This window comes from Puma concolor, chromosome A2, assembly GCF_028749965.1.
Source record: "Puma concolor isolate L17-30 chromosome A2, mPumCon1.1.hap2, whole genome shotgun sequence".
Classification (NCBI taxonomy): domain Eukaryota; kingdom Metazoa; phylum Chordata; class Mammalia; order Carnivora; family Felidae; genus Puma; species Puma concolor.
The window spans coordinates 7,491,560-7,551,719 of record NC_141668.1 but is presented as its reverse complement, the minus strand read 5'-3'; the positions used below and the strand labels follow the sequence as shown (position 1 = coordinate 7,551,719).

The window sequence follows — 60,160 nt, the reverse complement described above, 5'->3', positions numbered from 1 at the left end:
AGAGAAAATGAAGTAGATGGAATATTTGAGGAGACAGAGGCTAAGACAGTTTTGCAGCTTAGGAGTTACTGTAGTAAAATTGCAGAAAATCAGAGACAAGAAACTCACAAACATCATGAAAAGAAGACCCATTACGTTCAATGAGTTCCAATGAGACTGACAACAGTGAGTTTTCAAGAGCAACAATGGAAACCAGAAAGCAGTGGAATTGCATCTACTGAAATACCATAACTGTTAACATAAAATTCTGTACTCAGGTAAAATATCCTTCATGAGTGAAGGTAAAGTAAAGACAATTTCAGACAAATAAAAACGGAAAGAACTCATCCACAGTCTGCATGCGCTAAAGGAAATTCTAAGCAGTATATTCTCAGCAGCAGGGAGATGATTTGGACGGAAGGACGGATGTAGGAAGGAAGACAGAGGCAGAGAAACAGTAAATATCTGAATACATCTAAGTGAGCGTTGACTGTATTAAAAAAAACAATAATGAGGTTGACACAACTTATGGAATAATGAAAAAGGCAAAAGCTGCATATAGGTTGGGAGGAAAGTAAATGGAGTTAAAAGTATTGTAAGATGCTTGTATTACCTGTGTAGAGGGTAAAGCCATTGGTTAGCCATATACTTTGAGAAATAGCTATGCATATGGAGAAGAAACATCATTTATATTTTTCAAACTATCAGGGGGAAATAATAGCATTATAAAAATCTCAAACAAAGGAAGAAAGGGAGAAAAACATAAATAAACACTATAAATTGAAAGCATAAAATAAGGAGGTAGATTTGAATACAAATACATTAAAAGTAAATAAGTTTAGTGCCCCAGGTAAAAAGACAAAGATTATCATATTGGGGTTAAAGCAACCGACGAACTATATTCTATTTACAAAAGATACCAACTACGACCTAAGGTTACAGAAAGATTAAAACCTAAAAGGATGAAAAATATATGACTGCAGAATATTAACAAAAAGAAAGCAGACAAAATAGACTTTAAGACACGAAATATTGCTCCCACCCTGGATTTCAAGGATCAAAGAGCACCCGCTTGGACCACCCACTTCAGATTTCCCCACCGGTGTCCCAGACTCCATCACTACAGTGACTTCTCAGTGACAGATGACCTTTCTCCATAGAGGTACGACTTTACTGTCCATGTTGGATTCAGCTTCCTCTGCCTTTTGTAACTCCCCTGTACATTTCCTGACTGACCAATGTGGATCCATAGGTAGGGACATCTCTATGCCCCTACTCAGCAGGAAGAAGCGACAGAAGATGGGACCTTTCACCTTCAACAACCTTGAAGATTTAAGGGTCAAAATTTTTCAGGGGGAATATAATGAGGAACCATAAGGGAAGCTGAGGGCCAATCACAAGCTAGCACGACCCCCCCCCCCCCCCACACACACACACTCAGGTGGGATATATGTGATATTCCTCAGGCACTCCTGGCTGCCCAAGGACAAAGGAAAGGATAGAAAACAAGTGGTTAAACTTATGGTCTCCATCAGGTTACAAATATCTCATCAGTAGCCTAATCTCCAGGAACCCCCTACTATCTTAATGATAATGCTTTGCTAGAGGGAAAAAACAACCTTAGCTTGGCAATACCTAGGCCTCCAGTAATCTGCAAATCCTCTTTAGCATATGGAAATACCTTTTAGAAACTTTCTCTTGACTTTACCTCCCCCAACTCCATAGTGTCTAAGCAGTCACTCTGCACAACCCCAGTGCAGCTTTTCTGGCCCATGGGTCCTGTCTTCATGCTTTAATAAAATCACCTTTTTGCACCAAAAAAAAAAAAAAAAAAAAAGACACGAAATGTTACTAGAGACAACAAGATCAGTTATTAATAATCAAAGGCTGAATTTATCAGGAAGATGTAAGAATTCCTAATCTCTATGCTGCTAGTAACACAGCTTCAAAATATGTAAGGCAAAAACTTGACAGAATAACAAAGAGAAATAAACAAATTTAGAATTTGGGTGGAAAATTTTTACATACCTTTCTCATTAATGAACAGAAGGGAGCAGAAACATCATGAATAATTAAAAATTTTGTTTAGTTTCTTTCCCCCATAGCTTTATTGAGGTACAACTGACAAATAGAATTGTAATATATTTAAAGTGTACAATATAATGATACAATTTACGTATAGATTGTGAAATGGTTACCACAATCAAGTGAATTAACACACCCATCACCTCAGATAGTTACCTTTGTGTGTGTGTGTGTGTGTGTGTGTGAGAGAGAGAGAGAGAGAGACGATGCTTAAGATCTACTCTCAGCAACTTTCAAGAATACAGTACAGTATTATTAACTATATTCACCATGCTGTACTTTAGATCTCTGAAATGTATTCATCTTATAACTGAGAGTTTCTACCCTTTGACCAACATCCCCCCATTTCCTCCACCCCTCAGCCCCTGGCAACCACCAATCTACTCTCTGTTTCTATGAGTTTGACTTTTTAAAAAATTCCACATATAAGTGATACCATACGGTACTTACCTTTTTTTTTTTTGGCTGGCTTATTTTGCTTAGTACGATTCCCTCCAGTTTCACCAGATGGCAGGATTTCCTTCTTTCTAATGGCTGAATAATATTCCACTGTGTATGTGTAACATTTTCTTGATTCATCCACTGATGGACCCTATATAGGCATTTAGAGAAATACGTATAGCTTTGAGCAATATGCTGGAAAAGAAGATTAAAAATAAACTAAGAATCCATCTCAAGAAGTTAAAAAAAAACTGGATGAAAGAGCACCATGAGAGGAGAAAGAAATAAAAGAACAGAAATTAATGAAATAGAAAGCGAACACACAGTGAACAGGATTAACAAGGCCAAAGTTGGTTTTTGAAAAGAAAAGATGGATTAACCTCTGGTGAAACTGTTAAGAAAAAGAAGAAAGCAGAAAAAGATAAAGCAATATTATAAATCAAAAAAGAAAAACTGCAGATTCTTTAGACTTTAATGATCACTATGAAAAATTAATATATACAAAATTTTTAAATCTAATAAGCATAAACAAAGAACTTACTGTGAGGCAGGCATGATTTTATGTACTTTAAAGATTATTAATTTGTCTAATTTTTGTAACCTCTCCACAAACTAGGCACTATCATTGTACTCATTTCTATTATCATGCCCATTTTATATATGGCAAAACTGAGGCTGAGAGAGTTTATCAATTTCTCCAAGGCCCCTCTTGTTAGAACCCAGAATTTGAACCCATGCATTATGTCTTAAGAGTCCAAGGACTTTGCTATGTTGAAATTGATCAAGGACTTAAAAATACTACAACTTAAAGTTGACACAAGAAAAAATAGAAAAACTGAATAGTCAATCATCTAAGTTTTTAAATAGTTCTTTTATTCAAACTGTTATTTGAAACCTTTTGCTAAAAAAATTCAGACGAGATGGTTTTACTGGCGAGTTTTGTCTCATACTTAAATAAGCAATAACTATTTTTACGTAAAAATCTGAGAATAGAAAAGGTGGATACATTCTACAACTCCTTTTGTGAGGCTAGCACAATCTTAATACCAAAACCCAACGAGGATGGTATAAAAAATGCATAGACCAATCTCACAAAATATAGGTATAATAAATTAAATAAATTATTATCTAACCCAATTCACAAATATATAAAAAGGGTAGGACTTCATGACCAAGTTGGATTTATATCGGAAATGCAAAGTATGTTTAATTTTAGAAAAAGCAATAAGTGAAGTTCACTATGTAAATAGACTAAAAGAGGAAAATCGTATGATTGTCTCAATGGATCAAAGGGGAGGGTTGATAAAATTTCACATCAATCCATGATAAAAAAAAAATTCTTTTAAACTAGAAATAGAAAATTCCTTAATTTGATAAAGACCACTTATTAAAAGTATAGTTCACAATAGGTACTTAATGGTGAAATGTTGAGAACTTTTCATTTGAAATCAGAATGAGTCAAGATATCTGCTATCATCATCCTATTCGACATTATACTGGAGGTCCTAGTCAGTATGAAAAGGTAGAAAAACAAAAAGTAAGGATTGGAACAAGGGAAATAAAACTTCCAAACTACTTAGATGATACGAATATATACATAGGAAATTAAAAGAATCAACAAATGAATTATTAGAATGAATGCATGGTTAGCAACACGAGTAGCATGTACCCTCCATTCTTTTATCCCCTTTTGCTTGGCAAAATCACTCTTAAAAACAATTTTTTTTTTTAACATGTATTCATTTCTGAGAGACAGAGAGGGACAGAGCACAAGCGGGGGAGGGGCAGAGAGAGAGGGAGACGCAGAACCCGAAGCAGACTCCAGGCCATCAGCACAGAGCCCGAGGTGGACCTCAAACCCACAAACTGCGAGATCATGACCTGAGCTGAAGTCGGAAGCTTAACCGACTGAGCCACCCAGGCGCCCCCAAATCACAACTTTTGAAATGATATACTACAAATTTCTGTATTCAAATCTTAAAATTCTAAAGTTAGTCAACATCTTTATCTTCCTCCCAAATTACATAAAGACACTTTAACTCTTATGACTCCATTCTTTATATGTTATTATTAACCAGTATTTTTGTTTTATCTTTTTGAAAGAACTATAAATTAGATCTTAGTATTGTTTTAAATTTTTTTTTAATGTTTATTTATTTTTGAGACAGAGAGAGACAGAGCATGAATGGGGGAGGGGCAGAAAGAGAGGGAGACACAGAATCCGAAGCGGGCTCCAAGCCATCAGCCCAGAGCCCGACGCGGGGCTCGAACTCACAGACCGCGAGATCGTGAGATCGTGACCTGAGTTGAAGTCGGACGCTTAACTGACTGAGCCACCCAGGCGCCCCTGATCTTAGTATTGCTTTAAATGGTCAATGATTTTTAGACTTATTTACATATCTTATCATTTCTTTGTTTAACATTCCTTCTTATATCTTAGACCTCCCATTCTGGGATCATTTTTCTTTTCTCTAAAGTAGATACTTAAAATTTGCCTTAGCGAGGGTCTGTTGGCAGGAAACTCTCTCAGCTTTTGTATGTTCTTGAAGAATAGTTTGGCTGGGAATAGAATTCAAAGCTGACTGTGATTCCCTCTCAACATACGGAATGTGTTATTGTGCTGTCTTCTGGCTTCCTCTGCAACTGCTGAGAAATCACACAAGAGCCAAAATATTGTCCTTTTAGGGGTGATCTCACATTTGCCTCTGGCTACCTGCAAAAGACAGAGTCCTCGCCCTCAGCCAGGAGACCAAGTGCACCCTGGAGAGTGCGGGGACCAGCTGAGGGGCGTGTGGGAAGATGGGAGGAGGGGACAAACACATCACCTGAGCAGAGCTGCCCGCTTGGGTGTGTGTGATCTCTGCTTCTGCACCAAGAGGAGGGGAAATTGGAACTTCTTTACCACCCCTGGTGACCAAAACGCTAGGGGGCACCCAGATTTGAACTGGGGACCTCTTGATCTGCAGTCAAATGCTCTACCCCTGAGCTATACCCCCCACTATACCAGTGGGGCCCAATTAACACCCTTTGCCTCCACAGCCACACCCAGGGCTTAGGCTCCGGGTGCCTCTTCAGCACGGTTGGCTGAGTGGCCAGACCTGCTTTACCGCTCACTCCTCTCCCTGCCTGGGAAGCAGCAGCTTTCACTCACAACTCCGTCCCGGGCGAGGGCAGCAACTTGGGCAGCATTCCCCGACAGCCGGGAGGATCTCTCGGAACATCCGTCTTGTGGGTTTTGTGCTGAGCACCTGCAAACCGAGAATCAAAATGCCCAGTGGCTGGCCAAGCATGAACACCCTGAAAAAGGGAGAAGATACGCTGACTGAGAAGGGGTCAGAGCTCTACCCTCGGACGCAGGCTCAGGCCCCTCTGCTGGCCTCGGATCTCCACGTATTCAACCCTTTTAACCGCCTGAAGAAATGATTGGGGAAATGATGGCCCCTCAGTTCCAAGTCCCCCTTTCTGGGCCCCGCTCTGCGATGCTGGCTCCGGGACTCTGTAAACCACGCTTATCCTTTGCCAGGGGGCTTCCTGATTGTTCCCCTGAAGGGCTCTTCGGGGGAGCCCGGAGGGTGGGAGAAGGAAGAAGCCCGTGTTCTGCCTGCTGGGGCTCCTGTCGGTGTCACCGGGCAGCGACAGTCCGTCCCAGGAGCGTCCGGGATTGCCACCTGCGGTTTGGCGTTCACGGGACCAGCCTTGCCCCGACTCTTCAGGGCCACCAGTGCCTCCTTAGAGATCTGAGTCGGGGGCCCACCGAGATCCTCCCCAAGCCTGTGAGATTTAACAAGTTCCTCCTTTTCTGTTTGCTCCCCCAGCCCTAGAGTGATAGCGGCCTCTTGTCTTCGAGTTCTCGGAGTTCTGGTCGTTGTGGGTTGAATTGTGTCCTCCCGAGGAGACATGTCACCGCGGCGGTGTGTCCCCAAGCCAAGGAACTCGAAGAACTGCCACCGGACACGGAAAGCTAGAAGACACGAGGGAGGACCGTCCTCTTCAGAGAGGACACAGCCCTGCCCACACCTTGGTTTCAGACTCCGGGCCCCCAGGGCTGTGAGACAATACATTTCTGTTGTTCTAAGCTTCCCAGCTCGTGGTCTTTGGCTGCAGCAGCTTTTGGACCCTGATGCACTGGTTAACGATTATTATTATTTTAAAAATTTTTTAATTTTTATTTATTTATTTATTTATTTTTAAATTTACATCCAAATTAGTTAGCATCTAGTGCAACAATGATTTCAGGAGTAGATTCCTTAATGCCCCTTACCCACTTAGCCCATTGCCCCCTCCTACAGACCCCTCTAGTAAACCCTCTATTTGTTCTTCATATTTAAGAGTCTCTTATGTTTTGTCCCCCTCCCTGTTTTTGTATTATTTTTGTTTCTCTTCCCTTAAATTGATCTGTTTTGTCTCTTAAAGTCCTCATATGAGTGAAGTCGTACGATATCTGTCTTTCTCTGAGTGACTAATTTCACTTAGCATCATCCCCTCCAGTTCCATCCTCGTAGTTGCAAATGGCAAGATTTCATTCTTTTTGATTGCCAAGTAATACTCCATCGTATGTATAGACCACACCTCCTTTATCCATCCATCCACCGATGGCCATTTGGGCTCTTTCCATCCTTTGGCTCTTGTCGATAGTGCTGCTAGAAACATGGCTGTGCATGTGTCCCTTCGAAACAGCACACCTGTATCCCGTGGATAAATGCCTAGTAGTGCAATTGCTGGGTCATAGGTAGTTCTGTGTTTAGTTTTTTGAGGAACCTCCATACTGTTTTCTAGAGTGGCTGCACCAGCTTACATTCCCATGATTATTTCTATTAAATACTCTGCTCAAATCATGGAGGCAGCTTTTGTTTCTGGACTGGACCCTGGATGCTACTGAAATTGGTACCATTGTGGTCCTGGGGAAACAGACCCTCAGAGAGGGCACTGGGGATAGATTCGGTCTTGTCCTTGGTCTTCAAGGTGGTGCTGAGAGCCTGACTCGCCCCCGCATCTATGATGTGGCCATAAATGTGCTGGCTCGTAGACTCTACCTGCCTCATCCTGTGAAGGGAACTAGAGTCTGGTGTCCATACAACTTGATTTCGTCATTTCAGTTCAAGGAGGAAAAAAACATGCTCTCGAAGGGGGCACCTGGATTTGAACCAGGGACCTCTTGATCTGCAGTCAAATGCTCTACCACTGAGCTATACCCCCACCTGCTAGAGGAGCTGTGTAATTAATAAACTTCTTACACTTCTACACGCAAGCTGCTCATTCAGACTCAGAGAATTGCTAGTTCTGTGCAACAATAAATGCACTGTCTCGTGCCATAACTGTCCTCCTTTTCACGAAAGACACCATCCCTTCTTGGCATCAGCTTGGAAGATCACTGAAGGTTCCATCTGAGACAACGGAGTCTGTGCCTGGCTTGGTATTTGGGCAGAAGGTGAAGCCCAGAGGTAAAGCTGCTGTTTATTGAACAGTGACTAGAATGTTCATTGCCAGCTTTTCAATTTTTGTCATATGAAGGTTTAAATTTCGATATGGTCAAGTTGATCCTTTATAGTTTTTCATTTGGGGGCTATGTTTGAGCACCTGGATGGCTCAGTTGTTTGAGCGTCTGACTTTGGCTCAGGTCATGGCCTCAAGGTCCGTGGGTTTGAGCCCCGTGTTGGGCTCTATGCTGACAGCTCGGGGCCTAGAGCCTGCTTTGGATTCTGTGTCCCCCTTCTCTGTCTGCCCCTCCCCTGCTCGTGCTCTCAGAAAGAAATATTGACTTTTTAAAAAAAAAAAAAGAAAATATCCTTCCTTGGGTCAGGATGGCATCCCTGTCCTCCTTTCGAGCTTTGCGTGTTCGATACAGCTGTGACGCACCTGCTGATTTCTGGTGGAAACAGAGGATGACGCCCACTGCTGACTCGTGCCAGTGGGTGCGACGGTTTCTTCCGCATGTCGGTTCTGCAGCTTGCTTCGGGGCATTGCTCCTAGAAGTTTAACTCGGAGACTCAGTTTCCACCACTCTTCCCTAGTGAGATATATATTCGTAATGAACTTTAAAGGCTCAACCTAGCTTCCGTTGCCGGTACCTCAGGGCCCTGACTGCCTCGGCGAGCTAAATCCCAAGTGCCTTCTGTTCCACACGGCCAACAAACGCGTCTCCAAGGGGGAGGAAGTGAAGCAAAGCCTTCCCAGCTTTCTGCAGTGAAGGGTCAGCTTTATTTTTATTTTCTTAAAATCTGTCATGGCTCAATACCAGTGCAACAGACTTGGCTTTGAGACCCTCCCTCCAGCCCCACACGACGCCAGAGCTGGCTGCCATTGGATCATTGTAGAATTCATAAGCATTGACACCGAGTTCACGGACAACACGTTGAGTGGCACCAGTCCCAAGGACATGTTGACCGTGAACTTCTCCGGAACAGAAGGATGGCTTCACTGCTCTGTTAGGATAGTTACGGGACCCCTCTGTAGAACCGCCTTTTCCAATGGGCCGAAGATTCACACTCCACCGGTTAGGAACTGCGTTCAGCTGCTGGTAACTGACTAGAAATGAGAGTGCTGTTGTGCTAAAGTGTGCACACTCACTACGGTATCGTGCATTCCTAGCGCGAAAGAAAGGAAGTTCCTGGGGGGACTTCTAGCCAAGGAAGCTGCCAAATGCACATGGCCCCTGAGCTCCCTTTATTCCACAGAGGGGTGGGTGTGGACCAGGTAGAGTTGGGTGCACCGGGGAACGTGCACCCGTAGAAGGACCTTTCCTTGGGCTGCTTTATATTGTCATGGGGGAGCTAGGAAGGCCTCGGGAACACCTGCTTGCCCATAACGATGGAAGTTTCCTGGTCAAGAGAGTGACTGTGTTAGAAAAGCCTCCTTCTCATGACTAATTCGGACCAACTGAGCTAGGGGCTTGATATGTTGTTGATGGGGAAAGGGCACGAGCCTTCAGAGTCAACTTGATTTGTGGTATAAACAAGCTAGACATATACACCTTTCTTTTGGAAACCCGACGTGTGTGGGGTGAGCAGACCAGGACTGGCATGGCCACTCTGGGGTGTCTTTAGGGTCACAGGCTCCTTTTAGCTCTCTGGGCAGCCTTTCTTGAAATGTGGATCCCATCCTCAAGGTCGACCCATGGTGCAAGTTGGCAGCTGGTGCTCCAGCCATCACATCTATGCTCCAAGTGGGAAGCAGGAGTAAAGGCCAAAAAAAGGGACATGTTGTGTTTGTCTATCTCTTAAGCTTTCCCAGAAGTCTTGTCCAATGATTGCTTCTTCTCCCTCATTTCCTCCTGTAGCCAAAGAGAGGCCAGGAAATGTGGTCTTGTAGGAGGGACATAACTGCTGGGTAAAAAAATCAGGGGTCTGTTACTAAGGAAGAGGGGAGGACGTATATTAGGTAGTTAACTGGAGAGCTTTGCCCCTTCCACACACACACACGTATCTGTGTGCACACACACGCACGTGCGTGTAGCACAGTTTCTACTTTTTCTTTTTTTTTTTTTTTTGGCAAAGTGGGTAAAATGTAGCCAGTATCTAGGGTCACCCCGTTGCATGACCGCAGGGTGCTATGTAATTGGTGGAATCGTATAATACACACCCTGTATATCTCTACGTGGCTGCCCTATCCATAACCAGCTCGGAGCCCAGAGCCTGCTTCGGATTCTGTGTCTCCCTCTCTCTCTGACCCTCCCCTGCTCACACTCTGTCTCTCTCTCTTAAAAATAAATAAACGTTACATTTTTTTTTTTTAATTGTGGTAAAAGACCCCGGACATAAAATGAGTTACCTTAACCATGCTTAAGCGCACGGTTCAGGGGCATTAAGTACACGCACACTGTCGTGTACACAGCACCCCATCCATTTCCTGAACTTCTCCATCTTCCCCAACTGAAAGCCTGTCCCCATTCAGCAATAACTCCCCGCCCCTCGCCCCCAGTCCCCGACAGCTACCCTTCCACTTTCTGTCGCCATGATTTTCACCGCCTCGTGTAAGTCAGCCCTTTTCATACTCGTTTGAGTGGCTGGATTTTTATCATATCTTTTATTGCAAGCTGCCTCGGATTCAATTTGTTGTTTTTTTTTTTTTGAAGCAAGCTTGGGCTAAACAAATAAAACCTGGATGGTAATAATTAGGCACGAGGGAAACAGCCAGAAAGCCTGGGGCAGACTTCCTCTATCCCTTTGGGAAATGAGTGTGGCTGAGGATGTAAACATGAAACACAAGAGAAATGCCACAGGGGGAACATTCGAGTCTTTTACTACATGTTGGAAATCTAGATTCCAGGAGGCTGGGCCTACCGGGGAGCAAGGAGCTGCCCTTCCCCTGGAGTGAAAGGCCCGTGAGACAGAGTCACTTGGATTTGAACCAAGCACCTGTTGGTCTGCAAGGAAAAGCCCAGGGGTGGGCGCAGTGGGAGGGCCCGGGACTGGGCACAGGATGCTTGCTCTCAAATAGCCCCAGCTCGACGGCAATATATTTTTCTAGTACTGAGCCATCATTGTGTTTCTGTTTGACTCTTTCCTGGTTATGTTGTCCAATACTATTGGACACGATTTTCTACTATTTTTTCTAAGTTTATTTATTTACTTAGAGAGAGAGAGAGAGAGCGCACGGGGGGGCAGAGAGAGGGGGAGAAAGAGAGAATCCCAAGCAGGCTCTGCACCGTCAGCACAGAACCCGACGTGGGGCTTGAACTCACGAACCATGAAATCATGACCTGAGCCAAAACCAGGAGTCAGGTGCTCAATCGACTGAGCCACCCGGGCGCCCCAGGATTTTTCTGTTATTGTATTTAAATGTCTCTGAAGTGAGATTGGCCTTCCCTGGTCCAGGAGGACAGTTCGTTGCTCAACAGCGTCCGAGTAGCTGCGGTCTGTACTAGAACCTCCCCGTAAGCTCTCAAGGTCCCCGTGTAGGAGGATGGAGGCTAGTCAAGCTCCCAAGACGCCAGACACACACATCCAAATGAGGTTCTATATGTGGCACTTTCCCTTTATTCAAAAAAAAAAAAAAAAAAAAGAGTCAAGAGTGTCGGTAAGTGGATGATTTTTTTCCCACGGTTATCAACAAGGCTTTGATGAACGTGAACATAACCCGTTGCCTGCTGCTCTCGGTTTCCCGAGGACTGATTCCTAAAAGTGGCACGTCAGGCTCCAAGGACGTGGCTCACGGCGGCGCTTCTCAGCAAGCGTGGCCGGGGGCTGTCCTGTGCTCTCCGCTTCTCGTCCCTCCCCTGTGGTCCTGCCGGGTTTCCACGTCGACTCTGCCCCTCCCAGAGGGTTCTCCGTCGGCCCCGAAACAGGTGTCCAGAAATCCTGAACGGGCAGAACTTCAGTGTAGTACGGAGCTTGGCGCCCAGACGTGCATACCAGACCCCTGAATTTATAGAGGAGACCTGATTTGACCTGGCCCTCAAGACCCCCCCTAATTAGACTCTCCAAGACAGACACCGAATAAGCCAGAATGCCCTCCAGGTTACCTGGGAAACCAGATTAGCTCTCAGAAGGTTGCTCAGTGAAGATATGCAGTCAGAGCAAATGGAATCGAATGCTCCCGAGGCTTTTTTTTCCTCAGGCCATGGAACATTTTCACGACTTATTCCTGTTCCAAAGTACTGTCCCTTCTCTAGAGGCCACATCCTCCAAAGTGGGAATCCCGGTGTGTCCTCAGTGACTTGTGCTAGGTCGCTGCGTCCTGTCACCCCCTCTCCTGACCACATGCACCCCTCCCTTCTCCGTCTAGTCTCTCAACTCTGTGACCTGCTTCTGAATCAATCTTGTGACCTCTGTGTATCAACCTGGGTCCACAAATCGAGGGCTAGAGGGTCCATCACTTCATTTTTCTGTGACACAACTTGATCTCTCTTTTGTGTCCCGTCCTGCTGAATGACAGAAATTTAGTCACCCAACTCTGGGGCCCCGCACAACTTCCCCTGTGCTGCACTTAAGTTCCGCTGCCTGGAGAAGTCACTTTGAATGATCTTCCCGTAAACACGACTCTCTGGGTCATTTCCGCTGATGGCCAGTCCTATCCATTTTTTGCCGATTCTAGTTTTGCTCCCATGGGCCAATATTATCTTCAAGTTTCAGGGGCATCACCATCCCAAATATAAACCAAAGTGGGAGGGGGTCCCAGGAGTTGGAGGGAAGCACTTTCCCCTAATCTCTGGGCAAGATGAGTCATTTACCCAATCCCCGAGGCGGGGACCCAGCTGGGGCGGGGGGCACAGAGTAGCCAAGGCCCATGAACGTGCCCCGTACACTTGTTACCTCGCCCTCTGTTGCTAGCGATGCTCCTGATGTGAAAGGAGCCCGAAACCATAGCGACTGGTTCTATGAGCGGGCGTCTTTTTTTCTCCCTGCTCGTCAGCAAAGTTCCTTTTGAGAAGTCGGCCTCTCTCCGTGGCGCTAAGAGGAATAAAGAACATTGTCCCGCTCACACGCCAATGCACGGCTTGTTAATGTCAGATACAAACCCTAATCGGAACCAGAAAATGAAAAATCGTATTGTTTTTTTCACTGGGGGGCACCATTTCCTTCTGTTATATTCAAAAACACTTATCCATGGGAAAGGAACTTTTAAATTTTTATTCTGGAACATCTCAAGTATATACGAAAGTAGTGGCATCCATCATCCCGTGTATGGGCCAGGGTTCTCCACAGAGACAGAAACAGAAACGAGAATGAATGGATTCTTAAATGCATATTTTATGTGTTTCAATCAGTTACGCTCGTTTTTCTTCTGGGTCCTCCAATTGTCCCACCTTTGGCTCTGTCCACGTGACACGCTTCTATCAGTCTTGGGGAATTTCCTTGTTTCCTGTGGGGGTGAGTGTGAGGGTGTGTGTTTGCGTGCGTCTGCGCGAGCAAACTGAGACTGCCAGGCTGGGCGGGCCGCCTTTAAGGAGGCATCGAGCCCCATCACAGAGGCTGACTTGAGTTTGTCTGCAAGGTGGAGGGGGGTGGCCCCCACTGGACAAGCGTTGGCTGGAACTTGCCAGGCTGGGAAGGACAGGTTCGGGTTGTGGAGGAGCTTGACTCCCAAGAGAACACGGAGTCTTTGGAGAGGACTCCTGGAGACCCTCGAAAGACCAGGGCTCAGGCCCGATGGAGGGGAGTCCCACAGAAGCTTCTTGCCTGGAAGTGGCTGGGGCCGACCTGGCCGAGGAGTGGGCCTCAGTGCAGACTTTCCACGCTGGAGATTCTGGCAAAACACAGAACAGAGCAGGACATTCAAACGGACCCATGCTGGGTTCCCCTCCAATCTTGGTGGGTGAGACCTCATATGTTTTATTTTTTTCAACGTTTATTTATTTTTGGGACAGAGAGAGACAGAGCACGAACAGGGGAGGGGCAGAGAGAGAGGGAGACACAGAATCGGAAACAGGCTCCAGGCTCTGAGCCATCAGCCCAGAGCCCGATGCGGGGCTCGAACTCACGGACCGCGAGATCGTGACCTGGCTGAAGTCGGACGCTTAACCGACTGCACCACCCAGGCGCCCCTAGACCTCATTTGTTTTAAAACCGTAAATTATAGTGGGGGCACCTGGGTGGCTCAGGTGGCTAAGCGGCCGAATCTTGATTTCAGCTCAGGTCATGATCTCGCAGCTTGTGAGATCGAGCCCCGAGTCAGGCTCTGCACTGCTGGCGGAGGCCCTGTTCGGGATTCTCCCTCCCTCCCTTTCTCTCTGCCCCTCACCCGCTAGCTCTCTCTCTCAAAATAAATAGTAAAAAAATAAAACTGTAGATTGTACTTTTGAAAGGTAAATACTGAAGTCACAGGGTTCACATGACACGATGTACAAAAGGCACAAAAAAGTATGCATGGAAAGGCACTGTCCCACGTGTCCAGGTCACGAAATGTTAGTGCCGAGACGAAATGAGCTAACAAGCCACGGAAAGACGTGGAGAAAGCTTCGATGCCTAGTACTAACCGAAGAAGCCAATCTGGAAAGGGTACATCCCTTACGGCTTTCCAGAAAAGGCAAAGCTATGGAGATGGTAAAAAGTTCAGCGGTTGCCAGGGGGTTCAGGGATGAGGAGAGAGATTAATCAGGCAGAGCACAGAGGATTTTTTCCGGGGGTGGGCGGGGGTGTGTGTGAAAGTACTCCGTGTGATCCTGTAGTAATGGATACATGTTGTCGTGCATTTGTCCAAACCCATGGACAACAGCCAGACTGAACCCTCGGGTCCACCGTGCACTTGGGTGATTGTGTTGTGTCCCTGTGTGCTCATCCCAGATGACCCACTCCGGTGAGGGATGTTGACAGTGGGGAGGCTGTGTGCTGGTGGGGGGTGGGGAGGCGGGGGTATATGGGAAATTTCTGCCCCTTCCTCTCAATTTTGCTGTGATCCTGAAACTAAAAAAAAATAAGATCTTAAAAATAAATAGATTTAAAGAATAAAATGAGAAAAAAGGCATGCGGTGAAAATTCTCCCTCTTACTCGTCTGACAAGCCTCCCGTTCCTGGTGCTTGGAGGAAAGCCATACTAGCCGTTTCTTTTACAGTCTTCCCCGGTCTGTACATGTAATTAACCCATAGGCTCTCTCGGATTTTTTTGATAAACACAAATGGTGGCGTGACCAACACACTGTATCGCCCTTACTTTTCTCATGTAATTTAGTTTTATATAAATAATGGTGTTCCTTGGGACAGAGCCTCAAAGCTCTCAGGAATGTCATGATGTGACAGCAGTGAGTAGAAGGAATTTTTGGGATAATTGTAAGGGACCAGCGACGCCCAGACTTGAACCAGGGACCTTATAATCTGCAGCCAGGCAACTTGCCCCTGAGCTATACTCCCTGCTAGGATAAGCTACCTTGCTCAGGACTTTTCACTTGGGTACCACACCCAAGACCCCTGTGGAACTGGACCTAATGTTTACTGAACATTTCTAGTGTGCCAGATAAACTATTCTAAGGGCTTTATATACAGAGAGGTAGATAGGGATCTAGATAGGTCTATACCATTTAAAAACCGTTTGTGCCCGTGCTGTCGCCCCCCCCACCATCAGCATCCTCGTCGCGGATGACGATGACACAGGAGATCAAGGCAACTTGTCCCACCTGACAGAGTAAATGACACGAGCGTTAACCCCCACTTTACTCAGACCCCTACCTCACACTCATCTGAAGAGCTTTGTCTTCTAAATATTTTTGTGGCAATATCTGTCTTCTAAATGCTGTGTGGAAGAAACGTACCTTGAATGGACGCAAAAAGACAGGCACTATGAAAATTTTGTGACTAAAATATTTACATATGGCAATGCGCACACACACACACACACACACACACACACAGAAATTAGCACCAAGAATACTCTAATTAGCGTATTTTGCCCCGAGCTTCCCAGTTGCCTTAGCACCCTTATTAAAGCATTTTCATTAAATGTACGAGGGTCTGCAGAGAAAATTGAAGGTGGCTGTCCAGGGACCTGGAAATCCGTGGGTTTCCTCCACCTTCCCAGAGCCGCCTGCCTACTACCGGGGTCTCTTCTCTGTAATTGGGGGAGCAGCCCACCGCACTGCGGGGAGCAGAGGAGCCTCTCTGTACCCTGACCAGCACACCTACCTATCCCCTCCAAACTGCTAGAAGCAACTGGAGGCTTCCCCTGCTCAGGAGCTGCCCACCATCTGCATACAGGTGGCTGGTTCCGATCGATGGGTGCCTTGGAGGAAACTGCACACCAGATTTCAAAGAGTCCCCAAATCCCACAAAACATGAAGTATCTCATTTATAATTAAAAAAAAATTTTTTTAAACGTTTATTCATTTTTGAGAGAAGAGAGCATGAGCGGGGGAGGGGCAAAGAGAGAGAGAGAGAGACAGAATCGGAAGCAGGCTCCAGGCTTTGAGCCGTCAGCACAGAGCCCGACGCGGGGCTCGAACTCATGGGCTGAGAGATCATGACCTGAAGTCCCACGCTCCACTGCCTGAGCCACCCAGGCACCCCTATACGTTTTTATATTGATTACATGTTGAAATGATAACGTTTTGGATATATTGCATTAAACATATGGCACTTAGTGTCGCTGATTTTTACTTTATATTTTTAAAAAGTTCTCACTTTTGTTGAGATATAATTGACACACCACATTATATGTTGGAATTGAGAAATGACCACCCTCGTAAGTCTAGTTCACATCCATCAGTTATATATATTTTTCCTTGTGATGGCAACTTTTAAGATCTACTCTCTTAGCAACTCCCAAATATACAACACGGTACAGTTATCTACAACCACCTGGCGACCCCGGGACTTCCTTGTGACCCCCTTCCCCCCATCGGGCCCTTTTTTGCTTTATTTAAAGTGCCTACTAGAAAACATAAACTTGGAAACATAGTTTGCGTTCTACTTCCGGGCTGGGGTAGACCTTGGCCTCCGCAAGGCCGACCTCGCTGGTGGGCGTTGCCTGTGACCCCAGAGCCCGGCCCCCTCCCCCAAAGGATTGGCTCCGTGTTTCTCTCTGGTCCGGAGCTCTGGGAGCTGGGCAAGAAAGGACGCCGGTGGTTGCTTTCAGCTCCACGTTGCAGCCAGGACGAGTGATAAAACACACGGCTCACACAGGGGGCACCCGGATTTGAACCGGGGACCTCTTGATCTGCAGTCAAATGCTCTACCCCTGAGCTATACCCCCGGGCCTGCGTGCTGCGTCTCACGCACGCTCTTCTGCGCACGCAGCCACACCCGGCCCCGCCGGCCTCGGTGCCCTCCGCGCCTCCGGCTTCGCGCCAAACTGGCCTTTCTTCCCCGAACCCCCGCTCGCTCTCTTGCCCGAGTTAGGTGGCTCTCCTGATCTTGCGCCACAGCCAGAGGCAGCAGAGGTTCGGGACCCTCTCCTCACCTAGACCCCGAAACCCAGGCCTCCTGGAGCCCCTCGCCACGCCCAGCGCCGGGTCTAACCTGCGTTTTCGCCTAGCAGCTTCTCTCGTCTGCCCCTTTCCGCCCTTTCTCCCCTTTGCCCTGCTTCTCTCCTCTTCGCCGCCTGTCCCTCCTCTTCCCACTGCTCTCTGATGTCACTCATGGCCCTGCGCACCACTCTCCTCTCCTAGTCACCGAGACCTTGGGGGCCCCTTACCAAATCAGGTATTGCCTTCCCCAAGCTAACACCTTACCTGGGCTGTATGTAAATGGCAGACCAGGCCCAGTAAATACAACGGGAACAGGTTGGAAGCTAAGAGAACTGTGAAAGTAACAGGTGCACCACGGGAGGACTTGTCCTGGTAAATACTAGAACAGCTACTGAAACACACCACTGAAAACAGCCTAAGGGCAGAAACACCCGAAACCCGGACCTGGGAATCCACATGGTATAGACACAAATGTCACAAAATAACCGCAGATGTTTACCGAGCAGCCATTATGTTCACGACAGCCCCGTAAGGTTAGGGCCTATGATTCTTAAACCCATTTTACAGATGAGGAAACCGAGGCACCCAGATGTTACATAAATAGCCCAACGTGAAATGACTAGTAAGTAGGGTTGCAAACTTAAGCAGTCTGGCTTGCCCACACGCTTCGCCACAGTGTTTTACTTGCGTGATGGCTACGGCAGTCATAAACGCATAGGGGAAAGGAAAGGTCATTTGTGTAAATTATACTAGGAGAATTCAGTTGGCCATTTGGGAAAAATAATTAAAGTAGCAACTAAACTTCTCTTTGTATAGCAAAATAAAGTCCAAGTGGACTAAAGCATTATGTATAAATAAATGAAAGTACAGGGTATAAATGGATATTTATACTATGAATATCAAACTGATTTCTGAACAGCAAGGAAAGCATTTCACTGGATAAGTCCCAACAGAAAATACCGATAGATTTGGCGATATAAGCATTAAAAGTTTAGGTATATGAACAAAATCAAAAGGTTAATAGCAAGTTGGGAAAATATTCTCATCATTTACGATAGGCAAAATATTACAAATTAATATCCTTCACATGTAAAGAGCCCACATATAATGAAAAGGCCATCAAGGATGTGTTCAATCTCAGTAAATCAGAATACATCTTAGTAAAAGCAAAGAAATACAAATTAAAACAGCATTATAATATTTTTCATCCATCAAATTAGAAAAATATTTTTCTGCAATAAAATGTGTTGCTTTCAAAATCAGAAAAACCAAGAAACATTACAAACTTAAGACTATTCCCTTCTAGTAACTGCCAGCAACACCGTCTCTGATTGCCATAACTAATAAGTTAATTGCTTTAAGATCAAAAGAATCAGTGGAATGCTAATTTGGGAAATCTGCCTTATAGTTCACATATAGCTCATTTCAGCTTTCGTAGGAATCGTTACTTCCATCCTGAAGATGACACAGCCTCAGAAAGTTTCCAAAAGACTCAGTTTCAAGACCTTCTGGTCCAAGTCCATGGCTGTTCCCACCATACCACACTTCTCCCGTCCTTCTGTGGGGAGCGGTGGGTAATTGGAAGAACAGGAAGGTGGAATCGCAGGAGGGTGGAATGAGTTACCGCCTCATCCGCTGTCTTGCCCCCATCCGTGTTAGGATGTGTGCCAATCTAAAATACTAACAATGGCGCCGATATGTTGAGTGTTGGCTACGTTGGAGGCACTCACGTACCTCTTCTCATTTAATCCTCCCAAGGACTCTTTGAGGTAGGTACACTTACCATCTCCTGTGAAGCAGCTAGGATTGCCCCCATTTTGCAGATGAAGAAACACGAAACCAGAGGGCTTAGATACTTTCATTCATTTAATGAATACTTAGTAAGTATCCACTCCGTTCCAGCTTCTAGTCTAGCACTGAGGGCTCAGCAGTGAACGAGGTAAACTAACAAGGTCTCTGCCCTCCGGGCCCCTGTAATTTCCGAGAGGTGTGGGGGGAACAGACAAGAAAACAAATAAAGGAACCAGATCGTTGCAGATACTGACGTTACAATAGGAACACAAAGCCAGGGTGATGTGATGGAAGATGATGGGGGGTGGGAGGGAGGGGTCAGGGAAGTGACCGTTTGAGTGGAAGTCTGAATGATCAGCCAGCGGGTAAAATGCAGATGCAGAGCATTCCAGGCTGTGGTACAGTGACTGCCAAGGCGTGAAGGCAGAAACTAGCTTGGCAGGATGGAGGGGTGTGAACAGTGCCAGTGTGGCTGTGGCAAAGGGACAGAGCAGGACAGGGGTTCAAGTAGAGGTCAGCGAGGTGGGGGAGAGTCAGATGGTGGGCGTTATTTCATGTGCCACCAAGGGAAGGGTGGAGCCTGGACTGAATACAGATTGTCTCCTCCCGGGGGACGGGGCCACTCAGAACTTCCTAATGGGCTCCCCCAGGTGGTCTCAACACGGGACCTGTCGTCTCTGGCACGATTGCAACAGGCTTCCCGTGTCAGTCTGTCAGTCCCTTTGGCTACAAATTTAGGTTTGTTATTGTTCATTCAGTCCACCTGGTCCCTGTCCTCATGGAAACAACTTTCTTTTTTAAAGACATTTTTAAAAAAATGCTTATTTTTGAGAGAGAGAGAGCACAAGCGGGGGGAGGGCAGAGAGAGAGAGAGGGAGACACAGAATCCGAAGCAGGCTCCAGGCTCTGAGTTGTCAACACAGAGCCTGATACGGGGTTCGAACCCACGAGCCGTGAGGTCATGACTTGAGCTGAAGTTGGACGCTCAACTGACTGAGCCACCCAGGCGCCCCAGGAGACAACTTTCTAATGGAGGACACACACATGTGATCAGAGACGTCTTCAGCGGTAATCGTGATGACTGCCATGGACCCATGTGGGGCGGGATGACCCTAGTCTGTGGGACTCCAGAAGGTTTCTCTGAGGCAGTGGCATTTCCGTAACACCTTGCAGGTAAAAGGGAAGTTAGGCGGAGATGAGCCATCCAGGAGGACTGTGCAGTTCAGGTGGAGGCCTGGGCCAGGAGAGTGAGTGAAGGCCAGGGTGCCTGAGACAGCTTTTTGTGGGTTGAATAGTGTCCCCCCAAATTCATGTTCGTCCAGGAACCTCAGCATGTTGCATTATTCAGAAATACGGTCATTGCAGGGGCACCTGGGTGGCTCAGTTGGTTGAGCGTCCGACTTCGGCTCAGATCACAATCTCAAGGTCCGTGAGTTCGAGCCCCGCGTCTGGCTCTGTGCTGACAGCTCACAGCCTGGAGCCTGCTTCGGATTCTGTGTCTCCCTCTCTCTCTGACCCTCCCCTGTTCATGCTCTGTCTCTCTCTGTCTCAAAAATAAATAAACAACAAAAAAAAAAATACGGTCATTGCAGATTTAATTAGTTAAACTAAAATGAGGTCATACCGGATTAGGGTGGGTCTTTAATCTAATTGGACTCTTGTCTGTATTTTTTTTATGTTTATTTTTGAAAGAGAGAGCCTGCATGAGCAGGGGAAGAGCAGAGAAAGTGGGGGAACAGAGAAAGAGGGTCCCAAGCGGGCTCTGTGTTAACAGTAGAGAGCTGTATGCTGGGGTCGAACTCACAAACTGTGAGATCGTGACCCGAACCAGAGTCCGACGTGTAACAGACTGAGCCACCCAGGTGCCCCAGGACTGTTGTCTTTATAAAAGGAGAGACACATGAGGAGAACACCATGTGAAGACACACACATGCACGGAAAATGCCATGTAACGACAGAGGCAGACATTGGAGTGATGTGTTTCTAAGCCAAGGCATGCCAAGGATTTCTGGCAACCGCCAGGACCTAGAAGCGAGGAACAGATTTCCCCCTCAGTTTCTGTTGGGCAAAGCCACCGGTTTGTGGAACTTTGCTGTGGAAGCCTTAGCAAACGGATACGTGGCCTCAGTTCGGGCTGGAGAGCTGGGAGGAGCCTAGTGGGCCCTGATGGGATTCTGGATTTTTACCCTAAGAGCAATGGGGGAACCGCTGCTCTTAGGGTGACCCACAAAAGAAGGCAGTGATCAAATCTGCATTTTCAGAGGATCCCTCTGGCGGCTCAATGTCTCAAAACCATTCAGTCCATCGAGGGTGGGGCCCCACAATATGACCCAGTCCCGGCTCCAGTGCCTTGCCTGGTCACACAGAACCACACACCGTTGGTAGTTCCTCAAATGCCAGGTGATTGTTAACCTCCCTCCCCTCCCCGGCAAGAGCCGACCTTCCCCGTCTGAGCCGGGCCCGCAGGTACCCTATCTACTTCCTGCATATAACGAACGAGGTGGACATTCTGGGAAAAGGTTTGACAAGATGCATCAAAAGCCTTAAAAAAAAAAAAAAAAAGTCCATACCCTTTGACAGGGCAAATCCACCTCTTGGAAATAACCAAATATTTGAAAATGTATAAAGAACAGACAGAAAGTCCAGCCGCTCGTCACGGTGCTTCTCAAGGTCCACCTCCGCGTGGTGCAGATCCATCGGCCTCCAGCTTAACCGACTGGAGCTTGAGGCGAGTGGCCAAAAGGCAACGCTGCCCGCGAAAGGGCTGGTGCGGCCCGCGGCTCCCGGGGTCCCGGGCGCCCGGGATTCGCTCCCCGCTCTCCCCGGCGGCGGCGGCGGGCCTCCGGGGTGGCGCCCGTCCCCGCGCTCCACCGCGCGGCGAACCCGGGGCCTGCCCTTTGTGTTCGCACCCGGATCTGCACAAAGCACGGGCCCCGCGAAGCTCGGGAACGGGGCCGGGCAGGCGGGGCGCGCGAAGCAACGAGAACACCAGGAAGGGCTGGTCCCGGGCGGGGCGGCCTCGGAGGGAGAGCCCCCCCTCCCCCCACGCACCCCGGGACCCCGGGGACGGCCCCCCGGTAGGCGCGCGGCGGCCGCCCGCGCCACCACCGAGAGGCCGGCGTTCCTAGAGCGGCCGCGGGCGGCCAGGTGCGCGCGGCGGCCTCCGGGCTCCGGCCGGCAGGGGGCAGCACGGCGGCGGCCGCCCCACGTGGCGGGGGAGCGGGCGGCGAGGCCGAGGGCCGCGGCCGGCCTGGGGGCGCCGGACGCCTTCCGCGGCCGGGCGGGCGGCGGCTCGGTTCAAGTCATTAGGGATTAAATTTACAAAACGCACGCGCACTCATTTAAAACAAGCCCAGAGAAGTAAAGTTTTCAAAGGAAACGCTGCAGAGTGGCTCCCCTCCGGCCCTGGCTCCATCAGCTCCGCCGCACGGCTTTCAGCGCCTGTCCCCGTTTCCCAGGGGCGCGCCCGGGGCCCGGGCTGCCGCGGGGTCGCGGAGGGCTCGGGCGGGAAGGGAGGGAGCGGGGGCCGCGGCGGGGCGGTCCTTGGGGGTGGGGTGGGGCGCCCGGGGCTGCACGGCGCGGGGGACGCGTCCCGGGGCCGCCGCCGCCGGGTCCTAGGCGGAGCGGAGAGCAGGAGGACGCGGAGCCGGGCCGCTGGAAGCCGGGGAGCCTCGGCGTCGCCGCCGGCCTGTGCAAACAGACGGACGACGGTGACAGCGCGCAGCCGGCGGGGGAAGGGTGGGAGGGGCCCCCGGGTGCCGGGGGAATCCCAACGGCCCCATCTCCCCCCGGTGCAGCTCTGCTGCCCGCGGACCCTTGGACTCAGGAGGCGGCTGGGTGACCCTCTTTCAAAGGCAGGGCAGCCCAGAGGATTCCTGCCGTCGCCCCTAGGCACCCTGCGACCGTGGTAAGAGGATTTGGCAGTGACTCGGGGGCTCTACCTAATATTGGGGCTGAAATATCGGAGGGAAAGATAAAATGCGATTTTTAATGATATCTTTTAAAGAATTTGGATTAGCTTGACTGGAGAAAATCGTCGGCAGCCCCACCAACGGGGCAGAGATTTGGGGGTGTCACCTGTGTCTCTTCCTGCACAGGGTCACCTGTGGCCCACTCACCCAATCATTTTCACATTTACCGCGCCCCTTGCGTGGGTCAGCCCGGGGGGCCAGATGCGGGCGCAAACAACCCGCCCCTGGGAAGACTGAGGACAACTGTCCCCCGCCCCCCCCCCCCCCCCCCCCCCCCGCCCCGCGCCCTCATTGCCAGCCCTGCACACAGAGCCCAGGGAAGCCCCGAGCGGCGTTGTGTGTGGCCCAGTGTCCTGCAGGCGTAACGTGCACTTGGATCTTCCCTTGCCTTCACCGTGTACGCATTTGCTGTAAAAATTTCTTTGGGGATCCTTGTAGCTTCTGACGGGGCTTTTCTGGGACATCTGTGCTGCTATTTCCCCCTGCCTTCCAGGGATTCTTGGAGAGTGTCACCTCTGCTAGATTTCACTGGGACCCGCCACTGTCTGATGAGAACATCTGCCCAGTATTGTAGAGGTTATAGAGAATGGAAATGTTTATAGCCCGAAAGGAAGAAATAAGAAACCGTGTGTCCTATCAGAGAATGAAGTAAGCATGGAATGGGTCTCTGGATAAATCAAACACACAGAGTTTGGATTGAACTGGGAAAGGTGAAGTGAGAAGGGTCATCAGAGACCCGGAGGGCATCCCGAGGGCCAGGGGAGGGCTGATCAGGTGGGCTTAGTACCTCCCTGGCACCCTGCCCCCCGTTATTTTACTTGTTTACTTTCTGGAAATGGCTTTATTTAAACAGGATCCTGGGCTAAAAACAAAAGCCTGAAAACACTGACAGATGAAGCCCAGAACATTTGGCTGATTGTTGTATATTTGATGAAGATTTTGTGTCCTTAGTCTGAAAGACATTCTAAAATATTATAGATTTAGTTTCTGCCGATTCAGTTTCTTCCAAGTAATCCGCTTAATTTCACAGGTGTGGAGGTGGTTAGAAGTCCTCATACTGAGTGGTAAATAAAATGATTTCTTCTGTTACATTTACTGAGGAGACTTGATGCCTTCTTCTGAAGAAATAAAGGGCTCATTCAATTTTGAGATAAACTTTTATTGTTGGGAACTCAAAAATTCCTTTCACAGGAAAAATAACAATGCTATTTTCAGTTGGGGGGAAAAGCGTTTTAAATTAAATTCTAAAATCCTATTATGTGCTTATTACATACTAATGTGAGTTCATCTTTTTGGTAAAATGAACACCCAAGCATGTTTGTATGCAGTTTATGCCCGTTCCAAGACTCTAAAAAGCTGGCACAGATTCGGGCAAGAAAAATGTGTCTATTTCCTCTCAATATGTCTACTGTTTGAATTAAATATACTGGAGACTGGTGTAATTTGGTCTGGATATTGACTTGTTTTTTTTAGCAGTGCTCTGAAATGTTTGAGGTTTAATTTTTTTTTTCAAACTTATTTCAAAATGTATTACAAACCTTTGACTTGGTAAATCAGTTAATTCAAGATAAGCTAAGGAAACCACTGCCTTAAAGTGGGAAGGGAATAATAGTAATTTTAGTTGGATACATTATTAAATTGTGCAGAGGGTAACTATGCAAAATCAATGTACTGCTTTTACTTTTGGACAAAATTAATGTGACTTTCAACGATGACGATTAAGTTGCCAAGTAGGCAACACAAACTGGGTGGCTCCATTGGTTAAGCATCTGACTCTTGGTTTCAGCTCAGATCATGATCTCATGGTTTATGAGTTCGAGCCCCGGGTCAGGCTCTGTGCTGACAGCATGGAGCCTGCTTGGGATTCTCTCTCTGCCCTTCCCCCATGCTCTCTCTCTCTCAAAAATAAATTAACATTTAAAAAAACACATAAAAAAGGACAATACATACATAAACATTTAATCTTAGATTTTAGAATTTACATCAATAATTTGCCTGCAGAAAATTCGATCATGGAGCCATGTGGCTCTTGGATCATCCCCTCAGTGGAAGAATGGCAAAAGTCAGGTTTCATAACCTGTTTAACTTTCTGCTGAATTTAGGTTAAATCCAATCAATTTCAATCCTTTGAGGGCACCACCTTAGTGTTTCTGTATCCTGTAGATAAAGAACTGATGGAATACCGTGCTTAAAAAGGTATAGACTCTTCCGATTCTAAAAGGAAACAGTTTGTTATCCTGATATTCATTATTTAAGTGATAGAAGTTTTCACTGGTATATTTCGTCATTAAAATTCAACTTTCCCTTTCTCTGGTTGATAGACAGTAGTTGGCTCCTTCCTATCTTACACTCGAGTTAATTGGGAACCGGGGTATTATTTACAAAGAGAAGCCGTGAGTTTCATTCATGCGGCTGGCAGGAATGGCGAGAAGGAACAGTGACGACCACAGGCAGTGTCGCCTGGAAGAGGAGAGTGGTATTTTATTAGGGAGCAGGTGCATTTTCTTTGTCATCATCTCCCTCGCCCAGCTCCTCTGTTAAACAAATGGCTTGTTAGGTCCTGACTTCAGCAACAAACAGAAGGGGAGCCCCTGGCCTTAACACACAGTTGTCTTCCCAAACGCCTTAAGCAAGAGAGAGACTCAGTTTTAAACGGGTGGGGGCGGCGGAATTCCTAGCTCAGTTCAGCCACTGAGGCGTCTGCAGGTGAGCTGGGCCTCCCAGGGGGGCCGGGTCCCAGGGTGGCCGGGTCCCAGGGTTGCAGGCCAGGCCAGGCCTGGCCAGGCTCACTGGTGGGCCAGTGAGCCCTCTGCTTTCAGCCAGATGCAGAGCTTAGGTGCAGTGTCCACAGGACGGTCAGGGCTGCGAATCAGAGAGAAATAGTGCTCTTTGCCTTTTTTATTAAGGATCCACGCTGAAGAAATTGGGAGGCAGTATGGAACAGCAGTTAACAGCACACGCTTTGGGTCCCACACGCTTAAGGTTCCATTCTGGTCACGTGACCTTGGACTAAATGCTTGACCTCTCTGGATTTTATCTGGAAAAGGCAGGGACGAATACCGATTTCACAGGTGGGCACAAGAGAAAATGAAATGAAAGCATTTTGTTAGCACAGTGCCTGGAACATAGGAAGATCCGCTGAATCGTGGTGATGATTGTTACCGTCCCTAAAACTCAAGGCTGGGCTGAGCGCTGACCGGAAGTCAGTCCTCCGGTAAGGCCAGCGTCCGCAGTACTCGATTTCATTTTTCCTTTTCTCGTTCTTTCTTTCCTCTTCCTTCCCTCCTTTCTTCCTCTCTCTCCCTTTCTCTTTCTTTTTTAAAAAGGGTGTTAGCCTGGAGTTACCTCTTGTAGAAAATAGAAATAAAAGGGTTAGATTCTATTGTATTTTAATAAAAATACTCGTTTTAAGGAACCCAACTAGAGGAGGTCCATGAAGACTTTTTTTTTTTTAATTTAAATCTAGAAGTTCCCGCTATGCCTGGGAAGCAGTGAGAGGCTTCAGTAGCCAAACAGCTTTCCAGAGCTGGAGGAGAGGCCTTGGCCTGACTCACCGTTGCCCTGGCAACAGGAGGGCCTGGAGGCCTCCGGCCCTGATCCCTTAATCTGAGGAGCCTCCACCACTGTGCCTCGGGAAAGGTCTCCCCCGACACCTGGCTGGTTAAAGCACCGAGAGGAGATGGAGGCGGGGCTCTTTCCTGGAACACAGCTGCCTAAATGTGTCCGAGAGGGTCTCAGCTTTCCAGACCCCCGAAGGCTTGGTCTAGAGGACTAGGCCTCTGAGTCTCCGGCATGTCGAGGAAGCAGATGGCTTCCCATCCTTCTGTGTTTCTCCATGGGGCCCAACACAACTGCTTTGCACACGAGTGGTGCTTAATAAGTACCTGGGGCGGTCCCCAAGGGACCAGACTCAGGTCCTGCTCCGCTGGCTGCCCCCCACCCCCAACCTGAGGCAGTTGCATTAATTTCTCCAGCTGCAATGGCATAGAGTCCACACAGAGGCCTTTTTTGCCTCTGCAACTGTCTTCTCTGACGACATTCATAATTTTGGCAAACATATGGCTCAGGGTATGTTCTGCTCACTATATTCTGTTTCCTCAAATTTTGTCTTACATCTGAGGATACAATGGAATAATTTGAAAGAGGGGCTGGCTTTCCTTTTCCAACAACCATTCAGATCCCAGGGAAAGGACTCTGTGGTCAAGCACATGGGTTTGGGAGTCAAATAGGCTTGAGGTCAGGCGCGCTTGGGTGGCTCAGTCGGTTGAGTGTCCGACTCGGTCATGATCTTGCGATTCCTGAGTTCAAGCCCCGCGTCGGGCTCGGTGCTAACAGCTCGGAGCCTGGAGCCTGCTTCCAGATTCTGTGTCTCCCTCTCTCTCTGCCCCTTCCCTGCTCATGCTCTCTCTCAAAAATAAATAAATGTTAAAAAAAAAAAAAAAAAAGACTTGAGTTCAAATTTTGACTGTACCATTAGGTTGCTGGGTGACTTTGGGCCTAGTTAACCTCTCTGAGCCTCAACCTCTTCATCTATAAAAAAGAGTATAACTAAGGTCTTCAACAGTAATTAGCATTCAATTAATGGCAATTGTTCTTCCTGGTACACAACTCCATGGGGCCCATGGCAACTGGTTTCAAAGTCTGCCCTTCTAATTAAATTAAGGGCGCCTGGGGAGAGCACTGTGGATGACGACCAGATACCCAGAAAGGTGGGGTACAGCCCACTGCAAATTCTGGCTTGTGGCGGACAGGCGTGTTTCAATCCCTGTCCACTCTGACATCGAGACCAAGAGTTGCTTGTGTGCTTTTGAACTTCTTCACACCAAAATAACTTTCTGCTTCTGCCTGTAGGGGAAAGTCTCCTTCTCGGAGATTCATTCTTTCGGAATACAACTCGAGCCGGCTACCTACCTGAACTTCTGTTTTTATGTAAATTAAGCCGTCTTTAATTATGAGCTAATAATGAAAAAAGCAAACTTTTACCGAGACCTTAGTATGTGCCAGCCTCTTTGCTACTTGTTTATTCTTTACGTGATTTAAGCCTCCGAACAGTGGAGCCTTATTTATCCCCATTGAACGGGCGAGGAAGTTGATGTTCTGCTAATTAGCTGGTTCAAGGCCATACCGCTGTCAAGTTTAAAGCCACATCTGGTCCACTCCAGAGTCTGTCTGCACTTCCGTGACCGTCCTCGAGAGCTGTTGGCCTCTGACGCCATGGAGATCATGGTGGATGGAAAATGAGAGTCACCATGGTGTGAGCGAAGAGATACCGTGGAGCACAGCCTCCCCCCACCCCCGCCACCCCCCAAGACGCTTGGAGAGGGGGTTAGAGCCAAGGAAGGGAAGGTAGAGGCACAGAGAACCCCCGAAAGCCCAGCCGAGTCCCACGCAAGAAGTACGGGTCCCTGGCTATATTTAATCCGTTACAGCCAGATTTCCTAGGAAAAGAAAGGCTCACCATCGCCACGAGGCCCCCAATGCCCCGAGGATGCCCTGGTAACTGTGTATAACAAATGAAGTCACTCTGAGCCTCCCCAAACCACCGTGGTCTCCCTCTCAAGTCTGAACATCTCCGGCACTCTTGGTCCTCCAGTTCCGGGACCAGTAAATTGGGCACCAATGGCCCTGCACCAAGTATCTCCACAATGCCTCTAACATCCCTTCCAGGCCTCAAATATCCTGGTGTTCCAGAGCACCGGGTCCTCCGGCATTCCTTCAGCCACTAGCCACCAGACCCATCATCCGTGGCCCGTCTGCTGCACACGGCTGCTTCCCCCAGATGTCTGACCACGGCACGTTTCCCTCCCGGTCCGCTTCGGTCTCCTGCTATCTGTCCGTATCAAGCCTCTCCTGCTTGGCAAGGGTTTCCCACACGAGAGCAAATCAAACCCCACCATCACGAAGTCTTAGGTCCAAAACCCCCTCTGCACGCAGAATCTGATTCAGGCCAACCTTTTTGACCTTGGTTTCCTACCCAAGCCCTTTCTCCAGCTCAGTGGGTTTCATCAGTCACTGCTTAACATTGCAGCTCATTTGCCATACCTCCCCCTTTAACGATCCTGTCCCCGAGAAGGCCTGGCCCATTTCTCTCCTCCGTGGAATCCTCTGCAGCCCGGGATGGGCTCCGTCACCACCCTCGTGGAGCTCTTCTGACTCCTCCAGGATCCTCCCCCTGTGGCCTGCCTCACTGCCTGCTCCTGGATCTGACTGCTCTTCAGCTGGTTCTGCAGCCCAGGACCAAGGCTGGCCTTGCAAGCCCCTCGCACTAGCCCCGGCCTCCAGCTGCTTGTTCTAATGTCCCACCAGCCTTGCAGAAACTTTCCAGGAAAGTCAGATCCTTTCGAATGTGAGACCTTGAGCATCGCCTCCCCTCTCTGTGCCTCAGTTTATGCATCCTGATAAAGGAGGCAGTTGACGACCTCTGGGTCTCTGCAGAGCCAATGACAAGGCACCTTCTCCCTCAGATTCCCTTTTCCGATCCTCTTGTCCACCATCCGCTCCTCTCCACCCTGACTCACGGCTTAACCTGCCTCCCCCGAGCACTTCTTGTCTCGCCCGCTGTTCTCCCCATTTTTCAGCAGAAGCCTGGCCTCCCCGGTTTACCAGCCTGAGCTCGGCCCTCTGCTAGCCTCCATGAATTGTCCCTTCAAATTGTCCGAATTCTCTCTGGGTCACTGCCAAGCCCAGGAGCAGGTGAGAATAAACCGCTCCGGTGGGCAAAGTAATGCACCTGCAGTTTCTCTCTGGGCGCCTCACTGGGGGGTCATCGGAGATGAACCAACACCTACAACCAGGGTGCGTTGGTGCATTTCACAAACCCAGAGAGTAGCTTTGGCGCAACATACACATAAAAAAGGTCTGACCGGAGCCTTTTGTGGTTCCTCCAACCACGGGCACCAGGAGACTCTGCACCCCTTCCCTACCCCCTCCCTGCACCCCTGGCCCGCTATCCCCCACCAGCTGCATTTCAAGCTGGGCGGGAGGTCTGGCCCGGTCCCGAGGGAAGCGCCCAGCTTTTGCCGTAGAACTGTCTCTCCAGCCCATTCCAAACCTGTTACCCTCCCTGACCATTCTGGTCAACCGGGCCCTACCGCTCCCTCGGCTCCCACTGTGCTCCCCACACCACGGCGCGCGCCAGGGTCCGCAGCCAGGAGCGTCCGCCCTGCCATCCAGGGATTCACTACAAGCTCGCCTCCTTTTCCATGTTCTAATCCGCGGGCTCCGCGCCCCCTCCACCACCCAACACAGGGAGTGGGCACAGAAGAGGGGCTCCAGAGAACCTGTCAACTGACGCTAGGCACACGCCCCTCGGCCACCTTCTCAACCCTCCCCTTCAAAACCAAACAAAAACGGCAAACAGGAAACGCTCGTCTTTTAAAAATTACTCTATTATTATCAAATAGAACCACAGTATCCAAAAGGTAATTATAAAGTTCTATTCCCCAACTAAGTGGCCCTACACCGCCCCTCCGAGTGGCCGGCGGCCAAATCACTCCCCCCGTGCTGATTGGTTTCATCCATTTTATTGTCAAGGAAATTAACAGCCCGAAGGGGGTTCCCCAGGTCCCCGCACTCCCCACCCGCCCCCCCCCCGGGGCCCCCGGTAAACACGGTAAACACGGCAGCAAGCGACCTGGTCTCACTACCCCCGTGTCCTTGGGAGGAGGGACGAAGGGAGGGAGGGGGGCTCACGGCAAGGGGGCTGGGGGCGCCCCGCCCCCGCCCGCCCGGCTCAGGCCTCGCGGCGGCGGCGGCGGCCGGGCAGGTGTCCGGGGCGGGCCGGGCCGCGCAGCTGGCGGCGCACCTGGCCGGGCGGCGCGGCGGCGGGCGCGCTCACTCGCCCGTGTGGGTCCGCAGGTGGTACTTGAGCGACTGCTTGTAGCGGAAGCACTTGGCGCAGTGCGTGCAGGGGTAGGGCCGCTCGCCCGTGTGCGCGCGCTGGTGCTCCAGCAGGTGGTGCTTCTGCGTGAAGCGCTTGCCGCACTCGGCGCAGTGGTAGGGCCGCTCGCCCGTGTGGATGCGCCGGTGCTCGAGCAGGTGGTGCTTGCGGATGAAGCTCTTGCCGCACTCGGGGCAGGCGTGCGGGCGCTCGCGCGAGTGCACGCGGCAGTGGTTGGTGAGCTTGGACTTCTCGCTGAAGCTCTTCTCGCACTCGGGGCACTTGAAGGGCCGTTCGCCCGTGTGAGTCCGCTGGTGGCGCAGCAGGTGCGACGGGCGGCTGAAGCTCTTGCCGCACAGGCTGCAGATGAAGGAGACCTCGTGCTTGCCCGCGTGCACGCGCTGGTGGATCACCAGGCTGATGTGCAGGCGGAAGCTCTTCTTGCACTCGGGGCACGTGTAGGGCCGCTCGCCCGTGTGCGTGATCTGGTGCTTGGTCAGGCTCGACTTGTGGCTGAAGCTGCTGTCGCACTCGGGGCACTTGTAGGGCTTGGGGCCGCCGCCGCCGCTGCCCGAGCTGGGCGACTTGGGGCGCGGCTTGAGCGTGTGCTTGGGGGCGAAGCCGGGCCCGCGCTCGGGGGACGCGTAGCCGCCGCGGACGCGGTGGATGCGCTGGTGCAGCGTGAGCTGCTGCTTGTGGCGGAAGCTGATCTCGCACTCGGCGCACTCGTACGGCCCCTCCTTGATGTGGTTGCGCTGGTGGATGATGAGGTTGATCTTCAGCCGGAAGCTCTTGCCGCACTCCATGCAGGTGAAGGGCCGCTCGCCGCGCCGGTTCCGCTGCTGCTGGCTCGAGGAGCCGCGGTTGTCGCCCGGGTGCCGCTCCCCGTGCGTCGGCGGCGCCAGCCTCTTCACGGCCGGCTTGCCCAGCTGCAGCGGCGGGGGGCTCTCCTCGCCCTCGGGGGACAGCTCCCCGGGCAGCGGGGTCTGGTACATGCCGGCCTCGTAGCGCCCCGACAGCTGCCCGAGGGCCTGCAGGTGCTGAGGCAGCTCGTCCTCCTCCTCCTCTTCCTCCTCCTCCTCCTGCTCCTCGGTTTTGATCACGATCCCCTCTGCTCCAGGGACAGGGAGAGAGACGGAGAGAGGTCAGCTGTCGCCCGGGGCCTCCGCCCTGGGCGCCGGCGGGTGAGGTGGCTTCACCCTCGCCCACACACACTGCCTGTGTCTCACCGGCCCCGGTGCCTTCTTTTGGGAAAACGCTCCTTTCCACTCCCTGCCGCCCCGCGGCCCCCACCTCCACGGGGTTGGGTGTCTGACCCAGGTGGGCCTCGGGGTTGGGTCAGGAAGGAGCCCAGGCCCCCAGTGGCCCGTGGGAGCCCTCTCTGGGAATTCTATGCAGAGGGAGCAGGAAAGGGGCGGCCGGCGCCCATCTCCCCAAACTGCTAGCGGGCAGTACTCAGCAGGAACGAAGGAACCCAGCATGCGGAGCCCCCAGGGGAACCACTACGGTCCCGGGTGCCCGAAGCTGGCATGCTGGTGGACCTATGGATTCCTATCGTGGGCCAATAACCACGCCTTCCGGTTTTCACTGAGGCTGCTTGGGGAGGTGGGTTTCTACCATCTGTATGGAAAGGGCCTTGACTCATTAGGCTGTCACTGTTTTCTGGCTCCCAGGTCTCCCAGGTCTCCTTCTTTCCTGAGCGCACCTCTGGGCTTCCCTCAAGTGCCTTTGCTCGCCTTCCTCCAGCAACTGCTCCCTCCTCTCCATGCCTCCAAATCACCCGGGTCACACAACACCCACCTCCAATCCTGTCTTTGCCCCAAAACCTTCCTTGACCTGCCCAAGCTGCAGCCCTCAAGCGCCCCTGAGCGCACAGCACAAGCTGGTGCGCCTCCCCAGGACTTGGGGACCTCAGGCTTCTCACGTGGCACCGCGCGCACACACAGGTGGGGGACTCACCTGCGGTGGCTCTACCCACCCTGAAGCTGGGGTCGGGGGGTCTCCTCTGCCTCTCCCCCACGCTCTGCTGTGGGGGGTGTTCTGCGAACTCCCGGACTGGACGATGTGCTTCTCCACCCCGCCCTCCACCCTCTAGGCTGGCCCTTTAGGGCCCAACTTGTTAGCTGTTCTGCGTGGTGTTCTGTAGTGTTCCCCGAGCACCTAAGTCCTAGAGGAAAGGAGTGGCCTCTGACTCCTGTTTGCATTTTCTCAGATGCCTAGTACTTACTTGGCAACCCCCTAAACACTGATAATTGGTGACTGATAAATGTCACTGTGTGACATGAGAAAGGCACTCACCTTTCTAGGCCCACCTGTGAGGCGGACGCGGCAATAGTTGGCATTTGCAGAATTCTTAAAAGCAAACAAACGAGAACTTTTTCAAGTTCTCGCCTGACAACTGGTGTCTTTTTATTCACTATCTCTTAGAGGGTAAGTCGAGCAACACAGACGTGGGGCATCCACCCCAGAGATACCAAGTGACAGTTCCAAATAAAGTAAGTGCAGTCAGACCTTTTCAGAGCTTGCAACTTAGGGACCACCTAGTCGGTCTCCTCAGCTGACGGGGAAACAAGCTGGCAGCGTGCGCGAGCTGGCCAAGGTCTTGGCCACAAATTCGTTAGTGACCGCCGGGCCACGGCCCGTTCTACTCCTCTGAACCCAGGACATGGCAGGACATAAGTGTGCCAGTCCCCGCTCAGGCTGGACAAGATTCTCAGTAGCAAGGGGCCCAGAACATCCTCAGAACAGGATGCTTAAAAGATCAGGAAGGTGGGGCGCCTGGGTGGCGCAGTCGGTTAAGCGTCCGACTTCAGCCAGGTCACGATCTCGCGGTCCGTGAGTTCGAGCCCCGCGTCAGGCTCTGGGCTGATGGCTCAGAGCCTGGAGCCTGTTTCCGATTCTGTGTCTCCCTCTCTCTCTGCCCCTCCCCCGTTCATGCTCTGTCTCTCTCTGTCCCAAAAATAAATAAACGTTGAAAAAAAAAAATTAAAAAAAAAAAAAGATCAGGAAGGAGGAGGCAGCTTCAGAGGTCGGTAATTAGCTGTCCCTGTGCTTATCCTGAAAATGAGGGTTGTTTCTGAAAGACCCAGGGGAACTATGGGCGCCTTGGGACATTTAAACTCTCCTTGAGGGGCGCCTGGGTGGCTCAGTCGGTTAAGCGTCCGACTTTGGCTGAGGTCATGATCTCACGGTTTGTGGGTTCGAGCCCCACCCCGGGCTCTGTGCTGACAGCTCAGAGCCTAGAGCCTGGAGCCTGCTTCGGATTCTGTGTCTCCCTCTCTCTCTGCCCCTCCCCTGCTTGTGCTCTGTCTCTCTCTCAACAATGAATAAACGTTAAAGAGAAAAAAAAAAACTCTCCTTGAGCATCAAAGTTTTTGTTTTTGTTTTTTCAGTGAAATGAGAATGAAACAGCCCTAAAACCCAGGACTCCAAATCCCACCAAGTGCCATTCAGTAATTTCCTAAGGTTCCCAGTAGAATTAACGGGAGTGCCCAGAGGGGACTCTGGCCTTTCTATTGTGAGGCTTTGCTGTGGCACATCCTCAGAGTTTGCCCCGTGTCTTTCGCTGTTTTCCAGAGACAGCATATGGCATATTAGAAGGATTTCTGGAATATCATACAGTTCTTTAAAAGCAAGGAGTTAGATCCACATCTTTTGCCTAAGAAAGATGTCCGTGCTATTTTATGACGTGCAAAAAAGGCAAACTGCAAAGGAATCATCTACAAAGTGAACAAATTTTTTTAAAGCATCAGCATAATACTTTAAAAAACCTATTAAATGAAAAATGGATGTGGACACATTTCTCACTGATAGGATAGCTAATGACTCTTTTGCACATAAACAAAACATCTAAACAAAAACCAGAACCTAAGTGTATTCCTTAAAAATTCGGTAGAACTCACTTAATTCCTACCTCCCACATTAGATGCAGAATGTGGGAAAAAAGAGCAGAAGCTTCCCAGTTCAGTTGGTAAGTAGAAGATCATTTTACTTCCCAAACTAGACGAGGGTGGCTGAAGAAAGGTTCAGGCTGATTTGCTTTATGGATAGAGCTGAGAACTCCTGAACAAAACAGTAGCTAACTAAGCCTAATGGTGCGTTTTAGAAATACACCATGATGACAAGATGGGGATTTTCTCAGGACTGCCCGGACTGTTCAGTATCAATCAGCCACAAAAGATGTCCTGAGCTCAGGCTGCTGAGGGCGACACTTCCTCACTGTTCTTGAACTCCCGAGGAGCAAGAACTCCCAAGTGTGCAGAAGGGTGACCCAGAGGTTTCATGATCAAACACAAGTGATGGCTCGATTCTACCGGGAAGGGACCGTACAGTCCGGCATTTTAAAAAGCATGCGTTGTGGGGGTTGAGATCTCTGGGTCACTGAGGCTTCCAGAGTGACCTAAGAACCATCAAGGACACACCGGGAGACGGAAATTCTAGCTTGGCCCCAATGTCGTGACCTTGGGCAATTGATCTGACCTTCTCTGCCTGTAGAAGGAGGGGAGCTGGAGAGAGATGATCTCTGAGGTCCCTTTGGGTCCTCGTCCAACCTAGTCTTTGGCTGTTAATACCTTCTGCCCAGGCCAGAGACCGATTCTTACAAATCCTGAGGCAGGACACCTGCACCTGAGACCACGCCGGGGGACGTCACACCTATCCACAGATCACTGCCACATGACCTTTCGGAGAGAAACTCCAACTTTCCCACGAGGCAGGGGCCTGCCCGCGGGCCTGATGGCAGCAGCTCCCCACGCCTGGACCCCCTCCAACTGACCTGTGCAGTTTCTCTGCTGCACCAGCATCTGTTTGAGCTCGCTGAACTCGCTGGAGCCTTCGGTGGACTCTTCCAGCGTATTGTCCTGTTCTTGCATGTCCAAGTCTGGCTGCTCCGCACATGGGTCGCCCAGCTCGGAGTCCTGAAAGCCATGCTCCTCCACCTGTCCCATCAGGGGCTCCGGCGTCTCCAAACTTTCTGAGCCCTCGTCGTTGGTCTGCACCTCGATCTTAATCACGATCCCGTCGTGTGCTGGGAGGGCGGGGAGGGGTGGGGGACGGGGGTGGGGGAGGGAAACAAAAGACCCCAGAACATGGTCATTGCATGGCCAAGGTTTCTGCAGCCTAGATTTTACATTTCAAGGATTCTGATTTTAGAGACCGTGAGGAAATACAATGTTGAGTGAGTAGACAGAATTTTCTGGACATCTTGTACGAACTGGAGTAAAGTTAAATAGATGCAGAGTTTGTGTTCCACAACCCCTACAGTTTTTAAAATAGTATTGCCAGGGTTTCGGGGCGCCTGGGTGGCTCGGTCGGTTGGGCGTCCGACTTCGGCTCAGGTCACAATCTCACGGTCCGTGAGTTCGAGCCCCACATCGGGCTCTGGGCTGATGGCTCGGAGCCTGGAGCCTGTTTTGGATTCTGTGTCTCCCTCTCTCTCTGCCCCTCCCCCGTTCATGCTCTGTCTCTGTCTCAAAAATAAATAAATGTTAAAAAAAAAATTTAAAATAGTATTGCCAGGGTTTAAAAAGAGATCTTAATTCCCTTTCCTGGGTCAGGCCAGCCAAAGTCGACAGTTTCTCTCCCTTACAGTCAAGTTGAATAACGAAAAGGCCAACCATCTCCTCACCCTGCACACCCTTCCAGCCCATGCCCCAGGGGTCCAGCACGGACAGACCAGAGCCCCCTGAGTCCCCCCACCACCCCGGCCCACAGTTAACAAGCACGAGCACATGTACACTCGGAGCTCTTGGGTTTGTTTTTAGTTAAACAGCATCTGATTACACACATTGCCCTTTTTTTTTAACTTGCCGGTAGGCCTGCAGGTGATTTCAAATGTCAACACACACACACACACACACACGGGCATCATGTTGCCTAAGTGGGATCTCGCACATACTCTTTTAGTGCACAGATTTTTCTCTTTTGATTTGCCCTTTCCCTCAATTCCCCTGTCGCAGCTTATGGCTTCCCCGGCAACTCCTGTAGTTAACCTAGTATTTTTCTCTATGCTTCTGTGGTTATTTATTGCAACAAGTTGATGCGTATCTGTTTTTATCTTCTGGCCATTATTGGTTTAAAAAAAAAAAAAAAGAAAATTGCCATATACCTCCTCTTCCCTCTCAGGTATCCTGTAGAAATTCCTGCGCGGCAATTTCTGCACAGCTAATGCACTCCTCCTAAGTGCTGCGTGTGTGTGCAACCACTCCCTTCCCGCAGGAACATTCACTTTTTTGTTTCTGGTCTTTTTGCGTGATCAACTGTGCTACAGTCACATGTTGATTTACATGGCCGCCTATCAACTAGGGATTTATTTCCGTGAGAGCCCCAGGAGCGGGGGCCTCGGAGTCAAAGGTGTCGTTATTTTTAATCTGGTAGAAGTCGTCAGGCTCCTTTTGAGCCAGGCTGTGACAATTCGTATTTCTACCTGCATGAGAACATCCTCTTCCCCACACCCCTGCCAGTGACAGACACCTAAAATTTTCCTCACTCAGATGGGGGTAAATTGACAATTTACTGATACTCTCCTGACTCGGGTGATCTGAGTATTTCTTTTACTTATTGGCCTTTTCTAGTTGATTCTGCATGAACCGTGTTCTGTTTTTGTCAATCGGTAAGGGTCCTTTGGTTCCTGTGCTAAAGATAACCCGTCTTCCCTTAGCAGCATTTCAGACACTCCCAAATCTAACGTTTGTCTGTTGACTCTGTGCCACCTCTTATCAGACCGCTTTCTTCACGTTTTCACGTGGTCACCCATGTCCCTCTTTCTTTCATGGCTTCTGGGTTTTCTGTCTTAGTTAAGAGGGTCTCCTCCGCCCCTGGATGGTTCATTTGGTCTCCTGGATTTTATTTCAAGGTTTTTATGGTTTTATTGTTTACATTTAGGTCTTTGCTCCATCTGAAATTTATTTTGTGTAGAGTGTGAGGTAGGGATTCAGTCTTACTTTCTTCCATATGGAGAGAGCTGTGCCGGCATCAACTCCCTCACGGTTGAAAATCATTTTGTTAATTAAGGAACTTATAAATGTATAATGCCGGGGCGCCTGGGTGGCTCAGTCGGTTAAGCGTCCGACTTCGGCTCAGGTCATGATCTCACTTTGTGAGTTTGAGCCCCGCGTCGGGCTCTGTGCTGACAGCTCAGAGCCTGGAGCCTGTTTCAGATTCTGTGTCTCCCTCTCTCTCTCTGACCCTCCCCCATTCATGCTCTGTCTCTCTCTGTCTCTCTCTGTCTCAAAAGTAAATAAACATTAAAAAAAAAATTTAAGGGGCACCTGGGTGGCGCAGTCGGTTAAGCGGCCGACTTCAGCCAGGTCACGATCTCACGGTCCGTGAGTTCGAGCCCCGCGTCAGGCTCTGGGCTGATGGCTCGGAGCCTGGAGCCTGTTTCCGATTCTGTGTCTCCCTCTTTCTCTGCCCCTCCCCCATTCATGCTCTGTCTCTCTCTGTCCCAAAAATAAATAAAAAAACGTTGAAAAAAAATTAAAAAAAAAAAATTTAAATGTATAATGCCTAAACATATTCATTCATTCATTCATTCATTCATTCAGTGCATATTTACTGAGCACCAACTATGGGCGATGGGGTGTTCGAATGGCTTGGGATACATCAGTGAGCATAGCAGAGCTTCTCCCCTCCCTCACACATATCACCTCAGGCAATAAACATAATTAATAAATTATATGGTAAGCTAGAGGGTGATAAGTGTTGTGGGAAGAGAAAAGAAACCAGGAAACTCGTAAACAAAGCCAACAGTCCCTGCCCCTGTGAAGCCTCCTGGCTGTTGACCGCGGGCACTGGTGATCCCCAAGCTCAAAGCCGGGGAAAGCGGAGCCACCAAGTGCACTTACTAGCAGCTGATGCCACGGGACCCAAAGCTGCGTTCTTCCCGATGCCCGGCAACCCTTTAATCCTCTTCCACGCAGCCAACCTGTGTCCTGCCAGCCATGGGGAGTAGCGGCAACATAAGGCAGCTCTGATGGTCCCCGACGCCCTGTCCGCAGCCTTAAACATGGACGTGCCTACCTCCCCAACAACCAAGTCTCCAGAACACTTTCATCCTATTCTCTGTCTCACAAAGAAGATGGAGTCACACACGCTCATGTCGGTGCCTTGCTCCTGCTCTAGCTCAGTCATCCTGCTTCCACCCCTTTCCTCTCCCACTGGGGGGGGGGGGGGACAGTGGCCCCTCTGCTCTTTCCCTTAACCCTGCCAGTTTCCAGTGTTCACGGGGCCACCGGCCACCGCGCTCCACCGGCAGGGCCTGCTTCTCTCTGCAATCCTGGTCTCTGTGCTAGGGTCACAGGCACGACCGTGACTCCGGCACCAGGAGAAGATCTTCCCTGACTTCACAAACACCTGAAAACATTTTCCTTGCCTCCTCCCTAAAGTAGTCTTTAAAAAAAATTTTTTTTTTAATGCTTATTTATTTTTGAGAGAGAGACACACACACACACACACACACACACACACACACACACACACACACACAGAGTGCGGGCGGGGGAAGGGCAGAGAGAGAGGGAGACCCAGAATCCAAAGCGGGCTCCAGGCTCCGAGCTGTCAGCACAGAGCCCGACGCGGGGCTCGAACTCACAAACTGCGAGATCATGACCTGAGCAGAAGTCACACACCTAGACGACTGAGCCACCCAGGCGCCCCCTTAAAGTAGTCTTTAAAAACTAGGTACCCCTTTGCACTTTTTTTTGAATAAACATATCAAATGCTTCAGTAACTGCAAAAGATGTCATTTCTGGAATACTGTAAATATTGATGTTTTAAAATAAACTTTTCCGTCACTTTTTAATGTCACCAGTGGCATCTAAGGACCGCAACAATTTTAAACCCGCTATTATTCACTTAAAAAATACACAAACAAGTTCTTCTTTGATAGTTGCAATTTTTGTATCATCCCTTTGCACCCTGAACTTCTATTTCCATTCCCACTTTGCCCACAGAATTTTATCCTAATAGAATAGATTTTTATGCTTAGAAGACTTTCACAGGTCTCCTCATCTACCATTCTGCCACAAAAATGTGTATGTAAATTGAAAGATTATGGGGCGCCTGGGTGGCGCAGTCGGTTAAGTGTCCGACTTCAGCCAGGTCACGATCTCGCAGTCCGTGAGTTCGAGCCCCGCATCAGGCTCTGGGCTGATGGCTCAGAGCCTGGAGCCTGTTTCCAATTCTGTGTCTCCCTCTCTCTCTGCCCCTCCCCCGTTCATGCTCTGTCCCTCTCTGTCCTAAAAATAAATAAAAACGTTGAAAAAAAATTAAAAAAAAAAAAAAGATCAATCTTGCTTTCATTTCTACTAACCACAGGGCTCTCTACTTGTTGTCTTCCTGGCTTAAGTTATCCTTAGTTATTATTACTATAGAATGATACACAGTGGTTATTCAAGATAGAAAACAAAAAATGTATTAGAAACGTTTCTTAGAAGGATGGGAGGAATTTTTTTTTTTTTTACCAATTAGTTTGCTTATCTGAGAATGAATATTCTTTTTTTTTATAATTTTTTTTTTAACATTTATTTATTATTGAGAGACAGAGAGACACAGAGTGTGAGCAGGGGAGGGGATAGAGAGAGGGGGAGACAGAATCTGAAGTAGGCTCCAGGCTCCGAGATGTCAGCACAGAGCCCGATGTGGGGCTCGAACCCACAAACTGCGAGATCATGACCTGAGCCGAAGTCGGTCACTTAACCAACTGAGCCACCCAGGCGCCCCCTGAGAATGAATATTCTTATTGCTTGATTGAGACACAGTTCAGAATCAAATATATTCCTAATTTTCATTTGCATAAATACAAGCATTGGGAAAGCTCATTTACAAAGATACATGGATGGGCTGGCGGGAGCTTTGTTACGGAATCATCACTTGATTCTTTGAATTTGTCTGAATTATAATGCTATGAAAGCACACAGGGTTAACATACCATCAAAAACTGTTTCTAATGACCTATTAGCTGACAACTTAATTAGGTTCTCTTTCAATTTTGTTGAAAGCAAAGTATTGCAAATGATCTAACTTGCGAAAGAATTTGCCATATGGGTCCCAACGCGATGCACTTGCGGCCATGTATCCCTGCGTTCTGGATTGTCTCTGTGACCCACGGGGCTTTTTATACCTCAGAGAAATGCTCCCTCCTAAGATGGGGACGGGGGGGGGCGGTTTGTGGGATTTGAGACCTCACTGTGCCAAACCTCCTACCATGCTCTCAGCTGAATGTAACTGTACTCCTCTCTATGGCGTTTCTTTCTTTTTCCCTCAAAATGTGCCATGTTTATACATTTTCATGCTTCCCTTCCATTTGTTAGACAGTAGGGAAGCCAGCTGTCTCCCATCAAAAAGACTTCCCCACCCCAAACAACTTTTGAAACAGTATTGACAACCAAATTGCATTTATAAGAAGTAATTTGTGGGGTGCCTGGGTGGCTCAGTAGGTTAAGCATCCGACTTCAGCTCAGGTCATGATCTCGCGGTTCGTGAGTTCAAGTGCCGCATCAGGCTCTGTGCTGACAGCTCAGAGTCTGGAGCCTGCTTCAGATTCTGCGTCTCCCTCTCTCTCTGCCCGTCCCTCACTCGCACTCTGTCTCTCTCAAAAATAAATATACATTATAGGCAGTAATTTGTTCTCCCATTAAAAAAAAAATAAAGACACATCCCTGTAGGACTATAGTTTATGACCAATGGCAGAACAGTAAGGAAAAGTTTTAAATAAATGGAGTGGGAACGAACGAATGAATGAATGAATGAATGAATGGAGTGGAGACAACTGGCTTCCCAACAAGACAAGCATCTCGACATCAAAATAAATCACTGATGAAACAAGACTTTAGACACGATGAAATCACACTAGTATTAGAAGAAGAAAGCACAGCTTCTTCCCTTTCCTTTTTTCTTTCTTTATACAACTGTGAGGTGTGGAAGAGGCTCTACCCCACGCCCTCTGGGACTTCACATACTCCTTCTGGAGGCCGTCTGGCCAGCCACACCAAACGTGAAATGTGCCCAACACATACCCACTCTCGTTTTTAGCTGTAACTTGTTTTGGAAAGATTTCTCTAGTTTTGCCTGGACATTGTTTGGTGATGAGGGACTTCTTTAATTTGTGCTTGGTCTGTGATCTCTGTAAGTACAATTCTTCCTAAGAACCTCTGCAAGATGGGAAAAAAAATACTATCCTACAAATGGTTTCCAAATGTATGGTGGGTCTGTGAGCACCACATTTAATAGTTAGTGAAGCTGAAATAATGTTATATTTGCAGACACTTAGTTAAAATGTGTCATTGTGTATATTCTGCGATTTTTTGTTTTCTGGAGCAAAAAAATATAGTTTATTTCAGATTTCAAATAGTTTTAGAGGCTTTTGAAAGCTCATAGGCCCAAGACCTGTGATCATGTTTACTAAATAAAAGGGGCTGAGTAAGTATTTCTACACATAATGTGAAACGCAGTCACCATAAAGAAAATAATGGGTAAATCTGAATACGCAGAAACTTAAAACTGATAAATTTGGGGGCGCCTGGGTGGCTCGGTCGGTTACGCGTCCGACTTCGGCTCAGGTCATGATCTCACACGGTCCGTGGGTTCGAGCCCCGCGTCAGGCTCTGTGCCGACAGCTCAGAGCCTGGAGCCTGTTTCAGATTCTGTGTCTCCCTCTCTCTGTCTCTCTCTGTCTCAAAAATAAATATAAACGTTAAAAAAAAAAAAACTGATAAATTTGAACACACAACAATTTAAAACAGCCATACCCACCCCCACACAAATACTATATTCAAAGGTAAACCATATATTTATATACATAATAAGACCTAATACCCTTAACATTTAAAAAGCTTTCACAAATCAACAAAAAGATGAATAATCCCAAAGGACAATAAGGAGAAGATAATTCATAAGACAAGACATCCTGGTGATCAATAAAGGTAGGAAAATAGGGTCAACATTGCTCTTACAGAAGTCAAATGAAAGCACCAAAATATTGTCTTTTCTACCCATCACTTTGGGCAAATAATAAAAAGATAAATAACACCTAATATCGGCTTCAGTGTGGGGAAAACAGATAGTCACATGGTTGTGTATAAAACCGAAGGTGTATAAATTGGCACAATTGTTTTGAGGGACTTTTTTTTTTTTAATGTTTATTTTTGAGAGCGCGTGCGCAAGAGACAGCGTGCGAGTGGGGAAGGGGCAGAGAGAGAGGGAGACACGGAATCCGAAGCAGGCTCCAGGCTCCGAGCTGTCAGCACATAGCCTGATGCGGGGCTTGAACCCTCAAACTGTGAGATCATGACCTGAGCTGAAGTTGGACGCTCAACTGACGGGGCCACACAGGCACCCCAGTTTTAAGGGACATTTTTAAAGTATGTATCAATTTTTTTAAATTTATTTTTTTTAATGTTTTTATTTATTTTTGAGACAGAGAGAGACAGAGCTCCGAGCTGTCAGCACAGAGCCCGATGCGGGGCTCGAACTCACAGACTCTGAGATCATGACCTGCGCTGAAGTCAGATGCTCAACCGACTGAGCCACCCAGGCGCCCCAGTATGTATCAAATTTTTTAATGGGTCTACCCTTCTATCCACAAAGTCTACTTCTAAACAACTTTCTGACAAGTGCATAAGATTTACTTACAAAGGATCTTTAGTGAAGCACTGAAACTTGTAAACACTCTAAATGTACATCAGTGGGAGTTCATCTAAATAAGTTATGAGATCAATACATAGAATACTATAGTCTGCTACTAAAAAAAGATTTGTATGTTCTTACATGCAAAGAAGTCAAAGAGACGCAATTGAAAAAAGTGAGTTCCCAATGTACGTACTGCTATATATATATATATTTTTTTTTTTACAATGAGAAGGTATTTATGTCTTATATAATTAAAGTTGTGTGTGTGTTATGTGCACATAAATTAGAAGGAATAAACTGTTGTCTTGCGAGAGAGAACTGCGTGGGACTTTCGCTTTCTCTGCATTTGTTTTTTGAATTGCGCTGATGAAACTTCAGAGTTTTACTGGAAAGTAAAAACGAGTGTTGCCGCGTTAACCTTCCCTATCAGCTCAAAGCAAAGCAATGATGGTCAACACTAGCTTTCCAACCTTCTTATAGCTGCACTTTCTGTTAGACTTTAAAAGTTTTTGGCATATTAATTTTTAAAATCTTAGGGGCGCCTCAGTGGCTCAGTCAGTTGAGCGTCTGACTTTGGCTCAGTTCATGCTCTCACACTTCGTGGGTTTGAGCCCCATGTCCGGCTCTGTGCTGACAGCTTGGAACCTGGAGCTGCTTCGGATTCTGTGTCTCCCTCTCTCTCTCTGCCTCTCCTTTGCTCGTGCGCGCTCTAAGATAAATAAAAGGTTAAAAAAAAATCTTAAAAAAAAATTTATATATGTACCCAGGCTAAGGGTTAGTTTTTCAAAATGTGTTTTTAAAGAGCTCTCCCTCACTCCCAACCACTATTTCCTGCTCCCCAGAGGCAACTCCAGCTGATTCCTTTGTCATTCCCCTTCCTAACTCTAAGGAACAGACATCTATTGATACTCCTTGAGTTTTCAATTTAAACATCACCTATTGACTTCCAAGAGCTGAACATGAAGACCATCCCTCCGCATCCAGGCAAATCTTTTCCAAATCCCTCATCCTTCCAATTTAGGTTGCAACTCTGGCTGGATTAATTTCAGGTGTTCACATGACTAGACGACATAAATGTTATGTAAAATCGAATGTGTAGTATATACCACAGTTACTTGTCTGTCTGCGAACGTTTTTGCCTTCCCTGGAATTGATCATTTTTTTCCCTTGGCTTAGCTTACTGTTTTCATGAAGTGGGCTCTAAACTCCCCAACCTCCTCTGTAACGGTCTCTTCAAAACATTCAGATATAATGGGCATTTCTTACTTTCATCTACTTGAAGAAAAATTTTCTAGAACCTTCTGATGTGCTCCAGTCTGGACTGGTTGCCTCCAGGTGCACAGCTGTCTTCTTGGGATCCCCCTTCGGCAGCACCCCAGGGATTTGCCTCGCCTCGCTCATGCTGGAGCTCCTAACACCTCTTGCTCGGCTTACGTCCTCATTTCAGCAAAGCGCCTCCCCCACTTGGAGAGAGGGTGCGCACAGGAGACCTTGAAAACGTCTCGATTTCATTTCTCACATTAATTAGAAGGGTCTGGCTGATATAAATCCCTAGAATCATTGGAAAATATTTTCCAGTTTTAAAAAAATGTTTATTTATTTTTGAGAGAGAGACAGAGTGTGAGCAGGGGAGGAGCAGAGAGAGGGAGACACAGAATCTGAAGCAGGCTCCAGGCTCTGGGCTGTCGGCACAGAGCCCGACGCGGGGCTTGAACTCATAAACCGCGAGATCATGACCTGAGCCAAAGCCGGACGCTCAACCGACTGAGCCACCCAGGTGCCCCAAAACATAGTTTTTTAAATTTCTCTGCATGGTCCATGTTTCTTTGGGATCTATTTTGTCTGCTTTCTTTTCCTTTGGCCTCTGTATATTAGAGGCTTTCCCCAGATGTCTGTGGTTCTTGGTTTTCTATTTATAAGTAGAATACTCAAAAGAGATTTAAAGTTTGGTGTATTTAGGTAGGGCTTGCTAGTGATGGGTTTCCCAACAGGATGACTTCACGGAGTCATTTCACTGGGAAATACCTTGGGCTGGTCCCAAAAGTCTCCGGACAAAACTCTTCGAATACACTGCCCTGAGGTCTCGTCCTGGATGTCAGCATCATTTTGGAGTCCGGTTAGGGAGGAAGGCTGGAGATCTCAACAACTGTAGGTCAAGTTTCACTGATTCCCTTGTTTTCAGCATGGTGCCCACCCTCCATTGTGCCTGGCGTCCACGTTCAGACATCCTCGTGTTCGTCTTCTCCAGGGAGTAAGCCTTGGTTGTCCACCAGGGTTGGCAGAGGCAGATGCCAGTTGTAGGGATTGAAGGGGGCAGCGGAGGGGATATGGTAGTGTTTAAATGCCTCTTTAAAAGATCTCTGACTTTGGGGCGCCTGGGTAGCTCAGTTGGCTGAGCATCCGACTTCAATTCAGGTCATGATCTCATGATTTGTGAGTTTGGACCCGAATCAGGATATCAGTGGGAGCCTGCTTCGGATTCTCTGTCCACCCCCATCTCTGCCCCTTCCTCATTCGTGTTCTCTCTCTCAAAAATAAATATTAAAAAAAAAAAAGATGTTTGACCAATCTTCTGTTTTTAACACCACTTTTGCCCCCATTTCCAAAGATACCTAGAGTCTCTGGTACTGCTGATTCCCAAGTCTTGAGTAGGGATGGGGGGTGGAGTGCAAATCGAGTTTCTTTTCTGCTTTCCCCAATACCAATTTTGGATTTAGCTTTCTAAATCAGTAATCACCCAGCCATCTGCTTTCAGACTTCCAAGATTTGGTTGCTGTTGTCTCCTTGTCCATTCCTTTTAAAAGTCCCTTCGCTCTTGCTTTAGAAGGATTCTGGGAGGTAGGAGTAAACACATGTTCAACCTGCCATCTTTAACTTGAAGTCTTTCTTCATGCATTGTTTTTGTCAAAAATTATTTTTACTGAATAAGAAGTAATATATACTTACTTCAGAACATTCTACAAAGCATACAAAAAATAGGAAAAAAAGTCAAGTGGAAACATAATGAAATCGCATTTCTTCATTGAATTTTTTTTCCTATCCTTTGTTTACATCATGGACTTCACGTTACATTTACATTTTCCACTTCTGCATCATTAACTTCCCCTATCAACTGGATCACTGCCATCAGTATCCCTCATCGGCGTTAGCGATCCCCATCTTAAGGAGACAGGGTCCGCTCCCCTAGCCACTGCCCCCTTATTTCCACTCCCCACTCACTGATGGTGGGCGCTGCCTCCCTCCCCTCCCATTCTCCCCTCCATCCACTCCATCACACCGCCAACGCTCCTCCTGCCGAGGTCACTGGTGGACACGGCAGTTTCTGCCTCACTGAGCTGCACAGCAGGATCCAACATGGTTGACCACGCTCCCTGCTTCTGGAAGCGCCCTCCTCTTGAAATACCCAACAATGCGCTATCTGAATTTTGCATCCTCTACTGACTGAGCCAGCCGCCTGCTGGGCCCCAACTATCCTAATTTTTTGCTACCTTTCTGACCACTCCTTCCGTTTCCTTCGGTTCCTCTGCTTCATCCTTCCTTTTTCAAATCCTGGCTGTGCATGAGAATCATCTTGGAAGTGTTTTAAAGAATATTAACGCCTAGGCCCCACCCAGACTGATATATTCCAAATCGCCAAATTTACTCTAAAATTCAGGGCTCCCAAGGGCATGGCCTCTGCTCTTTCTCCTCTCCCTCTCCAGACTGGGCCTATGCTACCAATGCCCAGATGTCTGTCTCTAGCTCACATTTCTGTTTTTAACTCTTTATTCAGCTGCTTTCTCAACACCAACACTCTCTCCTGGAACCCCTGCAGAGATCTCAAACCTGACATGTTCTTGTCATATGTCTAGGTCTGCACCTCCTATTGACCTCCATCTAGTGTCCTACTGCAGTCACAGGCTGGGGGGGGGGGGGCGGGGGGACAATCTCCCTCGGTCAACACCCGCCAACTGCAGGTTGTCTCGAAGTCTCTACTGCCAAAACAGATCTCGGAAATACCCGCTTCTCTCCTGGGCTACGCCACGGTCGCCTGCTTGGACTACAAAAAGTCTCCGCCTGGTCTCCTAGCTTCCAGACTTCCTTCCTTCCAGTAAGTTCTCCCTGGGGCAAGTGGAACTCCTACTTGCTCTTTAAGTTCCCACTAGACATTCCACTTGCCAAAGAGGCCTCTTCTGCTCTCCTATCTCAGTAGAGTCGATTGGGCTTGGATGCTTGCCTCCACAGCTCTCCCACTGTTCCTTACTGTAATTTTATATGCGGGGGGTAGAGGGGGGCTGGTTATTGCTATAAGCCTCTTGACATATGCAAATTGATGAACTAAGTAATAAACATACAAATGAAACATATGGTATACAAACTTCACTTATGATTTTAGTGGCTAAGAGACTATTGTCATGCAACAAAATATTTGTACATCTTAATCCATCGTTTGGATTCTCTTCCATGTTACAGACTCTCAGAAAGGGAAGGAAATGATTAGGTCAAGTATATGAACACTTGAAATATTTAAAACGTATTTACAGACTAAAAAAATATCAAATTGCTTTTTAAAAAGTCTGAGACCTTGGATCTCAGCCATGCCTTCTGGTCTGTTTTACTCTCTGCTCATCTGTTAGGTGAAAACGGCACCTGGCTTCGCCGGGCCTCTATTGCCCCCTCATAGGGCCACGAATGGGAGCCCGGGCTCTGGGTATTTGGAGAGCAGAGTCGATATCTGAATCATTTTTGGATCTCCTTGCCCTCAGGGATCCAAACCATAAATAACAGTTTACTGAATAAATTTTACTTAGCCAGTTCATAAAACTGTCACGTTCAATGCATTTGGAACTGTGAAAGTTCTCAACGTGCTAGGCTTTTCCTCACCGGTATCACACCAGAGCTGGTTTTGCAGCCACCCTTCTCAGGGAGAAGACACAAGAACAGGCAGGTTACCACTAGCACGTCTGGGGCTCAGATAACCGCAGATTCACAGAACAATCCCACTGTCCAGAGGCCAGGGCCTCTGGTCTCGCACCGGGGTGCGAGTTCACAGCCAGCCCTGTGTGACGCTGGTTCCCACGTCCTCCCCTGTCCTCCCTCCAGTCCAGGCTCTGAGACGCCAGAGATGGTCAGTGGAACAAATGGCACATTCCAGCCACACAAGGCAGCCTCTGTGAGGCGGCCGCTTCCCACGGAAGCTCGGGCCACAGATGTGCGTGTGCCAGAACAAACCCGGCCTGAGGCAGAGTGGGTTGAGGTGATTTGCTTTCAATTCTGGCCCTACCCTGTGGGAGGCCCATCTGTGATGAGGGTGTGAACACATCGACGGGGTTCGGGGATCGATGTTGTCATCCCAGCGCTTCTAAGAAGATGCTAGAGAAGCAGTGCGTGGACCACAAAATCCTCCTGGGACGTCAGACCGGACCTTAGGGTATTTACCATAAACCGCTCTCCCGTCTTCTCATTCTCAGCCTCCGAGGCCTTCTTTCTCATTTCTTCTGCTTCAGATATGTTTCTTCTTCTCACCTGACCTTCGTTTTTGGCTGTGGCCACGCGAGCCTTTTGGATACGCTTATTTTCTTCCAAACCAAAGGACCCTCTGCCAGATACTATACTTTGTCCCCAAGCCCCCGTTCTCGCCTACTTTTAAATCGTCTTTTTTGTCTGCCAGAATGAATTCAGAGGAGCCTCTACTCTCAGTGTGAGTCTCTAGGAAGTAAGGCCACTGGCTTTCTCTGAAGGATGCCAGCACCCATTTTCCACAGGCTTCTGTCTCTTCTGTCAGTTGCCGTTGCTTTCGGTCCACGGGGTTGACGTTGCTCGGTGTCTCTGGGCCTCCTGCCGGAAGCCGGCTGACAGGTCCTGGAATCGGCGACATTACTTCATAACAAGACCTGGCTGTAGGCTCCAATGAGTTCTCCCGCGAGACTGTCATCCTTTTTCAAAAGATATGATCACCAATGATGTCTGGCTGCGAAGGACAAGCATCAGCTTCGCTGCAGACCTTCAAGGTAGATGATATGAGCCCAAAGGCGATTCCAGAGCAGGAACTCCAAAAACAGACTGTGCACCACGAGAGCACCCGCAGGGCAAGCATGTGGGCCACGGATAGGGCAGCTGGGGAGGGACAAGACCCCACGCAGAATGAGAACAGCTGGGGTTTACTGGGCCACTGGTGCATGCCAGTCACCCCATCAGGCCCTAGGTATTATTCCCAGTCCTATTTTGTAGATGGCGAAAACAAGTTTCCAAAAAGGCTGAGGAACTAACATCAAACCGCGAGTGAGCAGAGAAGCTGGGATTCTAGGGCAGGCACCTGACACTGGAGTTTGTACTTGAGAATATGGCCAGTCCAGCTTGGCACCTTTCTGCTGCCTCCATCAAACCGTCCCATCTAAGAAATTTTTTTTAATCTTTATTTACTTTTGAGGGAGAGAGAGAGCAGAAGAGAGACAGGGAGACACCGAATCCGAAGCAGGCTCCAGGCTCTGAGCTGTCAGCATGGAGCCCGACGCGGGGCTCGAACTCACAAACCGCGAGATCGTAACCTGAGCCGAAGCTGGACAGTCAACCGACCGAGCCACCCGGGTGCCCCTCAAACTGTCCCACCTAGACATTGTCCTGCATGTTGCACAACATTCCCGGTCAAGTCTGCCTGTCCCTATCCTTCCACTGACCGGCTGTAGGACCCAGGGTGTGGCCCTTCTCTGGGGGGCTCCAGAATGCATGATCACTAGCATCCCGCCAAGTGACCACTTTTCTTTCGGTTCTGGTTTTGTTTCCTGCAAGAGTGAGACAAGGGCAAACACTCCCTAAGACGATGAACCCAGTGGCATTTTTATTTGTTGGCCACTTGGGCCACTGGGGATTGAGGAGGCCTCCAGCAGGCCCCAGTACCTGCAGGCCTCCTTCCCACACACAACTTGCTGACACATCCCTCCGGGGTCTACCGTGGCTTGCAACGCTCCATGCTGGGCCCCCTGAGTGCTGAAAGATCTAGGAGGCAGAGCTCCGGGCCACCCAGTAGCCACTCACCAGCACTGGGATCCGCGGGCGTCTCGCCTTCCTCGGAGTCCTCTTGTTCCTGCATGGTCGGCCTCTCCCCACGCTCCATCTGCGACATGAGGTCTGGTTTGGAAATTGCATAGTCTGGGCAGAAGGAAGGAAAGAAGGCATCCTGTGTGGTGAGGTGTCACCTGGGTGACCGGGACCCCAGGAGCAGCCACCCTACCAGTGGCCGTGTCGGAAGAGAAACGGGCCAAGTTCCCAGCCCTTCTCCTTAGGGGCCCTGGTGTGTGTGGGCCTGCACGCGTGTGCGTGCATATGTGCGTGTGGGCCTGCACGCGTGTGCGTGCATATGTGCGTGTGGGCCTGCACGCGTGTGCGTTAACCAGGGCCTCCCACGAGGGAGCCGCAGCAGGCACCGCCTTCCACCGGTGGAAACTGGCCCTCTGTCATCTGTGGCTCCCGGTGCCGCCAATGCCTGCTCAGGTTCTCATGACAAAGACCCAAGAGATTTGAAATCTCCTAGAGTGAAAAACTAATCCTGATGAAACCTAGAAGCCATCAAACTCGATAGTAATAGTGTGCCTCACATTAAAAAAAGTTTAAAGCTCTTTGGAAACAGACTTATGAGATAAACCTGGAGGACATACATGTGCACGTATTTGTCATAGGTGAGGCTTCTATACTAAATAGTTAACGTCCATCATTATATATAAAGAGCCTCTACAATAAGTGAAAAATAAAAAAGGAAATTTAAGTACGTAATTCACAGAGGAAATGCAAGTGGCCAGCACACGCAGGAAAAGATACACCAGTTCACCAGTCATCGAAGACAGACATACTTAAATAATGAAGTGTTATTTTCCACCCGACAGAAAAGACAAGTATTTAAAATGGAAGGACATCGGTTCGGGCCAGGGCACGGTGAGACGACATTGTCACACTCTGTGGTGTAAACACACACAGCCTTCTGGAGGCAGTGGCCGTGGTATTGTAAACCTGCACTCTCCTTACTCGGCGAACCTCCTCCTTGGAATGTGTCCCATGGAAATACTCATGGAAGCACACATAAATACACAGAGATGTCGATTACGTTTGGTGGCAGCGAGAAGACGCAATCGGCCTGCCGCTCACCGACAGCAGAAAGGTCAAATGCCCAGAGGTTCACCTGGAATGCTGCCCCGTCTTTCTGAGCTGACATGGAAAGCTGTCTACGGCCTACGGGTCGGTAAAATAGGTGAACAATCCCATTCGCGCACACAACAGACTGCATATGCACGAGTACCTGCCTCGTGTGTGCGTGCGTGTGCGCGCGCGCGTGTGTGTGTATTACTACCCGCCAAAGGGTCTGTGGTGGTTTCCTCTGGGGAGAAGTACTGGGGGGAGGGCAGGGATTGCTCCTTACTATATAAATCTAGATTGCTGAATTTTCACAATTATGTATATACTTTCAAAAGAAAAGAAAAAAATGAAAAAAAAGTCCTATCGGGGAGGTATGTGTGCAGAAAATTAACGGTTCTGACAAGAATCAAAGTTTCTATGCAACAGCATATATAATGTTTTTCTAACTTTTTGTGAGTGTCCAAAGAGTTTCCCATCACAGAGAAAAGGATACCTATAAAACTAAAGTATATTGTCCCAGGTTTGCCTCCTTAAATACTCTTATTAAAATGAAAACAGCAAGAATCCACACTTTGGGGTATTAGAGTTCTCAGTGAAATTGTGACTTTTTGGTAGGGATCTGGCATGAGTATTAAACTCCTGGGTCACAGCCTTCTCTATGCACAGTAGAGACCAGAACCCGGGGGACATACGCCCTCCATCAGGGACAATGTTCAGTCAGCTGGATGGTCCAACGGGAGCACTAACACCTGTCCCGTCTCCCTCACGGGAGAGTCGGGGGATTAAGTAACGTGCTTCTCAGTGAAGCACCTCGCACTCTGTTTAATAATAGTTTGCTGGACAAATTCATCACACACACACACACATACATATACACACACACACACAGACCATGGGGAAACTCATATAAAGGTGAGACCCTGATGTCTGTCTTCCCCCTTCTTGCCCCAGTGTCCCTTGTTTTTGACTATGGGGAGCACTGGAGCACAGAACTCCCAACATTTCCAAACCCCAGGCCGGTGTCGAGGAAGCCCCCCATAAGCGAACCTTCTCCTTACCCATAGAAACCAGAGACTCATAGTTGCCCCTCATCACGTTCTTGTAGAGCTCCTTCTGCCACTCCGACAGGTTCCCCCACTCCTGCTCTGAGAAATGGACGGCGACATCATCGAAGGTGACAGGGACCTGAAACCACACAAGCTTAGCTTGGACCGACCAGAAGGCAGTCACAGGCCCTCAGCTGCCAAATCACAAGGCGGTGAAAGGCTCCACTCTTCCCCCCACCCACCGCCCTGGCTCAAACACCTCTTCTTAGGACTGGAGTGGGCGAGGCCCAAAGGCACAGCTGTAGGTATTCACCACGGATCTCTCTAGAAACCTGGCCTGACTTTAGCCACTGTCCTGGCCCCACAGAGTAAGGGCCTCATTTTATCTGGTCTGTTTTCTGTCTAGGATAATCCTTGCGGCTCTAAAAGCATGGTCTGCAGACCAGCACCATGGTACCAGGGAACCTGCTAGAAATGCAGCCCCTCAGGCCCGCTATAGGCCCACTAAATTGGATTCTGCGTTTAGTAAGGTCCCCAGGGGATTCAAGTACACAAGAACATCTGAGAAGCACTGGCCTACAGAATGTTGTCCAAGTCTCTTCCCTACATAAGGCTGTGAACAGGGACAACACACAAAAGAACAGAAAGAAAACCAGTCCACGTTCAAGTTCTATCAGGATCTTCTGGGACATAATATTAAAACCCAACCACTCCCTCGCCTTTTAGGATACCTCTTGAAATCACATTTTTTTACTGGCATCAACATAATTTATAAGTCAACTGATAAAAGCGTCAGGCCAGACAGAGCCCTGGAACATTTCAGCAAGTTCTCCATCCACCTCAACAGTGAACCACGGGTTCACCCCTGTTGTGAATTGAACACCCTTCCAAACCGACGGTCCCTGGTCACTAGGATGCCGTCGGACATTCTCTTCTATTCACGTAGGGTTTTATTAACGGGACAAATCATCTGAATTTGGGCCATCTTGGGTTTAGTGCAGCAATGTTGGCAACTAGGTATCATTGTATTTGTTTCCTTTTTTTTTTTTTTTAATTTTTTTTAATGTTTATTTTTTGAGAGAGAGAGAGAGAGCGAGCCAAGAAGGGGCAGAGAGAGAGAGGGAGACACAGAATCTGAAGCAGGCTCCAGGCTCTAGCTGTCAGCACAGAGCCTGATGCGGGGCTCGAACCCACAAACCGTGAGGTCATGCCTTGAGCTGAAGTCTGGCGCTTAACCAACTGAGTCACCCAGACGCCCCCAGTATTGGTTTCCTTCTTAAGCATCTCTTTTCCCTTCTTTTATATGAAATTCCTAGAACACGTCCCAGTTCAGATCGCTCCTTGGGAAGCCCCAGTTGGGATAGCTCTTACCTTGGGAACTTCTCCGTTGCTGCCTGGTGGCAGCCGCAGGATCCAGAAATTTCGGTTTTTCAGCAGGTTCTCCATGTTCTCCAGCCGCCTCTGCAGCAGCCCGTACTCCTGCAGCAGGGTCCCCAGCACGACCCACTTGCTCTCCAGATGGTTTGCAAACTCCACGGCCGTCTTCTCGCAGTCCGCCAGCTTCTTCTCGGCCGTCCCCGTCCGCCCCTCCAGGGTCAGGAGCCGCATGGCCTGGGCCTCCAGTTTCCTCTCCACGGCCTGGACGGCAGCCCACACGGCCAAGCGGGTGATCTCCGCTGTCGGGAGCGGTGTGTCCTTCTGGGCTGCCGAAGAGATCTGGAAGGGGGTGTCTTTTTGGGAAACTGGGCTCTGAAGCAGGGGGTCCATGTCAGTCTCGGGAACTGTGGGGGACAGGGTCAGGGGGTCTTTCTCAGGAACTTCAGGCGAGTGGAGGAGGGCTTCTTGGTGGGGGGTGGAGTGGGACAGAAGTGATATTTCTTGTTCAGCAGCAGCTGGGGGTGGATACTGGGTCTCTTCTTGAGAAGCCGGGCGACCCTGGAGACGAGTCTCTTGCTCAGAAGCGGCAGGATACAGGAGTGAGGGTCCCTTCTGGAGAACGTGTGGCATTCGGCCAGAGGTCTCTAGCTTGGGAGTTTGGGGCAGGGAGGCTTGTCGGGGAATGGGGGGAGACGAAGAAGGAATTTCTTTGGGGGGAAGAACACGCGATTGGAACAGAGTTTCTCGGGGGGGTCCAGCAGGGGCCTGACGTGGGGTCTCTTCTTGCAGAACACTGGGGAAGGACAGAGGTGAGGAGCGTTGGGTCTCCATGTCCAGCTGCTGGACCTGTGGTCAAGGAAAGAAAGGGCAGGATTGAAGGCCACAGTCTCCAGCTGGCAAAATAAACGCCAAAGTTAGGCACCCACATAAAAAAGGGTTTCTGGTTTATTGGCAATCAAGATCTGTTCCACGGACACGACTCTCTTCTTGAGAACCTCACGCTGATTCAGAGATCAGTTACAAAAGCACAACTAACAACCAAGAAAGGGCGGCCATGCCACCTTCTGCTTCGATGGAGGCGTCTCTTTCTTCACAACAGATGCCTCACAGGATCACCCATGACCAGCAGCGTATGAGACGGACGCTGGCCTTGGCTTTCGGTCCTGTCCACACGGACCGCTGCCTGGTTACTCGACCTGTTCGCAGTGTCCTCACACGTGAAACAAAGACCACCTCGCTGAGTTTGAGCACTGAGCATAAAATGAAATAAAACCTGGCAAAACGACAGAGCAGAGTTTTATCAGTGCCGGGCACTGTTACTACCCCAAGACTCCCAGCAAGGTGGGAGGAGACAGCGGTGGGGCCAGTGCTGTTCGAGGACTTACCTGGAAGATGAACGTGCCATCTGGCCCCACTGCTTCTTATGTGAATGATCAGGCAGTCCCAGCCCTCTTCATGCTTTCCCTCACTTACTCTAGTAGTGAGGACACACAATTACCTTGTTTCCCAGGCTCTTTGATAAAAGCTTACTGACTTAGCAATAGCATTTTTCAAAAGACTTATATGGTATAGGTTTGACTTTGAGACATGTTATATGGACCCAGCCCCTCCTGGAGAGGCTGAGTGGGCTTCTGGGCAGTCCAGGCTATAAGCAAAGAGAGAAGAGAGACCCTCAGCCAGGCCAGGGATATGGCAATTCAGCCACTTGTACGGGAGGCAAAGTCCCCGGGGCAGATGGTCCACTGAGGCAGGTGCACTCCTGGTGGTCTGGGTTCCTCCCTGTGGTTTGTGAGATGGGAACTGAGGAGCCAAGGCCTGGACAGACTGGAAACAGAGCCAAAGTCAGCCAGTTCTGTGACTCGCCTCAACGCTGGTGGGGACTAGAACCAAAAGAAAGATCGATTCCTTTTGAGACTTTCTTTATTCACTCTCTTCCTGTTCCCCACCTTGCTACATTCACATTGAGAGAATTCTTGTGTCACCGGGGAGGTGAAGCCAAGGTCTTCTGAATGACCAGCTCTGTATTTACTTATCCAGACAATCAATAGCTTTATTGGAGCTGAACAGAATTCCTTCTATAACATGTTTGTCCATTTCCTCATCATCTTCCTTCAGCGAATCTGAATGGCCTGTCACTGTGCCACACACAAGCGATCTTTAATACAACTGAAATGCCCCTTCTCTTTGTTTGAAAAGGAGTATATCGCTGGTGTCCAGTCTGACATGTAGTACGTGCTCAATAAATGTCTGCTGGATGAATGAACAGGATACGTGATTGGGTCACAACAAAAACAAAAATGACGCTCCTTCGGTCACCTGTCAGAGCCTAAACCTATTTACGTTTCCTCCTGCTCTCTTTCCTTTATTTGCTCATTCATTCACTCACGAGAGCCTTAACTGAGACAGCACCACACTCTCAAGCCAAGAACTGAAAACGTAAGGCCTGTTCAGGCAGAATGTTTTCCGAGGTAAGTACATCCGAGAGCTCTGCAGCTAGCCAGATGTGAGAGCCTATTAGTCAGATAACAGCTAACAATTACTCAGCACTTACTGTGTGCCATGAACAGTGTTAAGCATGTTAAAGGGTTATCTCATTTAATCCCCAGGAAACCCTATGAAAGAGGGACTCTGAGAACCATTCCCCACACTTAGCATATGAAGACGCTGAGGCGTGGAGAGGCCAACTCACTCGGCCAAGGTCACACAGCGGGCTGGCCGCAGAACCTGGGCCTCCGGGCAGCTGGTTGGTAAGTGTTCTGAATCCTCTCCACCTCTAACATCCAGAGGCATGGAGACTTCCCAAAGACCTGGGGGTAGGTTCTATGTTAGGGAAGGCCCTGCCCATAAAGACAGGGCCGCTGAAAGCCAGGGGTCAGGGACGCCTTTGAAACCCTAATGAAAGTTAGGGATTCTCCACACACCCCCCCCCCCCCCCCCCCGCCGAAAAAACACACACCGGCCTACACACAAAAGTCCGCAAACGCTTTCAAGGGCTTTGCAGACCCCTAGACCTGAAGACTCATCAACAAGTAAGCCACCTCTCAGCTCCTCACCGGTGAAGGCAGACAGAGGCCAGGCCTGTGGGACGGGAGCCTCAGACACAGGGCAAGTGACTAGCATAATGCAACACAATAAGCCCATCAGGGCCCTGTGCTGGGAGGGGGATTAGGGTATTTGTCTACAACTACTAGGAAGAAGGGAAAATCCCCAGGGGCCAAGTTAGTATCCCTGAGTGATACAGGGGTTTAACTAAAACCATGACAAAAAGCCCCATCCAGTACAGTACAGAGAGCCAGCAGGCTAAGATATCTTTCCCAACCAGTCTCATCAGAGCTCAAGGAAACTACCATTTCTTTGCTCTCTATTATTAGCCTGGCTCTTCTATTTCCAGATTTGGAGGACTGCTGAGGGATGAGGGGGCCACAGGAGCACACCCCCTCCTCTACCCCCAAATTAAAGCCCCTTGCTATAATGTCGTCCGTACCAATAAACCTGTGGCTTGATTTTACCCTAAGCATAAATAAATGGCCAAGGAGAGGGATGGAGCTGTAAATATAATATCTAAGATGAACAAGCTTGCATTCTCAAACCATGGGGGGTGGGGGGGGGCAGAGAGGATTCTGGACCTTTATCACAGGATTTAACCGACTCTCCCTGCCTCCTGTATCCCAAGTGGATGGGGGTCTCCAGGCTTCATTTATCTTAACAGAATAATACAGAACCATTCCTATCAATTTATAAAGAGAAAAGAAAAGAAAAGAAAAGAAAAGAAAAGAAAAGAAAAGAAAAGAAAAGAAAAGAAAAAAGAGAAAAAGAAAGCCGTGCCAGTTTCTTGTATGACCCGGTGTGGTTCACTCAGAATTATATACCATTCAAGGGCCCTGGAGACCTCAACCCAGAGGTGGGCATTTTGAAATCTCCACTGTATTTTGTTTTTCCAAGAGATGATAATGAGTTTTATTGAACCGGGAGGCTCTTTAGGAAGCGTTTATCCCGACCCCTTCCTGTACACACCAGTAAACTGAGGCTCAGAGGCACTGACCCTCATGCAGCAATCCTGCTCCCAGGCACAGCCACCGCATCTCAAAGAGCAGGTCTGCGGGGAGATTTTTAGGACCGATTTTTGAGAATGGCCCATTAAAGAGGAACATCAGCCACCAAACCCCTAGGAGCTCGCTCCCCCGACCCCATCCGTCTGGACACCCAGAATTTGGCAGGGGGCCCTCCGGAGGCAGGGGCTGGAGGCCCCAGGCGCCGGAGCCCGAGGGTCACCTGCTCCCCACGACGCAACCGCTCGGCCGGGCGCTGCCCGGCCTCTCGCCCTGCCGTCACCTCCCCCCCGACGGGCCGCGTCCACCGCGAGCCGGGCCAGGCCCCTAATCCAGGGCAGGCCGCCGCCAGAGCCGCCCCCCTCCCCGTCCAGGCCCGCCGCCCGGGAGGCTGGCATTTCTGGGGACGCGGGCAGCGGGCCACGGATGACTCGCTACGTGACCTTGGGGCAGGCCGGCCGGGTCGCCGCCAGGTGTCTGTGCCTCAGTGTCTCCGCTCTGCGAAATGGGGAGAGCCGCGTCAGCGCCGCGCTCCGGCCGCGGGAGGCTCGGCGGGGGCGAGCTCTGCGGAAAACGTGCGGCGGCAACCCCGACGGACGCAGCGCCGGCTCCGCAGGGAGCGAGGCGCGCCGCCCCGGGCGCCCACCTCCGGACCCGCGAGCGGGCCAGGCCCCGGCGTCCCCGCAGCCTCGCCCGGACGGCGGTCGGCTCCTCGGCCCTGCTGCCATCCCGCAGCCCTCCCCCCCACCCCCACTCCCGTTAAGGGGCGCGCGAGCCCTCCGGCCCCCCGCCCCCCCACGTCGCGGCGTTTGTGTCCCTTACCGAGACCCCAGGCCGGGCCGCCGAGCCGGGGACGCGCAGGCCGTCCCCCGGGCCCCGAGTCCGCGCGTCCGTGCGCGCGCGGGCCGCCCTCACCGGAGCCGGGGCCGCCTCGGCCATGGCCCTGCGCTGTCCGGCCCGGGCCGGAGTCGCCGCCGCCGCCGCCGCCGCGCGGCCCCACGCAGGCCGCCCCCCCTCCCGGCCTCTCCGCAGGCGGCGCCCGCCCGGCCCTGCCTTCCCCGCCCGGGCTCGCGCGGCCGTCGGGCCCGGCCTGCTCAGGGCGGGCGGGGACGGAGCGGCCGAGCCGGGCGGCGGCGTCGGAGCGGGGCGCGCGGCGGTGCGGGCGGCCGGGCGGGCTGCGCCCCGGCCGCGAGCTGGGCCCCGGCCCTCAGCACCGGCCCCCGGCCCGCGCGCGGCCCCTCTGCGGCCGCGGCTGCGACCCCGGCTCCGGCCCCGGCCCCGGCTGCGAGCTGCGCTGCCGTCCCGGCGCCTCTTCAGCAGGGGAGCTGCACAGCAGCTGCCATGTTGATACAAACTGCATCCTGGGAGGCATGTCCCTCTCAGGCCGTTTAAAGAGAAACACTCCGAGGCTCGTCGGAGGCTGCAGGAACCCAGACAGCTCCATCTACAGCCGGTAGGAGCGAACAGTGTCGAGCGAGCAGCCAGGCGGCGACGGACACGCCCTGAGCCCCGGGCCAGCCCGTCGTGGAGCCCGGGCCGAACCGCTCGGCCTCCCCCCCGGGGTCCCCCCCTCCCTGGCCTCTCACCTGGGGTCCTCGCCTCCCCGGGCAGCCTGGGGCGAGACCCGGAGGCGGGAGAGCCGAGCACAAACAGCCGCGCGCAGCCAAGGCGACGTGCTGGGGTCTGGAGGCGGCTTGATTGGCTCCGACAGCCTTCCTCCCGCCGGATCCCCCTGCTCCTCTCAAACCCAGAACCCGGGTCGTTCCCTTTCAAAACCTGCGCTCACAAAGGGATCTAAGAAACCCGGCACGGCAAAGAAAGCCCGAGTTCATGTGACCGGCTCTGTGCAGCCCGGGTTCCAGGGAAGCGGGCTGCGTGGTTCCAAGGGTAACAAGGGGGCTGGGTGCTTTTGTGAAATGCCCGAGTGTTGTTTTCGACATGAAAGGACACAATTCCGAGAATCATAGAGTGCTGGG

General features: G+C 49.8%; 1 protein-coding gene, 1 long non-coding RNA gene and 3 other non-coding genes across 7 annotated transcripts; 1 reads left to right on the top strand and 4 right to left on the bottom strand.

Annotated features, from left to right (window-relative positions):
• Positions 1-5,429: 5,429 nt before the first annotated feature.
• On the bottom strand, positions 5,430-5,501 carry TRNAC-GCA (transfer RNA cysteine (anticodon GCA)). The gene has a single exon. It is a non-coding gene; the product is annotated as a tRNA-Cys (tRNA).
• Positions 5,502-7,629: 2,128 nt separating this feature from the next.
• On the bottom strand, positions 7,630-7,701 carry TRNAC-GCA (transfer RNA cysteine (anticodon GCA)). The gene has a single exon. It is a non-coding gene; the product is annotated as a tRNA-Cys (tRNA).
• Positions 7,702-17,052: 9,351 nt separating this feature from the next.
• TRNAC-GCA (transfer RNA cysteine (anticodon GCA)) lies at positions 17,053-17,124 on the bottom strand. Its single transcript has one exon. It is a non-coding gene; the product is annotated as a tRNA-Cys (tRNA).
• Positions 17,125-22,727: 5,603 nt separating this feature from the next.
• LOC147582975 (uncharacterized) lies at positions 22,728-24,542 on the top strand. The gene is made up of 2 exons (XR_015244195.1): positions 22,728-23,036; positions 23,594-24,542. It is a non-coding gene; the product is annotated as an uncharacterized LOC147582975 (long non-coding RNA).
• A 5,927-nt stretch (positions 24,543-30,469) lies between these two features.
• Positions 30,470-59,884, bottom strand: ZNF777 (zinc finger protein 777). Of its 3 annotated transcripts, none has more exons than XM_086687347.1 (6): positions 59,771-59,884; positions 54,130-54,981; positions 52,771-52,897; positions 50,621-50,734; positions 35,754-36,005; positions 30,470-32,090 (listed from the first exon to the last, which is right to left on the bottom strand). In XM_086687347.1, exons 2-6 carry the CDS (start codon positions 54,964-54,966, stop codon positions 30,934-30,936), a joined length of 2,487 nt encoding a protein of 828 aa, XP_086543473.1. In that variant the 5' UTR covers positions 54,967-54,981; positions 59,771-59,884; the 3' UTR covers positions 30,470-30,933. The 3 variants fall into 3 exon arrangements, with proteins under 3 accessions (XP_086543473.1, XP_086543457.1, XP_086543465.1); XM_086687331.1 differs by lacking the exon at positions 59,771-59,884 and adding an exon at positions 59,007-59,604; XM_086687339.1 differs by lacking the exon at positions 59,771-59,884 and adding an exon at positions 56,825-57,456.
• Positions 59,885-60,160: the final 276 nt, after the last annotated feature.

Bases quoted from the DNA above. Each gene is read 5' to 3' on its own strand.
- ZNF777 (XM_086687331.1), bottom strand. From the start codon at position 59,123: ATGGCCGAGGCGGCCCCGGCTCCGGTGAGGGCGGCCCGCGCGCGCACG. The intron at 50,735-52,770 runs GTAAGGAGAAGG...CCTTCTGCCCAG, and splicing joins TGAGTCTCTGGTTTCTATGG to ACTATGCAATTTCCAAACCA. The intron at 36,006-50,620 runs GTGAGTGGCTAC...CCGCCCTCCCAG, and splicing joins GCCCGCGGATCCCAGTGCTG to CACACGACGGGATCGTGATT.